This window comes from Elephas maximus, chromosome 4, assembly GCF_024166365.1.
Source record: "Elephas maximus indicus isolate mEleMax1 chromosome 4, mEleMax1 primary haplotype, whole genome shotgun sequence".
In the NCBI taxonomy this organism is placed as follows: domain Eukaryota; kingdom Metazoa; phylum Chordata; class Mammalia; order Proboscidea; family Elephantidae; genus Elephas; species Elephas maximus.
In genome coordinates, this window is record NC_064822.1 from 181,124,461 (window position 1) to 181,192,037 (window position 67,577).

Here is a 67,577-nt window from a genome sequence, read left to right on the forward strand (position 1 = left end):
TAATTAACAACCTGCATTATGCAGATGTCACTACCTTGCTTGCTGCAAGTGAAGAGGACTTGAAGCATTTACTGATGAAGATCAAAGACCACAGCCTTCAGTATGGATTACACCTCAACATAAAGAAAACAAAAATCCTCACAATTGGACCAATAAGCAAATCATGATAAATGGAGAAAAGATTGAAGTTGTCAAGGATTTCATTTTATTTGGATCCACAATCAACAGCCATGGAAGCAGCAGGCAAAAAATCAAAAGATGCATTGCATTGGGCAAATCTGCTGCAAAAGACGTTTTTAAAGTGTTAAAAAGCAAAGATGTCACTTTAAGGACTAAGGTGTGGCTGACCCAAGCCATGATATTTTCAAACACTTCATATGCATGTGAAAGCTGGACAATGAATAAGGAAAAGGAAGAATAATTGACGTCTTTGAATTGCAGTGTTGGCGAAGAATATCGAATATACCATGGACTGCCAAAAGAACAAACAAGTCTGTCTTGGAAGAAGTACAGCCAGAATGCTTCTTAGAAGCAAGGATGGCAAGACTTAGTCTCACATACTTTGGACATGTTATCAGGAGGGACCAGTCCCTGGAGAAGGACATGATGCTTGGTAAAGTGGAGGATCAGCAAAAAAGAGGAAGAGCCTCAACAAGATGGATTGATTCAGTGGCTGCAACAATGGGCTCAAGCATAACAAGGATTATGGGGATGGCGTAGGACGGTGTTTCATTCTGTTCTATATACGGTCGCTAAGAGAACTGACTCGACACCACCTAGTAACAACAACAACAATGACTAATGACATTGAGCATCATTTCATGTGCTTATGGGCATTCCTATATCTTCCTTGATGAAATGTCTATTCAAGTCTTTTGCCCATTTTTGTATTGGATATTTTGTCTTTTCGTTGTTGAATTGTTGGAGTTCTTTATATATTCTGGATATTAAACCCTTATCGGATATACTGTTCTCAAATATTTACTCTCATTCTATAGATTGTGTCTTCAGTTTGTTGATAAATGCACCCTCTATTCCGCCAGGTGCTCCTTTGAAACTCTATGGGGCAGTTCTACTCTGTCCTATAGGGTCGCTATGAGTTGGAATCGACTTGACGGCAGTGGTTTTATTCTGCCTGAGGAGCCCTGGTGGCGCAGTAGTTAAGTGCTCGACTGCTAACTGAAAGGCGGGTGGTTTAAATTCACCAGCTGCTCCGTGGGAGAAAGATGTGGCAAAAGGCTTCTGTAGAGATTACAGCCTTGGAATCTGTATGGGGCACTTCTACCCTGTCCTATAGGGTCACTATGAGTTGAAATTGACTCCACGGCAACACGTTTGGTTTTTGGTTTTATTCTGCCTGAGTTTTTTTTGTTGTTGTTTTTTCTTCTTTCTTTCCTCCCCTCCTCCTTCCCTCCGTCCCTCTCTTCCTCCCTTTCTTCTCTCTTCTATACTAAAAATCTGCTTCTCCCAGACGGTCTGCATAGGCTTCAGCTCCTACATATACAAAAGGCTGGGAATGTGAGAGTAGAAAATCAGGACCACAAAGAAAAAGAGAAGACAAATTTGCCAAATGCTGGGTTTTTGTAGCTGAGCGTCTGATTTGTCTGAGCTTCCTGGTAACTGGGGTAAAAAGGGAAACAAAGCAAGTTACTCAGACATCACTTCTGGAAAAGGGGAAATATGCCAGCTTCTTGCTGAGGTGGTTTTCCTATCACCACGCTAGAATAAAGTGCGCCCTTGGCGCTGGTGGATGGAGCAGTGGGTGACATTGTGCCTTCAGCAGCAAGCTTAGAAGAAGTTTCTGTGTCTCTGTAATAACTTCTTTGCCCCAGGCTGAACCCGAGTTCAGAAGCCCAGAGTGTTTCTTGGTGCCTGAGAGAGGAGGACACGTCTCCCTTCCTGGGGTCACAAGCATTGGAGAACAGTTTTAAAATAATGATTCTAGGCCCTTACACTGGAGAGACTGAAGTTGGTGGCCTGGGAGTTTGTAATTTAACAGGCCCCCCAGGCGATGGTGCTGCACAACCAGGTTTAGGAACCCTTGCCTGAAACAGTCCTTTCTACATCTCAGGAAAACAGACATAAAATCAAGGCCCTCCTGTCCACAGGGACCTGGAGCCCTTTAGAAACCAGATGAATGGTGGAAGGACCTGCAGGTAGAAGTGACTACCTCCACTGACGCCCCTTCAGGCCTGGACACTTTGCCCTCTAGCCCTCACAAGCCGGCAAAACATTTAGGAGTATCCCCATTTTACAGATGAGAAAGCTGAGTCTGGGGGAAGCTGCCACAGCTTACAGGCCAGGGGACCCATCAGAATCCTCTGAGCTGCCAGGTGACACCTGAGAGACAACAGTCCTCCTGGCTTCGGCACACCTCTGCCCTGTATAAACACAGCCTGAGCCTTTCAAGAAGCATGTATTGAGCGCCTACTGTGCACCAGGCCCTGTTCTAAAGTGCTGGGGATACAGCTGGGAACCAAACAGATGCAGCCCTGCCCTCAGCGCCCACAGAGATGGTTGTGACAAGTTGATTGTCCAAGCAGGAGATCCCAGGAAACCCCAGCGCTACCCCAGCGGTATGGTGACCCACAGGACTCGAACCCAGAACTTGCAGCTGGGTAGCCCTGGCCTTTTCCCCCATACCCCTGGGACACCAGCACTCTAGAGATGAGTCCAAAATGGCAGAAAAGAGGGGTGGAGGACCCAAGAGAGCCCAAGTAAGCATGGTTAAAGCTCTACAACACTTTTGAACAAAAAAAAAATGGACTGTATGGTAAATTGATGAAACATAGGTGATTTGGTGGTAGAATTCTTGCCTCCTGTGCAGGAGACCCAGGTTCGCTTGCCAGCCAGTGTACCCCCTGGGCAGCCACACCCCTCTGTCAGTGGAGGCTTGCCTGTTGCTGTGATGCTGAACAGGTTTCAATGGAGCCTCCAGACTAAGATGAAATAGGAAGAAAGGCTTGGCAATCTACACCTGAAAATCAGCCAATGAAACCCTATGGATCACAACAGAACATTGCCAGATCTGCCACCGATCATGGGGATTGGTGCAGGACCTGGCTGTGTTTCCTTCCATTACACATGGAGTCGCCATGAGTGGGGCCCCCTTGAAGGCAGCTAAAAACAACAAGATAAATTGATTCTGACACACGTTTAAATACTTAAGTATCAGAGTTCAGCCTTTAAAGAACTGATAAAAACTCTAAAGGAGTGGCTTCCGAACATAACTAGAACCTGGGTCCCAGGTGACTCACCTTGAACCACTATGAAGCCAAAGTCAGGACCAAGATCTGGGCTAAATCTTGGCCTTTAGGTGGTAACTTTCAGCAACCTTCAGACACTCCCTGAACCTCAGTTTCCTGGTCTGTAAAATGGGGTCTGTCATGAGTTGAATTGTATTCCCCAAAAATATGTGTGAACGTGGTTAGGCCATGATTCCCAGTATTGTGTGGTCACCCTCCACTTTGTGACTGATATAATTTTACTATGTGTTATAAATCTCTGCCTGTGGTTAATGAGGCAAGATTGGATTATGCTGAAGAGGATTAGGGTGGGATGTAATACCCTGGCTCAGGTTGCGTCATTGGTCCAATGTAAGGGGAGTTTCCCTGGGGTGTGGCCTGTACCACCTTTTATCTTACAATAGACAAAAGGAAAGGGAAGCAAGCAAAGAGTTGTTGTTATCGTTGTTAGGTGCCTACAAGTCGGTTCCGACTCACAGCGACCCTATGCGCAACAGAACAAAACACTGCCCAGTCCTGCACCATCCTTACAATCGTTGTTATGCTTGAGCTCATTGTTGCAGCCACTGTGTCAAGCAGAGAGTTGGAGACCTCAAACCACCAAGAAACCTGTGCCGGGAGCAGAGTGCATCCTTTGGACCTGGGGTTCCTGCATGGAGAAGCTCCTGGTCCAGGGGAAGATTGATGAGTAGTACCTTCCTCCAGAGCTGACAGAGAGAGAGAAAGCCTTCCCCTGGAGCTGAGACCCTGAGTTTGAACTTCTGCCCTACTAGACTGTGAGAGAGTAAACTTTTCTTTGCTAAAGCCATCTGCTTGTGGTATTTCTGTTACAGCAGCACTAGATGACTAAGACAGGGTCTCTTGAGTGTTGACTCAAGTTCAGTCACTCCCTTTTCCTCTCACCACCCCACCCTCACTGCCTCCCCTTCCTCTCCTCCTCCAGTCTGTTGTCCCAGTCTCACTGCTCCCACCCCCAGACCTCCCTGCAGATAACCTGTTTGAGCTCAGAGGATCCTGCGCCTCTGCCTGCTATCAGCCTTTGACATTGCTGACTACTCCATCCTTCCAGAAAGGTCCTTCTCTCGGAGCCTCCACCACGCCTGGTTTCCTCCTATCTCTCCAGCTACCCACCTCTGTCCCTGTGGACACCTCCTTGCAGGGCCCCACAGGCTGACACCTTGGTTCCCACTAGCAGCCCCCCACCCCCACCTCCTACCCTAACCAACCCTAAAAAAAAACCTAGATGCTGGAAACTGGAAACTCCAGGTGCCCAGTTTCTCAGGATCCCTTGCATCCAGGGGTGAGCATGGACCCACCCTGGCCACATGAGATTAGAGAGGCCTGGTGGGTGTGGTCAGGTCAGTCTGAGATGCTAGGGCAGCACCTGGTGACCTTGAGGGGAGGCATGGCACAGGGAAGTGCTGCTTCTGGCTTGTCAGGGCCCTCAGCCCCATTTCACCCCAGGACACAGCCACCTCGGCCCACGGCCCACGGGAGGCCTCCCACTTCCTCCAGACCCCACTCCAGTAAGCTTGGGTGGGGGAGGAGAGCCTGGGGCCACCTTCTGCTTGCACAGAGAGTGCCAGTGTGAATTCACGTCCCCAGCAGAAAAGGCCCCTTACCAAAACTGCTGCCACCAGGGGTGGAAAGAGGAAGTGGGAGCCCGGGAGAGGGGGAAAGAGATCCAGATAGAACTGGATCCAAGCCCAGATTCACCCCAGTCTTCCCCCCCCTTCCATCTGAAGCCCCCAGCCTTTGCTCGGCTCTCCCGCCCATTGGGAGCACCCTCCTCCTCCCCTTCTCCAAAGGGGGAGGTGCTGCCACTCAATTCTTCCCTTCTTGCCTTCCTTAGACAAATATCCACGACTCAGGAAAGGAGTCCCCTCAGCGAAGCCCTCAGCTCTAGGGTGAGGATATTTTTCCAGGCGGATCAGTACAGTCTAGACTTGTTTGTATAGTAAAAACAAAAGAAAGTAAAAAGACAAAACTTAACAAAGACGGCAAGAGTGGATGTCTGTTGTTTGTATTCGCCCACTTTTCCATCCTTTAAGTGGCTGCCCTGCTCCTTGTGGTTCTGGTGGGGTTGGCCACCCCTGTCACCTGCCTTCTGACCACAGGGCTGGGTGTGTGACCCAGGCCTGAACAATCAACGTCTTTCCCTGAGAATTTTTTGGGGGGTGAGATGGGGGCGGGGTAGAAGCTCTCTCTGAAATCAAAGGTGATTTGACCTCAGCCTGGAGCTTTCTGGGGCCAGGTTGGCTGCTCTGAGGAGAAAGCCTGTCTGAAACCAGAGAGAAACAGCCAAGAGACAGGCAAACCGACAGAGAGCACGAGGGAGACAACTAGAGGAGGGTGGGGGAAGAAAAGGGGAAATTGAGGAAAGAGAGACAGACAGACCTAACAAGAACTTTTGGGGTCTCTGGTATCTGTATCCCTAAGGCCAATGCCACCAGGGACTGAGACAGTAAACTCCAGTTTAGGCCGGTCTGAGTTAATGTTTATTTATAACCAAAAGATACTCGAATTCTACCTCATTATTCTTCTTCATGATTCACATTGGCCCGTCATCTGGACACAGCATCATTTATTAACTGGCCGCCCTCTCACAAGCATTTAAATGTCTCAGACTCTCCGGTTCTCAGTGGTGCTGGGAGGAGCCTCCATGTACTCCCAGCTCTCCACCTGTGCGATTACCTCTTTAGGGGAGATTCCTAGAGGTGAACTTGCACATGTGTGTGTTCCTCCACCTCTGCCTTCCCACCCTGCTGTGGTTCACTGGGTCGCTGGCCCTCCTCTGGGCCCAGCTTCCTCTGTCCCATTGACTGTGCCTTTTGGCCAAACCTGAAGAGGAGCAACAGATGGAGGGAGTCAGGCCCATCTGGGGAGCCCCTGTGTTTCTAAAGGCCACTCAGAGCTCAGGCCTCACAGGCCAGACCCTCCATGTCCCAAGACACAGGAACACTCAACTCTGCCACCCTCCCAAGTCCACTAGAAAAAATGAGACATCAGAAAAATTATGAGGGGGAGGCTCAGAGATGATTCATCCCCCTCCCCCCACACACACACCCTGCCTCCCGCCAGCCCAGCTGAATCAACCGTGAGCCTCACAAGGCGAGAACAGTGCCTGGTCCTTAGTAGGCCTTCAATAAACGTCTACTGGATGGATGGATGGATGGATGGACGGACGGACAGACGGACAGATGGGCGGGTGGGTGGATCATAACAAACTATGGATAATGTTGCGAAGAATGGGAATTCCAGAACACTTAATTGTGCTCATGAGGAACCTTTACATAGATCAAGAGGCAGTTGTTCAGGCAAAACAAGGGGATACTGATTGGTTTAAAGCCAGGAAAGATGTGTGTCAGGGTTGTATTCTTTCACCATACCTATTTAATCCGTATGCTGAACAAATAATACGAGATGCTGGACTATATGAAGAAGAACGGGGCATCAGAATTAGAAGAAGACTCATTAACAACCTGTGTTATGCAGCTGACACAACCTTGCTTGCTGAAAGTGAAGAGGACTTGAAGCACTTACTGATGAAGATCAAAGACCACAGCCTTCAGTATGGATTACGCCTCAACGTAAAGAAAACAAAAATCTTCACAATTGGACCAATGAGCAACATCATGATAAACGGAGAAAAGATTGAAGTTGTCAAGGATTTCATTTTACTTGGATCCACAATCAACAACCATGGGAGCAGCAGTCAAGAAATCAAAAGACGCATTGCTTTGGGCAAATCTGCTGCAAAGGACCTCTTCAAAGTGTTGAAGAGCAAAGATGTCACCCTGAAGACTAAGGTGCGCCTGACCCAAGCCGTGGTATTTTCAATCACATCATATGCATGTGAAAGCTGGACAATGAATAAGGAAGACCGAAGAAGAGTTGATGCCTTTGAATTGTGGTGTTGGCGAAGAATATTGACTATACCATGGACTACCAAAAGAATGAACAAATCTGTCTTGGAAGAAGTGCCGCCAGAATGCTCCTTAGAGGCAAGGATGGCGAGACTGTGTCTTACATACTTTGGACATGTTGTCAGGAAGGATCAGTCTCTGGAGAAGGACATCATGCTTGTCAGAGTACAGGGTCAGCGGAAAAGAGGAAGACCCTCAACAAGGTGGATTGACACAGTGGCTGCAACAATGAGCTCAAGTATAACAACGATTGTAAGGATGGCCCAGGACCGGGCAGTGTATCGTTCTGTTGTGCATGGGGTTGCTATGAGTCGGAACCGACTTGACGGCACCTAACAACAACAACAACAAGCTCTTTCCAGAGTCCCTGGATGGTGCAAACGGTTTGGTTGCTGGCAGAATGGGTGGAGGTTCAAGTCCACCCAAAGTCACCTTGAAAGAAAGGCTTGGCCATCTGCTTCTGAAAAATCAGCCATTGAAAACCCTATGGAACACAGTTGTACTCTGACACACATGGGGTCGTCACGAGTCAGAATTGACTTGACGGCAACTGGTTTACTGGTTAAGCTCCTTCCAGGTCTCTTAGTGCTGGAGCCAGCTGCATCCAGGTGAGGAATCCTAAGCTTTTCCGCAAACAGAAATTGTCACCCATGTGGTTTTGCTACGACTGGATTCAAGTGCTGAGCCCTTCCTATCTCTTCCCTGAGGGGTGGGCAGGGTGCGAGGAGGGCAGACCACCGAGTTTCTTTTGAAAAGTCTGGAGTGATGCTTGCAGAAGTTCAGAGCAGGTCTCTGAAGCCAAAAACACAGGGCTCACGCTGATCTTTGCCCTTTCCTGGTTCAGTGACCTTATGGGAAATGATTTCATCTCTCTGAACTCAATTTTTACACCTACAGACTGGGGGTTGTAATCACACACCTTGGCGAGTTGTGAAAAGGATTAAAAGAGATGATGTATTAGCACTTGGCACTGTGCCTGGCCCGTAGTGAGTACTCCATAAGTCGTAGTGGTGGTTGTTTGGGACCTCCCACACTCCCTGTTTGGAGACCACCATGCGTTGTCTTATCATCAACTGTTGGCCTTCTGCCTAGTACACATGTGGGAAGCAGAGCCCCATTTAGGGTAGAAGGTCTGACCTCAGGCCAGAAGGAGCTTTGGGGAAATTCTCATATGGCTGAGAACACCCTCTTTGCCTTTCCCATCTTCATCTTTCTTCCTACCTGGAATTCAGATACCATGGCTGGAGACCAGGCAGCCACTTTGGATCATGAAGATACCTTGAGGATAGAAGCAGAAAGTTGGAAGGAGCCTGGATCCCTGTGGCCATGGTGCTACCAGGGCAGCCCTGTATTGCCTACCTCAAGCTTCTTTCTCATAAGAGATAAATAAATCTCTAATCTACATAAACCATTGTCATTTAGGTTACCTGTTTCATCTAACCAAACCTAATCTTAACTGTCCGCATTTTGCAGATGACGAGAAAAACGAGGCTCAGAGGGTGAAGGTCACACAACTTAGCAAGGGCTAAGTCAGTATTCTAATCGAGGTCTCTGTAGTTCCTGTCCTGTTATTTTAACAAACCTTTTGCCAGCCACAACGAGAGGGTCCCTCCCTCCTGGGCTATCTGCATACAAGCTGTCCAACATGACCAGGGCTGAAGGGGCAGAGGAAGAGCGAGCACAATCACAGAAGGCTTCACAGGGGAGATTATGTCTGAGTTGAGTCTTAGAGAATAAGATAGTAATAATAACTGAACCACTCTACCAACCCTTCAGGCAAGACACAAGTCCAAGACGCCAAACTGTGGCCCTGGGTGAGACACATCCATTGGGTCCAGCCACAGCATTAGGGCAGATGTCAGAGGTCCCCAAGACCACCCTCAATTTGGGTGATTTCCTAGGAGGACACACAGATCTCAGCTTTTGATCATACTTAACAATGAGGACTTATTACAGTGAAAGGACACAAAGCAAAGTCAGCAAAGGGAAAAGGCACCTGGTACGAAGTCCAGAGGAAACCAGGAACAAGCTTCCAAGAGTCCTCTTACAGTGGGATCACACAGAGTGTACTGTGTGATTCCAACAAATCGCGCTGATACGTGTGAAATGTTATCTACCAGGGAAGCTCATTACAGACTCAGCACCCAAGGTTTTTATTGGGAACAAGCCTCGTAGCCACCCTTTCCCTAGCAAGTACCAAAATTCCAGACTCCCAGAAGGAAAACAAAGGTTCCGCATAAACTGTAGATTTGCACAAACACTTTAGGCACAGGGAATGATGGGAACCATCCCGAAATCCAAGTTCCCAGACCCAGCCAAGGGCCAACCTTGCAAGCCAGCTTTTCTCTGGATAGCAACCTCAGGCCTGCTACATTAACTCTTTCTGCGCAGAGCGTTACGCCTTTCTCCCCATTTCTCTTTTTGAAGTGCCCCAGGAAATAGTTTGTGGTGCCTCAGACCCAGATTTATTGAGAAAACTCTAGTTTACCATAGAGATAATTTCAACAAATTTCCTAGAAAATAACCTTGAGTTGTGTGAGCACCAGTGGGGGAGGAGGGAGTCCTACGAACACTAGACTGGGAGTCAGCTGGGCTAGCTTTTCATCCTGAATGGGCCACTAACTCAAGTTCCAACTTGGAGAAGCACATCCCTGAAATGAGCCTCAGTTTCCTCTTCAGTGAAATAAAGGGGTTGGATTCCATCTGCATCAGTGAGCTTTTGCTGCATAGTAAACCGCCCTGAAAATTGGTAGCTTAAAACAACAAGAAGTTATTATTTCTCACAGATCTGTGGGATAGCAATTTGGGCTGAGCTAAGTTGTTCTTCTAGTCTTGCCTAGGCTCACTCATGAGGTTGGGGCTGGCTAGCAGCCAGGCCAGCCAGACATTTCTCCTCATGGTCACCATCCTCCAGCAGGCGACCCGGGGCTTGTTCTCATAGCATCTGGGCAGCGGTCCAAGAGCAAGAGTGGGAGCTACCAGGCCTCTTAAGGCCTAGCCTTGAAAGTCACGTAATGTAACTTCTGCTAAATTCTATTGGCCAAAACAAGACACAGGCTGACCCAGATTCAAGAAATAGACTCCACCTCTTGGTGGGAGGAGCAGCAACGTCACTGTGCAAAGGGGTGTGGATACAGGGAGGGGTGGATGCTGTGGCCAGTTTTTTTGCATCTACCATTCTACCTCCCCTGTGTTTCATTCACTCATTCCACACTTCTACACCCTCTATGTCCCTGGGTGGCACAAATGGTTTGCACTTGACTAACAAGGAACCCTGGAGACATAGTGGCTAAAGTGCTCGACTGCTAACGGAAACGCCAGCAGTTAGAAACCCAGTGACTCGGAGGGAGAAAGATGTGGCAGTCTGCTTCTGTAGAGATTTACAGCCTCAGAAACCCTACTGGGTCACTATGAGTCAGAATCGACTCGACAGCCGTGGGTTTGCTAACCTAAAGGTCAATGGTTTGAACCCACCCAGAGGCACCGTGGAAAAAAGCCCTGGTGATCTGCTTCCATAAAGATTACAGCTAAGAAAACCCTATGAAACAGTTCTACCCTAAAACACTTGGGGTCACCATAAGTCGAAATCAACTTGACTGTAACTAGTTTGACGTTCTCAGCATTTTACCAGACACTGAGACACAAAAGCAAACTTGTCCTCATGGGGCCTCCACGCAAGTGAAAGAAAGTTGAGGAAACCAACATGTGCCATGAAGTTATGGCCAATGAGCATTTATTTTACAGATATTTCTTTACATCACACCCTTCTCCGTAAAGGACTTGAGTCAAACTGCCAGAAAAGGCACAAGCATAAAGCTAAGAATTTTAACTAAAGAAGAAAATTAAGACCAAAAGTGAAAAGAACGTAGTGTTTACTAAATACCTGCTATGTTGCAAACGTCTCACACACATTGTCTCGCTCTATCTTTTCCATATTTCTGATGTACATATTATAGTTCTCCCTTTTATAGGTGAGTAAACTGAGGCTTGCTGTGGATAATGACATGCTCAATTCACACAGGTCCTAAGTGGCAGAGCTGGGAGTCTAACGACTGAGTCTGGCCCCAAAGTCCACGTGCTATTGTCATATAACTGTTATGTATACCCAAAACCCATTGCTGTCAAGTCAATTACAACTCATAACGCCCCTACAGGACGGAATAGAACTGCCCCACAGGGTTTCCAAGGAGTAGCTGGTGAATTCGAGCCACCAACCTTTTGGTTAGCAGCTGAGCTCTTAACCACTGAGCCACCAGGGATCCTTTGAGTATACTATTGTGGTAAATGAGCTTCAGATTTGGCTGTGAGCTTCCCAGCAGCCTGGGGGAAAAAGGAAACTGAACCTAATACCCAACTGGTCACTAGACAGAAAACAGCCAGACATTTCTGTGAGGGGAAGCAAAGTCCTTCCTAGCCTTGAAGTTTGTTTGTTTGTTTTTCAAGTAAGCCTTGATAAAAGCGGGCCTGTGGGATGGACTATACAGGGCCTGGCTTGGACTGTCCAAGCTGGGTGAGGCTTTGTGGTTTCTATGCTGAATGAATGCCTATTGTCCCTGGAGAAGGCTGTGTCCTGTAGTGACTATCTGCCTCTGCGTGTGTGTGTGTGTGTGTGTGTGTGTGTGGTATGCTTCTCTGTGTCTCACTCTTTCTCTTTTTATCTGTCTCTTTCCCCTCTCTCCCTCCCTCGCTCACACACAAAATGCAGAGTCCCTGCTACTCGAAGCTCTGCTGGTTTTTAGGAAGTGCTGCTGTGTCTGGAGCCTGCGCAGCAGACCTGGGGGCCAGGACTTCCTCTCCACACAGGGCTGGGCTTGGGGGGAGGGAAAGGGCCTGCCGCAGCTGAGGTGACGCATCACTGCCAGGCAAACCCAAGCAGCAGCTGGGTCAGCAGGCAGCAGGAGCACAGGCCACCGTTCCCCTGGGGGTTTCAGAATGGACCTGTGCCACCCAGGTAAGCACCCAGAAGGGCAGGGGTCCAGGAGAGAGTGTGAGAGTGTGGGTATATGCAAGAGCTTCACCAAGCAGGACCAGGAATGGACAGGGGGCGTCGGGGGCCAGGTGGGAAAGAAGCTGTCCCCTGTTCCAGGAGGGAAGCTGGAGTGGGCGCACCCACAGAGACCTTCGCCTGACACCCATTGTATTGCGAATGTTGGTGCTGAAGGCTCTGCAGAAGGGGCTTGTACTAGTGGGCGTAGGCCCAGAGAGGGTCAGAAGCTTCCCAAAGGCACACAGGGCAGCAGAGAAGGAATTAGAACCCAGCACCCAGGGTTCCTGCTGCTGTCCTGCCACCTCTCCAGGCATCAATGGGTGAGCTCTCTGCCAGTGGGCAGGAGGGGAACAGGGTCCCCAAGAGCCCTGCTGGGTGCTCCCCCTTCAGCACGACTGCACCTGTGCAGGAGACGGTATAGCGGCACTGTGCTCCAGAGGACCGACCAGCTCTGACAGAGCAGGCCTGGCTCAGAGGGAGGCTTGTCCCCACCAGTGGGAGCACTGAGGGGGAGGGGGCACCTTGAGATCAGGAGGTGGGCTGTATTTCCCTCTCGGACCAGAGTCTGCTTCAGCTGCTCCCCAACTCCAGACACCTGGAGCCCCCCAAATCTGCTCCCCTAACTTGAAAGATGGGTCCCTTGATCAGCTTCCAGCCACCTCCCTAGTATCTGCTTTCTGAGCCCAGGTAGGGAGCTCTTAGCCTGTGGGGAGTGTCATGGGGGCTGGGGGGGGGGGCGGTGGGCACCTTGGCCACATCCTGCCAGCCAGGCCACAGCACACACCCAAGAGCGGCCATGCACGCCACTGGGGAGCCAGGAGCTCTGGACGGGACCCATCTGCTAGGTGGCAATCTTGGGTCTATCCCATCCTGTGAGGCCTGTCAGTTCTCCTAACTCATACCAGCTTCATGACCTCTATAAAGGGACTGGTGTCTCATTTAATGGAAAAGGAAACTAGGCTCAGTGGGTAAAGTGACCCGCTCACTACTATGTGGGAACAAGGCTCTGGATCCCCCAAGTCCCTGGAGGACTTTTCCAGACTTTGGACCATTCTGACCTGCTAACTTGAGACCCTGAGGGCACACTCCAGGCTCCCAGGCCTGGCTACAAATTCCCTCCTCCACTCTCTTGCTGTGTGGTGGATCCTGTGCAAGACAGCCAGTGTCTCTGGGCCTCAGTTTCCTCTTCTGTAGAATGGGATAACAGTGCCTGCCTCACAGGGTCCTAGGAGGATTAAATGTATAAATAGATATAAGACACTTGGGGTACCCAACGACATGCAACATATGTTTGTTCAGCTCCAGTTAGGTGTGAAGCTGTGTGGTAGGCAAGGGGGTTCGGCTGTGAACAGGCAGGCACCGTCTCTACCCTCATGGGCTGACACTCCAGTGGGAAGGCAGACAGCAAGTCTATTTCGTGTAATCTGTCACTTGGTGACAAGCAGGATGAAGACCAGTGAAGAGAAGGGAGAGGGTGGGCCTCAGGTGGAAACGCCATTTGAGCAGAGACCTGAAGGAGAGGATGGGGTGGATGCGTGGGTTTCTGGGGAAACACATTCCCAGCAGGGACCAGCCAGTTCAAAGCCCAGAGGTGGGACTGAGAATGGTAACTTGTGATGATGTTGGTGGCGACGATGTCTGTGTGGTGGTGCAAGGGCCCTGGGGCCCCAGTTTGGCTCTTGGTGTGTAGGGGGTGGCCTTTGGGGAGACTGATGGCAGAATCAGTGGGGAGGGGCATGCTGGGAATGAGAAGCAAAGGACCATGCCCACAACCAGGACGCCGAGTCTGGGGCAGAAGAGGAAAGGCTACTGTGAAGTTGGAAGAGGAGAGAATGGGTCAGGCTTGTGTCTCTGTGAGGCAGAAGGCAAGGTGGAAAGAGGGGCGAAGTCCCTGCACCCTGAGTCTCAGAATGTTCTAGCATTGCCTAGCATTCCAGGACATAAGGGCTGGGAGGAGCTATCCTGTTTCTCAGGCCCAGATGATGTCAACTTTGCTTAGCAACAGCACACTCTCTTTAAACAAAACCTAACAGAGCAGTTGTGACCCCACCCACTGGGCCCCCCACCACCCCCCACCAGAGGTGGAACCTGTGGGTTCCAGGGAACACAGTTAGAGAACCAGTGATCCACTCCATTCCATGGATCCCATTTACAGATGGGATGAAGGAAGCTGAGACAGGGAGGCAGTCTTGGCCAAGGCAGAGGTCAGACCACACCCCCATCTCCTGACCCTCTGTCCAGCGCTCTCTCCTCCACCCCTGCTTCTCCTGTGGCTCTTGGTGGCAGGTGGCTCACACACCGTCCAGGCTCAGTGGATACATCTTAGATGCAGCTTAGAAGGCAAGAGGAAACTCAGTGAAGGGCAGTGCCTTGCCCAAGGCTACCCAGCAAAGGAGTGGCAGAGCTGACATGACGGTGAGATGGGGCAGTGAGGCCATCCTGCCGAGAAATAACACCCCCACTGCCTCTCTGGCCACCATTAGTGCTCCGTTCTTTTGGGTCTTTGCATCCTGAGGTCCTTAGGGACAGCGTCGGATGTCTCCATGACACCGATGAGGAAACAGGCTCACAGAGGTGACCTGGAGAAGAGGCCTGACTGGTCAATGTCACAGCGCCAGTAAATGACAGGGCAGGGACAAGAACATGATGAGCTGGGAGAAGAAGGGCCCCCCAAGTTAGCTTGGGCTTAGAACGGGGGGCGGGGGGGAGGGAGAGAAGGAAGGAGCAGCCAGAAGGTGAGTCACTACCTTGCTTCAGGCTGGCCCTAGGAAGGCAATCTGTTGGGAGCTTTGGGGTCTCCACTAATGAAGTCAACTCAGGCAATCTGTTGGGAGCTTTGGGGTCTCCGCTAATGGGCTCATTCATCCTATGAGGATTCCCCGGTGTGCAGATCCTGTGCTGGGTGAGGCCGGGGCCAGCAGTGACCCAGTCACAGTCCTGCCCCTGGGGGACCTTCTGGTTGGGGCGTGGGGGAGGGAGAGACAGACCCTGCTGGACTCTGGTCCAGGGCAGAGGTACAGGCAGGGACCTGGAGTGTGGGAGGAGGCAAATCTTTCCAAGCAGGAGGTTGGAAGACTTCTTGGAGGAGGGGGAAAGGAGAAGGAAGGAGGGAGGGAGGAAGAGAAAGGGCACCCCTCTGTTGTCCAGACCGGGTCCTAATCCCAACTGCTCCTGGCCGGGCTCAGATTCAGCATCTATAAATCAGGCCCTTCATCCTGGCCCCACCTGGGACAGTGGGGAACAAACAGGAGTTTGGAGTTTGGAGCTGGCTCAGGCCCCAGCTCTGTGCCGACCTGCCAGTGGTCGTGATAGCTCTCTTCTTCCTGTGGTTTTCCCACCTGCATAATGGGCAGGATGATGGCAAAGGTCACCCCCAAGGGCTGCCTCCCCCACCTCCTGCGCTGCGTGTGTGACATACCGGAAGCAGGTCAGGCCCCCTCCCTCAAGGCTTGCCTGGAAGGTGAGGGGTCCAGGCAACAAAGCCCCGAAGTGACCAAAGACAAGCTTTGTGCTTATGCAGAGGCCAGGCCACAATTAAAAATAGAGACAGCTCGGTGAGGGGAGAGGAAGCTGTATCTGCACCCACAGGGCCTCCGGGGCTGGGGCTGCGAGTAGCTCCTCTGGACGCCCTCTTTCTGCCCCTGTGCCCCCCACAAGAGCCTTTGAGGGGCCTCTTCCTTTGGGCCCCGGGACATCACCCTCCTCCTACCCTGAAAGGGGAAGCGAGGCCAGTTGTCCTGGAAGCCAGGCTACAAGCAGAAAGGTTTCTAAAAATGCAACGGGAAAGAGGAAGGGCAAAGGGGAAGTGGAGAGACGCTAGGAGATGGTTCTGGCGGGTGTCAGGGCCAGGCATACGCAGCTGGGGTGCGAAGGGCAGCCACAGCCCATGGGCAGGAGTGGGGCCAGTAGTCTCAAGGCGGGCCTTTGCGAGATGTGACAAGCACGGAGCTAAGTGAGGACTAAACGGAGCTCTGGTTGTGGTGAAGGCAGCTGCCGTTATTATGTTTACTATTATGGGGTCCCTGGGTGGCACAGATGGTTAACACGCTCGGCTGCTAACCTAAAGGTTGGTGATTCAAGTCCACCCAGAGGCCCCTCAGAAGAAAACCCTAGCAATCTACTTTGGAAAAATCAGACACTGAAAACACTATGGAGCACAGTCCTACTCTGACACGCATGGGATCGTCGTGAGTTGGAATCGACTCAATGGCAATGCTGTGTCTATTACTATTATGTTGTTGTTGTTTTTATTAAATTACATCTCCTGTGAGCCTGTACCAGTGCCAGAAACTCCATCATTATCAGGCTTGCAGTCAGAAGTGGCTGCTCTCAGGCTGTGTCCTTGTTACCCTCCCTGAACCTCAGTGTTCTCATCTCTGAAATGGGGGGAAATCCTGGTTTTGAACAAATGGGAAGATAAAGGGTCAGAGGGCACGCTGTGGCTGTGACAGACACAGCAGTCCAGGGGCTGTGTTCCGTGGATTTAGCTGTGCTAGACCAGTAGACGCAGGACCTCAGGGAACTGTGGACTGAGAGGTTTCCTGAAAATAATTGTCAAACCAGAGGGACCCCTTGCTACAGAGCTGAATGACTAAAAGAGCAAGCCCCCTTGCTATTCTGTGGTCCACTCGCCTGCTGTGTCTGTTCCCATCCACACCTGCACCTCAGTTTCCCCATCTCTGCAATGTAGACTTTGTTTGATTCCTAACCAAGAAAGGGCCCAGGCCATAGGTGTTGTTCTGCTTCTTCCCTTTATTCTCAAACATGTAACCACGGCCAGACTTTCCGTGTCAGAAATGCAGGCTGGGCATCAGACGGGTTTCTGATGACTTCTGTGGAGGTAGCTGGCTACCGTAGATCTGCAAGAGGGTTGTGACCATGGAGCCCCAGGTGAGCCTGGGTGTGAATCCCAGCTCTACCACCCTCCAACCGTGTCAACTCACGCAGGTCATCTAGCTTCTCTGAGCCTCAGGTGCCTCGTCTATACAATGAGATTAGAAATACCTTCCTTCCAGAGCTGTTGTCAGGATCAAATGAGACAGCAGATGGGAAGGGCCTGGAGTACACAGGGTCTGGCGCATATAAGGTGCTCTTCCAGCGTGCCTTTCCTTAGCCAATGGCTTGGCATGTTTACTGAGCTGCACAGATCCCAGACATGCAACCAGGGATGGGAAGGGATGGGGCGAGGATGGTACCCAGAGGCACACAGAAGGCCACTGCAAGGAGAGCTGACGGATGAGCAGGAGCCACTGGGCAGAGAGAGAAGGAAGGGCCTTCCAGGCACAGGGAACAGCATGTGCAAAGGCCTGCGGAGGGAGACAGCACATGGGCACGGATGAAGGACAGCAGGGACACTGAGCCCAGGGCTCACGCACACATGTGGCTGGGGTGCAGTGAGAGATGAGGATAGGGGCCCATGAGCAGTGAGATGTGGGATCTTTATCCCCAGGACAATGGGACGCCATGGGAGACTGGACTGGAGGGGGCAGAGTGCAGACAGGAGACATCAGAGCCCTGTAGCCATCTGGGGGAGGTGGTAATGACCTGGATGTGGGTGGGGGCCGTGGAAATGGGAAGAAAAGGGACGGGATTTGGTGAGAGAAGAGACACGAGGGGAGAGAGGGAGGAAATTGTCAAGGTACCTCCCTCCTGGGGTTCCGGCTGGGGTAACTGGTAGAAGGGCTATGCTCAGAGCTCAGGAGCCCAGGAAGAGGGCCAGGTTTTTGGGGGACAGGGTTCTAGGAGCCCCATTTTGAGCACACTGCCTGTGGGACGCCCGAGTTTGCTGTCAGCGCACAGGGAGAGACCGGCCTGAAGGTCAGGGAGGAGGGTGGGGCTGGGGATGTGCACGTGACTCATCGAAGGTGAGAGCGGGGGCCGGTGAGACCCCGCAGGGACAGAGGTTGGCACAGGATGGAGCCATGGGCGTGCTTCACTCACCTCTTGGCCAGCCACACTGTGGAGCAGCCACAGAAATGGCAAAGCCCAACCTGGCCAGGCTCAGACTAGCAGCCGTCAGAACCCACTGGCTTCCCCTGCATGGGTGTTCCTGGCCAGGGACAGGCCAAGGGACCCACACCCAGCAACAGGAAAACAACCTACAACAAACAAACAAAACAAAACTCAAAATCTGGTTATTTACCCTAAAGTCAAATGGAGGTGACTAGTTTTTTTCCACGAATGGCACTCAGCCTCCGCCACCAGTCCTGACAGAGGCCCAGGTCCTGGCCTCCAGCGCTGTCTTCCTGACTACATCTCTGCTGACGTCTCCTCCTGGATGGCCCCTCGCACCGCCCACCCCTGCATCCTGAACAGCATATAGAATTCACTTCTCATGGGCAGAGGCTTGGGCATCCGCTAACAAGAGTTCTGATCCCAGCACCACCACTTCCTGGATGTGTGACCCAGGAGCCTCGGTCTCCTAAACTGAAAAGTACCAACTTCAAAGATTGTTGTGAGGATCAAATGACATAATTCATGTGGAGTTCCTGGCATGGAGTAGGAATTTAGTAACTATGATTTGTTTGATGAGACTCTGGCTTTGTCCTCTGGTGGAAGTGTCCCCCCTCATCCCACCCCCCTGGAAACGAGAACCTCTAGGTCTGCATAGCTCAGAGCTGCAGGTACAGAAAGGAAAACTTCAAGATGGTCACTATGAAGAATGGAGAGTGGAGCCGCTCCGATTCCCAGCCCTTGGTTCCTGGACCGTGTAGACTACCTACTGGGAACACGTTGTTAGTTGCTGTTGTGTCGATTCTGACTCATGGTGACCCCATGCGTGCAGAGTATAACTGCTCCATAAGGTTTTCAAGGCTCTGACCTTTCAGAAGCAGATGGCCAGGCCTGTCTGGTCATTGATTCAGGGTGTATGGTGCACCCTGTACCTGATAGGGTCGTTATAAATCGGAATCGACTTGATGGCAATGGGTGTGAGTATACCCTGGAGGATGGTAACGTGTCCAAGCAGGACAGAATCACCAAGCTGGGACATCAGCTGCACCTTCGAAAGGCTGTTGCATCGGACTGGAATCTTCTGGTGGTCAAATAGGTGAGAGGACCAGTGGATCCTATGGTCACGTGCTCACTCCCCCACCTGCTTTACTGTAAGGTGGGTCTCTTGTTTAATGTAATATTATGCGGGACTCTGTGTCAGCAGATCAAACACTCCATCAGCCCTTGGACAGTGGTGCTGGCCAAGGACCGAAACCTGTGCTAATTCCAGTCAAGATGAATCACTGGTCTTTGAAGAATAGTAGGAGTCTAATGTCATCAATTTGCCACCAAAGAGCTGCTTTGTCTTCTCAGAAACAATACTATACTGGGGGCTCAGCATTGGTCTTTGTGCTGGCAGGTTGGAAGTTCAGCAGTGGCAGTAGCTAGGGGAACCTTGGTAACGGGTCCGAGCATGGCTCCATCCAGGCCACATGGCTGCTCCATCCGTGTGCCCATTGTACCAGCGCTGGGGTGGCCAATCACAGAGGCTAGCTAATGACAATTGGCGGAGTCCTTCTGTCTGCTAGATGGTTCTCTGTCTCCTGTGGTGGATGCTCAGCATAATGTAGTTTACAAACATCTTCTCGCTTCACACCCACTCCCAGAGCTTCACCCACATGCATCTTCCCCAGACCTCCTCGTCCCTGGTCTTTCTGTCTTCCTTCTCTCACGCCTCTGACCAAGAAGTCAAGCTATTCACTACAGCCCATGAGTCTATGTATATTTGTGCCACTTTTCTTCCCGCACTAAGTGGATGACCAGATGCACTACCGAAAATTCTGCGCACTGGGAGGACTTCTCCTCACTACTGTCTTCCAAGGACACTTTTGAGTAGTGCTATAGGTCAGTATCAGACCATTTTTTACTTGCACCCACACACTAAATCAACACACCCTTGAACCCTTGTACTAGGCTTGGGCATTTTCTTCCTTTGTCAAAAAGTCATAGAGGACCCGTCCATGCAGACTTGGGATGATCTGAGGGAAAGTCACTGGTACAATAGCAGTGGATGACATGGGAGTGTGGGCTACCTGTCCATGAGGTTGTCTGTGCCCTAGCCCTGCTCACGCCTGTTCCTGGGTGCACCACTTACAAAGGATTCCTGTTGGGCTCACTTGACTCTATGACACGGTGGGTGAGACAGAACCCATTTTGACTTCTTAGTCATATGGTGTTCCATGGTCAGGCCCTCTGTCTCTACCAGGGCCTGCTAGCGTTCCAGGAACTGCTTATTAAATGGGATATAACTCTCTGCTAAGATGCATAGCCTTGCTATAGAACCCTCGGTGTCTGGACTGTGACTTTCCCATTGGGGCCCACCATAAATTGCACATAGATTCTTCCCCAGCACTGACACCTCTAATACCCCATAGGTCCTTGAGTGGCATGGCCTGAGCAGGTAATTTACCGCAGCCTGGACCTGCTGCAGAGCCCTTTCCTGCAGCATAAGTCTCACTCATGGGAGCAGACAGCCTCCCATGTCACTCAGTAAATGGGTCGGAACAGCATTCCCAGGGGTGAAATTACTGCCTCCAGAACCCAAGGAGTTCAACGAAGACAATAATCTGTCCTGTACCTTGGAGGAGATGCCTCAGGATGGACCAGGCAACCTAAAAACTTCACTAATGTGGCAAACCCCTGAATGTTGGTAGGGTTTATCTCCCCCTCTCCAGAGCACCTGTGTCTCACCAAGGCCTCCAATATACTTGCCACTTCTTGCTCATCTGGTTTCATTAACATGATGTCATCAATATGGTGTACCAAAGTGATGCTCAGATCCCTTCAGACTATATCGTGACAGAATTAATATGATCCTGGGGCACGACTAGAAATGTATACTATTGTCCATCCCGCATGGATACCAGCTATTGCTGATCCTCCTTCCCAGCAGAGATAATAAAGGATGCATTTGCCAGACCAATAGCCACACACCATGTGACTGAGGCTATGGTAATGTGCTCTAGCAAAAATACCACATCTGGCACAGCTGCATCTTATGCTCTCCTTGGTTATTTTGTGGTGATCCACTGCTGTCCTCCAGACTGAAATGCACCATCACCCGGGCATCTTTTGGGTCTTCAAGAGCGGCACTGGTATCTGCTATTCCCCTCAGGATATAATATTGCTTCTGATTTACCCTCTTAGCTGTGAGGGTGAGAAGACACTTTCATAGACTTCCTCACAGCCTTCTCCACTACTATGACTGTGACCCCTCAGACCGAGGTACCAGTGTGAGGCCACCTATATATTTGAGGATATCCATTCCAACTATATGTTTGAGGGCCATGGAAATGACAATGACCCAAGTGGAGTCACTGTAGGGTAGACTGCGGCCAGGACTCCATTTATTACCTGGCCTCTATATAACCAGTTACCATCAAGTCAATTCCAATTCATGGTGTCCCCATATAAGTCAGAGCAGAACTGTGCTCCATAGGGTTTTCAATGGTTGATTTTTTCAGAAATAGATCACTGGGCCTTTTTTTTGAGGTGCCTCTGGATGGACTTGAATCTTCAACCTTTCAGTTAGTGGTCAAGTGTGTTAACTCTTTGCATCACCCAGAGACTCCTAGTCTGTATATATAGTCCCACTAATGGAGGCCTTGGTAAGACTTCAGTCCCTGAGTATCAATGAGCTTGGATTCTGTGGCCAGAAATCCTCAAAATGTCTGGATATTCCCCTTTTCCCTGGTTAGTGGAGTAAATGGCCACAGGTGCCCTTACTGAAGGACCAGGGGATCATTACCATATATACTTGCCGAGGTGTTGTGAGATCCTTCCTTCCGGAAACCCAGCCTCTCCTTCAGTCAATAGGTTCTGGGTCTGAAAACTAGCTCTGGTGCAGAAACTAGGCAAGGGGTCTTGGCTTTTTATTGCAGAAACTGCCTTTTGGGAGGGGCATATCTTGAGTGAGGCAAGCCCCTTTTGTTGAGGCAAGTTCCTGTAGAGGGATTCAGGTGTGAACCATCAGCAGGGTACATGCCCAACAGCTGAGAGTACAAGTGCCTTGGTCCCAGAGAGAGCAGCTGGATGGTGAAACTCAGTGCCCGTTATACATGTGTTGGACCCTTACTGTGTGTAGGATACCTGCTGGGTGTTTGAAAAAATTCAGCTGTTTTAATCCTGGCAACCACTCTCTGAAGTAAGCATTATGGTTCAGCTTTCACAGATAAGTATGCTCTGTTGGTTAAATTGCAGATGTGGCTGCTGTAACAAAAAATCTCAGAAGAACGGTGACAGAAACATTCTTAAAGTTTTCTTCTCTCTCCTTGAAAAGTCCAAATGGGTAGGTGGTTGAGGATAATATGGTGACTCTAGTCCACATGGTTCCCTGGGACCCAGGCTCCTTCTAGCTTGGTGTCCTGCCATTTCCCACATGTGGCTCCCATATCAATATCAAAGATGGCTCCTCAGTCAACAGGAGGGGGGAGTAGGGGAAAGGGAGCACTTGATATTCTCTCTATTTTGATTTGGGCAAGGTAATATCTGTTCTGATAAAACCTTTAAGAAGTGTGACGGGCGTTTCCTAAAGCGAGGATTTGAGGGCCAGGGAGGATTGGATAGGCAGACAGGAGAAGGGACCCCAGAGGGGAGGAACCCCAAAGATGGGGAGAAAAGGCTCAGTGTTGAACATTTCAGGGCGGTGAGGAGCTGGCCAGGCTCGATTAGAAGGATCTTATCGAGAAAGGTGTGGAATGAAACTGGCTGGGGAGGCTGGGGGATTGTGGAGGCCCCTGGGCCTGGATGAGGACTTTTCCTTCTAAGAGAATCCCGTGGATATTTTGACCAGGAGAGTGTTGTGAATGGAACGGAAGCCACATTACAGGGTGGAGGTAGACAGCTGACCCAGGCATGGGAATCATCATAACACGTTACACGGAATGCTGGCACACACATAGATCATTAATTCATTCCCAGGTAAAGGGGAAAAAGCACAAGCTTTGAGAAGAGCCCTATCCAGGGTCCCATCCTGGCTCAGCCACCCCTTCCCTGTGGGACCTTGGCTAGGTCACCTCGGTACCCTAGCGTCAGTGCCTGGGGCAGAGACTACAAAATGTCTCCCAAAATCCAGCCTCCCCCATCTTACATAGCAAGGGAATTGTGCAGAGACTCTTGACCACCCTACTAAAGGCTCATTTACCAGCCTCCCATGCAGCTAGGTCTGGTCATGTGGCTACACTCTGAAAATGGGATATGAGGCACAATAGTGTGCCACTTTTGGGGCATGTAAATAAATAAGTCAATAAATAATAGATATGTGGGCCAGTAACGGAGTAAATTAAGGTTCTAGTGAGCGATGAATGCCCAAAATCATTACTCGGTGAGGATTTTGTTGAACACTTATTATGGGCCAGGCTCTTTCTGGCTGCCGGGGATGCAGCAGTGAGCATAATAGTTGAAGTGTCTGCTCTCATGGAGCCAAGACTAATGGGATAAACAGAAAAGATGCAAGTAAGTGAGAAACTGCAGGGAGTCTGCATCTAGGGAGTCAGAAGAAACACAAAGTAGGAGGGATGAAGTGGGGGCTAGAGACTGCTTCAGACATGGTGATGAGGGAAGACTTCTTGGAGAAGGTGATGCCTGAGCTCCGGGTCCTGAGTGAAGTGGGCAGGCAAGCCTTGGGTTTCTGGGGGAAGAGTGACCCAGAGAGCAAGGACAAACACCCTGAGGACAAAAGCATGACAGTGCGGCTGGAGCAAAGGATGGAGGGAAGGCTGCAAATGAAGCTGGTAAAAGCTGGTAACCTCCACCCCCTGGTTCTTCTTTCTCCAGACCCAGCAGAACTGAGCAGTAGGGAGACGGAGGAGCTACAACAGATCAAATGGCACCGGAAGCAGCTTCTGGAAGACATCCAGGTGTGGGCACAAGTGCATATTCCCACTCACTCACACACACACATCTACACACATGCTCACACATGTTCGTGCTGACTCGCTCTCAGGTCACACAGACTCAGAAGCACTCGTACATACCCACCCACCTCCGCACTCACTCCTGGCCCAGCCCAGAGCATCTGGCTCAGCCTGTCCCCCCAGGAATGGGGGGAACAACACAAATACTGAAACCCCAGGGGCCTCCACAATTCTGGGCTCAGCTGCAGGAACCCGGAGCCCCAGAGGGAGCCAGGCAAGCTGGGAGAGGGAAGGGGAGTGTCCCGATTACGGTATGGTATACCTGCCTGGTCTTTAGACAGTTCACCACACGGCAGGTTCTAGTCCCAGCGTGTGACCTCTACTGGGTCTCATCCCCACACGGGGCCTCAGTTTCCCCCTCCTGAAAATTTAGACAAATTGGTCAAGAGAACACTCAGGGCGTGCCCACACTTGCCACTCACCAGTCAGGTTCTCAGATGTGAGTCCATCTGCTTCACAGCAGCCCTCTGAGACAGGTCTTGGTCCGTCCCCGGAACAGGCCAGACTCAGTCCTGCCACTGGACCTTTGCACTTGCATCCCCTCAGCCTAGGGCTCTTTCCCAAGCTCTCCTCGTAGCTCCTCCTTCTCTCTATTTTGTTCTCAGCTCCAACCTCCTCATAGAGGCCGCCCCAACCACCCTGGCTACTTTTGCTGCAGTCCCCCCACTCACATACACACGCACATACACTATTATTCTCTATACCATCACCCTGACGATTTCTACTACCTCCTGACTACCAGTGCCATCCCAGCCCCACTAGGCTGTGAACTCCATGAGATCTTGCTCACCACTGTTATCCCCAGTCCAATAATCAGGGCATAGTAGGTGGTCAGATAATATTTGCATTTATTTATTTTATTTATGGGGAGCCACTCCATGACCCAACTGAGATCACATGAATGAGAGCTGACCAGGCTCAGATATAGCCTCCTGGGCTCCTCGCTGGCCCTGGGTCCCAAGACAAGCGCCCAGACCACCTCCATCACCAACATCCCACAGATCAGGGATGGGGTGCTGGGTGCTTCTGCCACTGCCCTACAGGGAGGTGTTGGACAAACTGCCACCTCTCCCAGTCTGCCCAGTGGTAGTATTAGCAGGATGGGGGGGGGCCAAGACGAACAGGCTTGGAGTGGAGTGGGGTCAGACCTTGGGCATGTCAGTTCACCTCTCTGAGCTTCAGTTTCCTCTTCTGTAAATTCCACCAGAAGAGAAGCTGTGTTGACTGGTGCCCTTGCGTGTCCATATCACCAGGCACTTAGTAAATGGTGAGCAAAAGAATAAATGGACACATGGAGCGAAGCCAAAGGGGAGCTGGGGCCTGATCACAGGACAAGAATTTGTGCCTCCTGACTATGGAGGCAGCAGGGAGCCATGGAAGGAGTTTGAGCAGGGGAAGGGTAGACTCCAAGCAGTGCTTTAGAAAGATGACAAGATGGTGGAGAAAGCTCTGTTGGGATGGGCTTGGCTGGAGGCAGGAGGCTTTACAGCTACAGAGGGAAGGAATGGGAAGGCTGGAAATGGAGGGGGGTGGGGAGAGACTTCTGAGGTAGAATCCCAGGACTTGGGGTGTGGGATGAGGGGGTTGAGGGTGAACCCACTTGGGGGCAGCACAGCCCCAGACAGGAGCCAGTGGAGGGATGGGTCTGCTGGGGTGTGAGAAGGGAAGTAGGGGGCGTGGGAGGGTCTGTCAGGGGAGGGTTCCTCAGGCTGGGGGCAGAGGTCCGGGAGAGAAACCGGGTTGGGGAGTCACGCCTGGAGGTGGGAGTGGATGAAATCCCTCTTTCCCAGCTTCTACCCCCTGACTGTCCCTCTCCATCGGGCCACCAACTATCCCACAGAAGCTGAAGGAGGAGATCGCAGATGTGTTTGCCCAAATTGACTGCTTCGAAAGTATGGAGGAGAGGTGAGGGGCCTGGTGGGCGGGGATCCTAGGGAAGCCCACTGTCACTAACCAAGGAAGTCACACCCCATAAATGAGGAGGGTCCTGAGCCCTGGTGAAATCGGGAATCTATTCTGAAAGAAGAGGCAGCAGTGGCAAGGCAAGGACAGGTGGCCCCTGGCTCGATTCCTGTGAGCTGGTCCTGTCCTTGTTCACAGACAGCCCCACTCTCCTACTCCCTCCACCCAAAGTCTCCGCTACCCGCCTTGGCCCAGACCCTGATCAACCACTTGAAGGCAAGCTCAGCCCCAGGACTGACAAGGAAACCCAGGGCCTAGCTGGGGCAGAAGGAGCCCCAGTGGCCAGCCGCTGCACCGGAGAAAGACCTGGCAATCTGCTCCTACATGAGCATTGTTGGTGTTAGGTGCTGTCGAGTCAGTTCTGACTCATAGCAACCCTGTGTACAATAGAAACGCTGCCCGGTCCTGCACCGTCCTCACAATCATTGCTATGTCGGAGCCCATTGTTGTAGCCACTGTGTCAATTCATTTGGTTGAGGGTCCTCCTCTTTTTTGCTGACCCTCTATTTTATCAAGCATGATGTCCATCTCCAGGGAATGGTCCCACCTAATAACATATCCAAAGTATGTGAGACAAAGCCTTGCCTTCCTCGCTTCTAAGGAGCCTTCTGGCTATACTTCCTCCCGGATAGATTTGCTGCTGCTTCTAGCAGTCCATGGTATATTCAATGTTCTTCTCCAACACCCTAATTCAAAGGCGTCCATTCTTCTTCGGTCTTCCTTATTCCTTGTCCAGCTTTCAATTGGAAATACCATGGCTTGGGTCAGGTGCGTCTTAGGCCTAGAAAACATTATGGGGTCAGGTCTACTCTGTTATATATATAGGGTCTCTATGAGTCAGGGGAGCCCTGTGGTACAGTAGTTAAAAGCTCAGCTGCTAACTAAAATATCAGCAGTTCAAATTCACCAGCAGCTCCTTGAAAACCTTAACGGGCAACTCTACTCTGTCCTATAGGGTTACTAGGAGTTGAAATCGACAGCAACAGGTTTGGGTTTTTTTTTTGTTGTTGTTTATGAGTCAGAACCAACTTGATGGCTCAATAACAACAATATCAAAATAGTCAGAACCAACTTGATGGCTCAACACAATAACAACAATAACATCAGCTGGTCCTTTCCCCTCTCTGGACCTCAGTTTCCCCATTTGTGCAATGAGAAGGTTGGTCCCTACACAGCCCCCAGGGCCCCAGGATGCTGACTCCCAGGAAATCTCTTCGCACCCACCCACCCCTGCCACCCCTCAGGTCTTTTATGCCTCTGATCACTGCCTTTCTGCCCCCCACACACACACGTATGCACACACGCATACTCATGTACATACACATACATGCTCACACAACACACATGCGCACACACGGGCACACATGCATACACACAAGCACACAGATATACGTATACACATGCTCACACAATACACACGCACGCACCCATGCCCTATGTCTCCAGATTCCCTGTTCTGACCACGACAATGATGACAACATAACACAGAGCACCTACCACCAGCTGTTTTCAGCACTTTAACCTCCCAGACAATGCTGGGAGGCACGGGCTGGTGTTGTTCCCATTTTACAGATGGAGAAACTGATGCCGAAAGTTGCTCAGCCAGTAAATGGTGGATCTGGGATTTGCATGCACGACTCTGGCTTCAAAGCCTGTGCTCTCAACAAGCCTCCCTTTATCTTGCCCCTACTCCAAGCTCAGGACCCCTCAAAATGTTCCCCGGGCTCCAAGGCAGTGGCTCCACACTGGTGCAAACCTGGTGCTGGGCCTGTTGGGAAAGGTCTGAGGTCGTAGCTCTGGGGAAAGTCCCAGATCTGGCATTTCTCAAGCTCTTCTGGATAATTCCAATGCAGGGCCTGGGCACCCCACTTAGAGGCCCTTAGGGAATCTTGGCTCCAGTCATGGAAAGGGCCCTTGGGGGCTGGGGGGCACCCTGGGGCCCTGGGGCAGCCCTGGCTGACTTCCTCATGTCCATAGCCGGATGGCCCAGAGGAAGAAGGAACTGTGCATCGGACGCAAGAAGTTCAACATGGACCCCAGCAAGGTAGGCAGGCTGTGGCCCAGGCCAAGGTGGGGACCGGAGCCAGGGCGGGGGTATGCTGCATGCTGGGCACCTTCACAGCCTCCTCTCATTGCCCTCAATTGACACAGCAGCCCACTTCACAGATGAGGAAACTGAGGCCCACCAGGCTGCATGGCCAGTCAGTGGCAAGGGGCTCTGTCTGCTCTGCAGCACAGCAGTCCCACGGATGAGGTGGGAGCAGGCGGTTGGGGTGTGTCCATAGGCATGGGCAAGTACCTGGACCCCTTGGGCCCTCTGTCTCCTCCTTTATGAACGGGGCTTTCACAGTGGGGCCCTTAGATTCTGAGGCTCAGTCTCCAGGATGGGTTTTCAGGCCACCTGGCTGGGTAGGAGGCAGTCCTGCAGTGTCATCTCTCTTGTTCCCTCTGCTGGTGGGAATACTGCAGGCTCAGGGCTCAGCTACTGCTGCGCGCCCTCTACCCCTACCCCATGGCCTCAGAAGAACCCGCCCCCACCCTCCACCTTGCCCCACCTACTCCCTACCCACTGCCCCCCACCGATCGAGGCAGCAGCCAGGCTCCATTTCCTGCGGTGGGAGACAGGAGGAAGACACACGTTGACACTTGGAGATGGGGTCAGGGCAGCCAGCCACGCTGGGGTCCCTGGAAATTTACTGCTCCGGTGAAAAAGTAGGGCTGCCCTGTGTCCAATCACAGACCCACAACGTCCCACCCATTCACCCTCCCATGGCCACAGACCCTCCAACGCCCCTCATCCACACGGGGCACCCCATCTACACGCTCACAGGTTCTCACCTGTGAGGGGCTGCTTAAGGTCCCAGCCCACCCTCAACCTGTCATTCAGGGCCCTCCAGGCCTGTCCCCCACCTTCCAGCAGCTTCTCTAAGGGGAAAGAGAATATGAGGTTATTATCACAGAAAACCAGAGACCAGCGCCCTGAGCTCCTAACATTAGAATAATGGGCTCCCAGCGCCTGGACGGTAAGGAGGGATGTTTGCGAAAATGTCAAATCGGAAGAGCAGGTTTCAAGGTGGCGGCGGGTCTGCTCCCATTTCCATATCAAAAGGAAGGGAAAGTCACCGCAATGGAAACTGTCTCTCTCTGAGTGGTGGGATTTGGGTAATTTCCTCCCTTTTTGATTCAGGTGGATTTTTTCTCTAATTTTTATACAATGGACGTAGACCACTTGTGTGAAAAAAATGAAATGTTGTTTTAAAATAACGTAAGTTTTAGGGAAGTAAAAGCAACAGGCGAATCATGGAATCTTAGGATAATAAATTCATAGAATCATTGAAGCATGTAATCAAAGAGTGTCAGGTGAAAGGGTGCCCTGGGAAGCACCTGGCATGAACCCAGTTTAGTGTAGAAATCCCATCTCTCCTTGCATGTCTCCAGCGACAGGAAACTCACCACCTCACAAAGGCAGCTTCTATTACAACGTTTCCATTGAGGAACACAACTCCCCAGAACAGGCCGTGCCAATGCCAGAAGTCTAGGCCCCAGGGCTCTGACCATGGGGGGGCTCCTCCCGTCCTCCTCCCAGGCTGGCTGTTGTGTGGGGGCTGCTCACGTACTCTGTGTCCCTCCTACAGGGCATCCAGTATCTCACTGAACACAACCTGCTGAAGCCCAACGTCCAGGACATCGCTGAGTTCCTCCATAAAGGGGAGGGCCTCAACAAGACAGCCATAGGCACCTACCTGGGAGAGAGGTAAGCGGGGAGGAGCCTTAAGGGGGAGGCAGGGCAAAGGTTCTATAGAAGAGTCCTGATCAAAAGGGAGAAAATGCAGAACAGAATTTCAAATTTTAATGGACTTTAGACTTTCTGGAGCAATAGAGGCTGTGGGAGCAACTACTACCCTGAGATAATCTTTAAATCCTACACCAAAAATACCCCCTCAAGTCTTCTTAAAAACCAAACCATAGTTTAGCTTAACTGGCAAAGAATGTCTGCCTTGGGCGTTACGCCTCTTTTAAGAACTATCTATATGAGATCAAATTGATAACAGCAACTCAAAAGATTAAACAGGTACCTTAAGGGGCAGTGAGTTTATGTTAACGGGGGAGGAACAACTCAGAAAAGGAGGGTGGGAATGGTTACACAACTCAAAGAACGTGATCAATGTCACTGAATTGTACATGTAGAAACTTGAATGAGTGTATGTGTTTACTGTGTATATTCTTAACAACAACGAAAAATAAATAACATAAATTATAAAGAAAAAAAAGAGGGAGTCAGGGAATGAGGGTGGACAGGTGTAGGTAGACGTGTGTGTGGTGTGCGTATTGTGTGTATGTTGTGTGTGTGGTGTGTGTGGTGTGTGTGTGGTGTGTGTGCGGTGTGCATATTGTGTGTGTTGTGTGTGTGTTGTGTGTGTGGTGTGCGTAGTGTGTGTGTGGTGTGTGTGTGTGTTGTGTGTGTGGTGTGCGTAGTGTGTGTGTGGTGTGTGTGTGTGGTGTGTGTGTGGTGTGTGTGGTGTGTGTGTGGTGTGCGTATTGTGTGTGTGTAGTGTGTGTGTGGTGTGTGGTGTGAGTATTGTATGTGTGTGGTGTGTGTGGTATGTGTTGTGTGTGTGTGTGTGGTGTGTGGTGAGTGAGTGAATGAACTATGTCAGGAAAGTAAGAACTCTTGGGGCTTGAGGAGCTAACTGGCCACCCCCTTCCAGATTCTGAACCAAAGCCTGCCTGCCTCTCTTCATTCACTTCTTCCATTCATTCATTCAACATTCATATTTTTTAGTATCTACTGTGTGCCAGGATTTACACCAACGAACAAGACAGACAAAACCCCTGCCCTTGGGGAGGTCCCTTCTGTTGGGGTGACAGATTCCATCATACATAAACTGTGTTACCTGTTAAAAAAAATCTGTTGCCATCGAATTGATTCTGACTCATAGCAACCCTATAAAAAAAAAAAAAATAGGACAGGGGAACACTGTCCCATACGGTTTCCAATGAGCAGCTGGTGGATTTGAACAGTCAACCTTTCAGTTAGCAGCTGAGCTCTTAACTGCTGCGCTGCCAGGTCTCCAAAATGTGTTAGAAAATTATAACTTCTACTGAATTAAAAAAAAAGAAGAAGAAGCAGGAAGGGAGCTGTGGTGTCACCAGTGGAGTGTGGAGGGTGCAGACCTCACCAGGTGACACTGTCAGAGGGTATGACACCAAAATGACTGTCTATGAAAATATCCCTTTAGTTAATTATAACAAGAAAAACATTTTTCATCAGCCCAGCTTACATGGATCAATACACCCACGAGGCTAAAACTCTATGCCAGTTCACTTTTTGAACTTTCTAATGCCCCCAGTCAGAGCTGTCACTGTTACCCAACTACAACGACACATCCAATCACATGGTTTCTTCCACCCACTCTACAAGCGTGTGCTGCTGTTTTTGTTGCTACTGGTGTTTGTGTAGTCCCTGATTCTGTCAAATTTTCTGATGTTTTAGCCCCAAGATTGTGGTAATTAGCATCAGTGAACGTTTATCAATAACTTCTTTGAGAATGAAGTAGTAATTAAAGGAAAAGAAGGAGTGATATACGAGAATTACAATTTATGGGAAACCTTAGTACAAAAAACATTACTAAGGATTCTGTACGGTCTGGTACAGGGGAAGGTCCATGCGGGGGGTGGGGGGGTGACACCATGAGTTACTGCACCGGGTGACACCAACCCTAGTGACGACACTAGAAGGGAGATTAGAAGTGCCGGGGTTGGGGACCAGGGGCTGCGATTTTAAATAGTATGGACCAGAAGGGTCTCACAGAGAAGGTGGCATTTGACCGAAATGTGCAGGAGGTGAGGGAGGGAACTATGGAGCCATCTGGAGCGCAAAGGCCGGGAGGCTGGCACGTGTTCAGTGAGGGAAGGAAAAAGGTGGAGGGACGAGGCGGGGATCCATGGATGGTTCCGGACAGAGGATTGATCTGGCTGCTGAAGGAAGGGTAGGGCTGTTAGAGACCAGGGTAGAGCAGGGAGACCAGAGAGGAGGGCATTACAGCTGCCCAGGTGAGCAATGACCAGGCTTGGGCCACAGTGGTGGCGGTGGAGGTGAAATGAGCAGCCAGTCAGAGCTCCACCTTGTTCCTGTTGAACAGGACCAGGGAGCATGGCCCGGCCTCCCTGGACCACTTTGTGCTTCTTACTCTTTCCTCCTGAACTGAGCTCACCTCCAGGGCCCAGGCAGGCAGTGGGCAGGTGTGTGTCGCTATGGCAGGGCTGGGCCAGAGAGCCAGAGACCCTTCTCCCAGGCTCCCAGAGGACTCATGCCTCCCACTGGGGTGAGCAGGGGATGCAGGTAGCTGGCTTAGCACTGGGGAGATGGAGGAAATGGGGGCAGGCATTGTCATCTCCATTTTACAGAAGAGGACATAGGGGCTTGGGGAGGTCAAGTGGCTTGAGCAGGGTCACCCGGGTAAGAAATAACAGAGGGAGGATTTGAACTCAGGGAAGGCTGACTCCAAAGCCAGTGCTCCTGTCCTGGGCCAGAGCAGTGCTGGTGGCTGTCCTGGGTAGGTGGGGTCTGCATATACAAGGGAAGATGTGAGTGTGTGCACGTAGGGGTGTGAGGTGGGGAGTGGACAGATGTGAACAGATGGTGGCTGGACCCTGGGGAGAAGACATCGCTCCTGTCCTCTCCCACCCCCTTGCCTCAGCCGCCTCCAGAAGGTGGGTGCCAGCAAGGTCCCAAGTGTGTCCCCCTCAAAGGGGCAGAGCACAGAGCAGCCCCTCCCTCCCTCTTCCCAGGGACCCCATCAATCTGCAGGTCCTCCAGGCCTTTGTGGACTGCCATGAGTTCGCCAACCTCAACCTCGTCCAGGCCCTCAGGTGAGCAACCCAGGGGACAGGGGTTGGGGGGGCCAGTGGCTTGACCCTTGAGGGTGACACAGCCTTGGGGCTGGGGGCATCACCATGCACACTGTAGGACTGGGTTGGGCACAAACAAGGGAGTGGGAACAAAGAGGAGGCAGCAAGGAGCAGCAATTGATTAATGAGAGCACCTGCCTCGTAGGTAAAGGTAGGGTGAGGTGAGATAAGACCTGCAGAATGCCCACACCAGGGCCTGGCTCATTATGCCACTGTTACAATTATTATATTGTTATAAACACATTTAATCATTATAGTCACAGAAAACCATTATTACCCTACTATTATCACTCCCGTGACTATTACTTTTTGGATTAGTGCTTGCTTTACTTATTTTATTACTACAACTTAATAGGAATTACACTTATATTCCTTAGTATTTTCAAATTACTACATTATTGTTGTTTTTATTTTTGTAACTATGGAAGCAGTGCAGTATATGGGTTAGAAGCACAAACTCCAGAGCCCGACTTCTCAGTTCATATCCGAGCTCTGCCACTGATGCCGTGTGACCTTGGGCAAACCAAAAAACCGAACCAAACCCATTGCTGTCGAATCGATTCTGACTCATAGTCACCCTAGAGGACAGAATAGAACTTCCCCATCTGGTTTCCAAGGAGCTTGTGGTGAATTTGAACTGCCAGCCTTCTGGTTAGCAACTGCAGCTCTTAACCACCATGCCACCAGGGTTTCCAACATTGGGCAGGTCACACGAAAAACCCCCTTTGTGCCTCAGTTTTCTCATGTGTAAAATAGGGATAATAATAGTGCCCACCTCCTAGGGTTGTGAGGACTAAGTGAGAAAGTACTTAGAACTGACCCATAGTAAGTGCTTAGTAAGTATTGATGACCGTGGTGGTGGTGGTGGTGGTGGTACCGAGAAGAAGGGCTCCCGAGAGGGGGCATTTGATTTGGGCTTTGAAGGGTGAGTAGAGATGTGCTAGACAAAGAAGGAAGACGCCATCACCACTCAGGCAGCGTGACCTTTCCTTCAACTCTCATGCTCTTTAAGGGATAGCAGAGGTGGCTTGGGGGTCTCCCATATTCATTCATTAATTCATTCACTCACTCATTCAACAAGGCATTATTGAGCGGCTCCTAGGTGCCCAGGCCTGTCTAGGCCTGCAGGGGATAAGAGAGGAGCAGAAACAGCCCTCGCCATCAGGGAACTTCGAGAAAGCTGTGGAAATCACTGACTTCCAGAGCAGAAGGGGAGCTTAAGCTCCAGGGCAGGAGGCCCAGGTGGGGGAAGGCACTTGCCAGTACCACAGTCAGAGCCCAGGGCTGAACGGCCAGACCAGGCGAGCCACTGAGCCTGGGGCAGACAGAGGCCTCCTCATCTGCTCAGGCGGGCTGGGCGGTGAGCAGTGCTGAGATTTGTGTGTGCAGAGAAGAGGACCCACTCAGCTCCGGGCCATTTCTTGGATATGCTGTATGTGTTTGGTGCCCTCAAGGACAAACCCTACTTAACCCTCCCATGAGCCTCACGACAGGTCCAGATTGTCCCATTTGTGGGATAGAGAGACTGAGCCCGGGACAGGCAGAGCCTGGTGGGGGTCCCACCGTGAACCCCCACCACCCCGGCTGCCCGCGGCCCTCTTCCTCCTGCAGGCAGTTTTTGTGGAGCTTCCGGCTGCCGGGAGAGGCCCAGAAGATCGATCGAATGATGGAGACCTTCGCCACCCGATACTGCCTCTGCAACCCGGGCGTCTTCCAGTCCACAGGTGCCAGGCATAGGGTGGGACTTGGGACTTGGAACCCCTTCAGCACTGCCAGGCTCTGATCTGCCTCCCAGGGCACTATGGCCAGCCCACACCATAAGGCTGCCCCACACACCAAGATCCTGGAAGCTCAGATTCCTTCCCGAGCCCTTGCTGAGCACCAGCTCCACACCGGGCCCTCTGTTGGGTGTTCGTTGTACAGAGCTGCCTTGGGTGTGGTCCTTGGAATAGAAGGCAGGATGTGATGGCCCCGGGTGCGAGTGCTAGGGTAGCAACAGCAGCCACACCAGTAAGGGGTGACCAGCCCTGCCTGAGGGTGGGGCTGGGCAGTCAGCAGGCCCAGGATGGCTTCCCGGAGGAGGCGGGGTCTGAACAGCGTTTTGAAGGATGAACAGGAGTTCTCCAGGAGGTCAAAGGGGAAAAAGGCTTTTTTGGCAGGTCCTCAGGTGAGCGACCCAGGGGACAGAGGTAGGGGGCAGGGGCCTGGCCCTTGACGGTGGCACAGCCTAGGCACTGGGGCCATCATCATGCACACTTTAGGACGGGGTAGGGCACAAACAAAGGGGTGTATCTCCTGGCACTGTCAGTGTGAGAGCCATCAGTACACACTGCTGGGTGTGAGAGCAGGGCCTGGAAGGAGAGCTGATGGCCCAGCACCGCATCTAGGTGGTCGGGGGCCTGGGGGACCAGGTTCTTGGGTTCTACGAGGGCAGGGTCTCGGCCAACTTGGTCATTCTCCATGCCTAGTGTCTAGAAGGGGTGTTCGGGGACATCAGGGGAGCTGATGTGGGAGTCCCAGACATTGCGCTTTAGAAGGTATTCAAGCTGGAGCGTGTCATGAGCTGAGTGAAGGGGAGGCAAGGGGTCTGGAAACCTGAACATGGATATGCGGAGGAGTGCGTGGGGCTCAGGCTCACGGTCTCTGTGTCTCCGAAAGATGCAGGTGGTAAAGCTCCAGGGAGGTGTATTAGATTCTATAGGCTGTTAGTGAGCAGAGAAAGATAAACCAGGAAGAAAGGTATGCACTGGCTTACGGTAAGCAAGGTACGCACAGGCTTAATTGTGTTCACTTACTAATCTATAGTGCATGATTTCCATGACTTTCAAAGATGTGGTGAAAAACAGGTGAAATCATGTGCTACAGATTGGTAAGTAAGCCCAAGTAAGCCCATGTACACCTTGCTTATTGGGTAATCCATCCCTGTTAGTGAAGTAATGAGGCAGTGAGCTCCCCATCAGTGGAGGGAACCAAGCCAAGGCCAGAGTGTGGGAATGCGAGGTGGGGATGTTGTGGAGGGCATTCAAGCACTGGGCAGGGGAAGATCCTTGTCCTGAGGACATGAGTCCGTGAGTAAAGTGGTCAATACTGCAGACTTTGGAGTCAGGCAGACCAGAGTTTAAATCCTGAGTCCACCACTTTTTGGCTGTGTGTCCTTGGACAAGTCACTTCAGTTCCCTGTGTCTGTGTTCGACTTTGTAAGAATGGATAAGAATAGTAGCGACCTCAAAGAGTTGACAGAAGGAGTAAATGGCTTTTTAGGTGACAAGCACTTAGCACCCAGTGGAGCACCCAATAAACGGAATTGGCTATTGCCGTTATTGTAACTTCAGAGCCAAAATGACCCCTCTCCCACCCTGTCCTCTGAGCGTCTCCGCATGGGCAGTTGGTCATCCTTGCGGGCAGGTACAGAGGAGACCTTGGAGACTGACCTTTGTTGATCTCCTTTTAGCCCTCCTTCTCCCTACACTGTGCTCAGGCTGTTTCATGCTTCTGAGACTTTGATGGCTCCTGCCAGACTAAGACAGACTAAAGGCCTGTTGATCTTCTTTGGAAAAATCAGGCAATGAAAACCCTGTGGATTACAATAGTCTGATCCCGTCGTGCAGGGGGTCGCCATGAGTCAGGGGCCAACTCTGGCAGCTAACGACGACAGTACCTGCCTCACAGGGTTGTCTTGGGGCTGCAAAGAGCTTAGCACAGGACAAGTGCCAACAATGCCAGGTGCCACTGCTGTCAGAGGTAGGCTCAGAGATGTTCTAAAACAGGAAGCTACTTCAGAGATAAACCTGAGTCAGGGAAGTCAGGTACTTCCTCAAGGTCAACCAGATAGAGTTGGGGACACAGTTGGGCTTCCCTGGCTCTGGATCCAGGCCTAAATGCACCACGAAAGACCCAGAGAGCAATCTCCCCCGCCCAAGCCATCAGCCCAGCCTGCCTCCCAAGCACGTGAAGCCTGAAGAATGGAGCCGGAGCTCGGCCCCACGACCCATAATGCCAGCAGGATTATAAAGCAGCGCGTGATTAAGCCCTGAAGAGTGTTGCCAACAATAAATGTTCTCTGAGTTCCAAGCAGGCAGAGAACAGAGTGGGCAGGGGGGCTGGAAGGGCTCTGCGGGAGGAGGGCTGGGCCAGAGCCGAAAGAGAGCACGGGTTTAGCGGGTTTAAATAGGCAGAAAAGGGAAGGGTGGGGCATGCCCGGCAGGGAACCCAGCGTAAACCAAGGCGCAGCAGCGTGGGAGGGCACCGGGGGGAACGGAACAGGACCACTGAAGCTTGTGGGGAGCTCAGTAAAGAGTGGGAGGCAAGGCTGGGCCTCAAGCACCAAGCCAGGAGGGTGGGGCAGACCTTCAGGTCCCTGAGGCAGGGCAGGGGCAGCAGGTTCTTGGCCCAGAGGAGGGGTCAGGGCAGACAAGGGGATGAGTGACCAGGGCCAGGACTGTGACCGCTGTCCCATTCCACAGACACCTGCTACGTCCTGTCCTTCTCCATCATTATGCTCAACACCAGCCTCCACAACCCCAACGTCCGGGACAGGCCGCCCTTCGAGCGCTTTGTCTCCATGAACCGTGGCATAAATGGCGGCAGCGACCTGCCTGAGGAGCAGCTGCGGGTAAGAGGGGTGTGGCCACCCAGCACAGTCCATGGGCCTCTGAGAGGGCCTGCCCTTAGATAGGCAGCCATAAAGGGCCTCTCTGAGGTAGACCACTTCAAGAGGGCCTTGTGCTGAGATAGACCACTCACAGAGTGTGCTTGTCCTGAGATAGACCACTCCAAGAGGGCCCTGTCTGAGATAGACCAGTCGGAGAGGGGGGGCCTGTGTTGAGAGAGGCTACTCTGAGATGGGCCACAAGGGGGCTCCTCCTGAGGTAAACCACTCCAAGAAGGGCCTGTCCTGAGATAGGCCACTTGAAGAAGGGACTGCTGAGATAGACCACTCCAAAAGGGGCCTGTCTGAGATAGACCACTCCAAGAGGACCCTGTCTGAGATAGACCACTCAGAGAAGGAGCCTGTGCTGAGATAGACTACTCCAAGAAAGGACCATCCTGAGATAGACTACCCAAGAGAGGGCCTGTGCTGAGGTAGTCATCGTGAAAGGAGACTGTACTGAGATGAGCTTTTACGAGAGGGGACTGTGCTGAGATAGACCATCCTAAGGGGACCTGTCTTTAGATGGGTACATGGAGTACTTCCCTTATATGGACAACCTAAGAGGGGTTTCTCTGAGATAGTCCACTCCAAGGACTGTCCTGAGACAGACCACCCTGAGACAAACTTGTCCTAATATGAATCACATAAGAGGGACTTCTCTGAGATAGACTACTCCAAGAGGGGCCTGTGCTGAGATGGACCACCCAGGTTGGTGACTGTCTTGAGATGGGCCATCACAGAAGAGGTTGGTCCAGTGATGGATCTTCCCAAGACCAGTGCCCATCTTGAGAAGGATGTTGGGAGATAGACCACGCAGGATAGTCCTCCCAGACTTAGACCCCTGGGGTACCCTGGGAAGCCTCCCTTCACACTATTTCGTAGAATCCTAGATTATTCATATCTCAGTGTGTCAGAGTCAAAAGTCCTCAAACTCTGTGCTCAGGTCCTTTTAGAGAGCAGAAGACTGAGGTCCTCCTCAAGGCACACGTTAGCCCATGGCAGAATCAAGCAGAACCCAGGCCTGGTGTCTCCCCACCAAATCCTCCCTCACCCCACCACAATGTACCAAGCTGGGCACCTGGTACGGGGAACCCGGGGATGAATCAACCACAGGCCCTACCCTGCCCACATTTGGGTCTGATGGGGAGATGATAAAGATGTGACTAACAAGTCCTTCATGAGTCATGCTGTGCTGATCACAGAACACAGCTATGGAGACACAGAGGACATTGCTAGAATTCTCCTCGGGGTAGGGGGAAGGGTGGGCTCCTGGAGGACTTCACAGAGGAGGTGATGTTTGAACTGGGCCTTGACGGTTGAATAGGAGTTTTCCCAGAGGAGAAGCAGGGAAAGGACATTCTAAAAAGAGGAAGCTGCCAGAACCCAGGACTGGCCTGGTTGGGAAATGGGAGAGTGTCTAGTGTGTGTGTCTGGGGTACGGGTGTGTGTGGATGGTGATGGGCAGTGGGTCAGGCCAAAGGGCCAGGGCTTCAAGTGGCAGCCTCAGGCTCTTCCTGCTTCCTACAGCAGAGAGCTAAGAACAGTTTGTAAAAAACCGGGAGTGAAAGATTCCGAGGCTGGGGGAGCAAACAGGAAGTGACAGTTCAAGGACTAGTCCCCTCCAAGGTTGGGCGCAGCAGGAAGGAGAGGAGGGTGCACTCTATCCACCCTCCTTAGCACCCTTCTTAGCACCCTATCCACCTCCTGCCTTAGAAGCCTGGACTGGAGCCTGGGTCTTAAATGATTCTGGTGGCCCCCATGTTTGAGAACTACGATACCCCTAGCCCACCACCTGACTTGATCCCTAGAAGAAAAAGTTCATCATTGGTTGGGGGATGGGGTGACTGTCCAAGCCAAATCCCATCTCCCCAAGGTCTGCTGGGTGACCTTGGCCGTTACTCACCCTCTCCAAGCCACCATTCCCTCAACCAGAAGAATGGGGATAATAACACCTGTGTCACAGAGCTACCGTGGGTAGTAATTAAAAAATAATGTAAAGGGCATCATCTCTGCCAGGTGTATAGCACAGGCTCTAAATGGTGGCTTGTGTCACCATTAGGGATAATTAATCAAATGCAGAGCACTTAGCCAAACACCTGAGACATAAGAAGCCTTGGAGAATCGGTAAGGCTCCTCATTTGTGCTGCTGGTGGCACAGAGCAGGGCACACCTGTCTGGCAGGTACTGAGTTCATTACATCTGCAGCACCAGCCCTGGTTGATGCTGAGGGGCCCCCATTATTGTGCTCAGCCATCAGTGAGCCTTCTTCAGCTTCCCCTTCCTTAGGTATTTTTCCCAATTCAAGCCTTTTGTTAATAACAGTGTGCTGCACTTGTCTAGAGCTTGTAAGTTTCTTCTCATACAGCTTTCGTCTCTGATATCTCAATTGAATTTAGATTCCACCTGGGAGGTCAGTTGGGAAGCTGGGAGAGGCAGGCACCTGGTAGGGAAAAGAAGAGAACGCGGGAGACATAGCCACATCCAAGTCCTGGCCACACCGCTTTAGGCCTCTGTGGCATTGGGTAAGTGGCTTGACCTCTCTCAGCCCCCGGCTCATTGGATTAATGAGAAATGTCAGGTATCTTAGCAAAGTGCCTGGTAGGTGGAGTGGCTCATTAAGCCAGAAACTTCCTGGGGCATGGTCAAAGAGAACCACACACAGGCTTGGACCTTGCCATTCAAAGCTTCCACGTGTTGATTTGGGGGTGGTCTTGCCCCCTCTCTGGGCCTCATTTTCCCCTTGTGTAAAGCCAGGACTCAGCTTTTAAGCACGTTCAGGTATTCAAAGTTCACCACTTCGCAGAAGGATTCTCCGTGGTGTGACTCCAGCGTGGGCCCTGCCGACAACAGAACGTTTTTAAATGGCTGGGTTTGTGAAAATTAAATTTCCACAGATACTTTACCTCAAGAGAGGTCAAGCCAAGGACATGCAGACCATGACAGGTGCATATCGGGAGTGGGGGTGCAGGCAGGTGGATGGGAGGTCAAACCCCAGCTCTGCCCTTAGCTGCGTGACCTTGGGCGTGAGCCTCGGTTTCCTCATCTGCGAAGGGGGTTAACGACACTGACCTCAGCTTGTCCTCTCTTGAGATAAAGCACATGGAGCACCTGGCACTTGGCAGGAACCTAGAAATGCTGAGAGAGGAACCACTCACCTTGAGAGAGCCAGAGGGAGACAAGGGTGGAGGAGGGAAAGGAGAGAAGACAAGAACACGGGAGGACTCTCCACCATTTTCTGTTACAGGTGGGGAAACTGAGGCCCAGGCAGGGGAACAGCCTGCCAGCCCAGGAGCCTTCTGCAGTTGGCAGCCAGGCTCCTGGGTCCTTGTCCAAGCCCCTGCCCCACTGGTTTCCAGACCAGGCTGCTTCACCCAGCATCTCAGGGAGAGCAGGCAGAGGGAGGGGTGTCATCAGGCTTCTACCACCCATCATCCTTCCCCTGCCCCAACACACACACACACACACACACACACACACACACACACACACACGTGCACACACACTGCCCCCGCCAGGAGAGTTCTGGATCCACCCCTCCCCAAGAGCAGCAGGGGATCAGACCACCTGGCCCAGCCTAAGCGGCGGCCTCAGTGGCCAGCCCCCAGGGGCCCACTCCTCCCACCGGAGGACCCTGCTGTCCTAGGTCTTCCCATCCGCTCAGACAGCAGCGGGTTCAGGACTCCCATCTGATCGCTTCCCAGGACTCACAACTTGTCACTGCCAGAAGGGGTATAAGGCATAACAGCTGCAGGCGAAGATTAACAGGGAGCCTCGGGAACCCTGGGCAACTCCCCCAGGGCTTGGAGACTCAAGGCTTTGCCATTTTAACTGGCTGTGCTGTGCTTCGTGTGCCTCTGGTCCCAGATGTCCTGATGGGAGGGAACCAAACCAGTTGCAGTCAAGTCAATTCCAACTCACGGTGACCCCATGTGTGCCACAGTAGTATTGTACCCCACAGGGTTTTCAATGACTGATTTTTTCAGAAGTGGATCACTAGGCCTTTCTTACAAGCGCCTCTGGGTGAACTAGAACCTCCAACCTTTGGGTTAGCAGCCGAGTGCTTCACCATTTGCACCATCCAGGGACTCCAGGCAGAGTGGTGTAAACAATCATAATACTGGCGAGGGCAGCCGGTTATCAGAACTGACCGTGTACAGGACACAGTTCTAACTAAGCACTTTGTCTCATTAAGTCCTTCCGACAACCTTAGGCAGCAGCTACCATCCTCCGTTTACAGCTAAGGGAGTTGAGCTCAAAGAGAGGTAGCTGGCCAGCGGTCTCCTAGTCTGTGAGGAGTCTAGATTCGAGCCCATGACTGTCTGACTCTGGAGCCCTTCCCTCTGCGGAGACCACAGGGCAAGATTTGGGGGTAGAGGATGTGGCTGTTTTTCCCACCTTCCAACTACTTCTTAACTAGGAGAATATCTGCTCCTGTAACTGAAAAAAATCAATGATCAGTTTCACTTCAGGCTCAGCTAGATCCTGGTGCTCAATGACATCAGGACTCAGTTCCTCTTTCCTCCATCTTGGCTTCCCCCTCAGCAGGCTCTCCTCAAGTAGTGGCAGAGAGGGCCAAGCAGCTCCAGGCTTCCATCTTATGTAGCAATCTTCTTTCTCAGCAGTTGGAACAAAAAGTCCCAGAATTAAGGCTTATGGGCTGGCTGGGGTCACATGACCCTCCCTGAGGTCAATAGGATGAAATGCTCTGATTGGCTAAGACATGAGTCACTCACCCACTCCTGGAGCTTGGGGGAGGGGGTGGCAGCCCTCCTGAGCAATCTGGACAGAAAGTCAGGGAGAGGAAAGTTGGAGGAAGAGGGGGACCAGAGGGACGCAGGGCCAGCAGAACCACTGGGAGGAGCCAACTGTGTTTCTGACCACGTCCACCCAGCGGGATGAGACAGCTGGGCCCAGTGGTTTGATGGGGATGTGTTCTTACAGAGGAAAGGTTGGTGTTTATAAGGTTCAGGAAATGTGGGTGAACTGAGCTCTTTTCTTTGTGGGGGCAGAATGTACGCGCTGATAAGAAGACCGCAGAAACTGCTGGGTCCCCCTGTGGGTTTTGTGGGTCTGAGGCCCCCTCTCTGCCCCTGCCTGCCTCCTTGGACTTCCAAATATTTCTTTGGTGACAGCTTTGCTGACAGGACTTCCTGCGGCAGGCCCTTGTTCAAACAGCCAGCAAACACTGCTTGGGAATTCTCAGGGCTGGGCTGGCCCTGGATAGGAGGGGGAAGGAGGGCTTCTAGACTGTTCTAAGGGGTGTAGAAAGAGAAATTGGCCCCTGCTCCTCCCCACCCTACATGCCCATGGCCAGGGTTGCACCCCCACCTCCATCAAGCCCAGGAAAACAGGCATCAGGCCAGCACCTCTGAGATCTCAGACCAAAATGGACCTTAAAAACCAACAAACACCATTTCTAAAATCTGAGGAATCAAACAATACTTGCGAAATTTTTCATTTAAAAATCTGGAAACCATTTGAACAGCAGCACACACAAAAGCAACCAAAGGAAATGATTTAATTATCTTATCAATGGAGACACAATACTGGGTCTGGTTTTAACAAGTAGAAAGAAACAGTTTTCAATCTGTTTTTTCGAAATACTTGGAAATCCCGGTAGGTTGTTCATGGAACCCCAGTCCTCTTGGTGGAGGAGGGGGGGTTCAGAAAACACAGGCGTGATCCAGCACTCACATCTACAACACACCCACTAGGAGGTCCTCAGCCCTGGCTTGCATACCTCCAGTGACAAGGAGCTCATTACGCTATGAGGTCACTCCGTCTGTATTTCAGCAACTCTAATTGCTAGAAAGTTCTCCATGGAGAACTGAAATCTGCTTCCTGGGAATTCCTCCCCCAGCCCCACATTTGGCCCCCAGGCAGGGGTCACTTCCCTCTGCCTAGCAGAAGGGCCTTTGAGAGCCCAGATCAGCACCCCACCCCTGAGTCTCTCCTTCTGCTGGTCCTCTCTACATGGGGCAGCCCATCCCCCTCCTCCCTGGCAGCTCCTCTGTACAAGCCCCACTTATCTATGTCACCCCTGCCTGGGGGTGTACCTGGGGACTCTGCTATTGCACCTGAACAGAGGAGGGGACCCTGCCCCATGGGCATTGTCCAAGTAGGCCCTGACTCTGGCTGCATGTGTGTGTGTGCATGTGTGCACCTGCACAGGTAAAAATGTGTACGGGGTGTATGGGTCCCAGCCACAGTGTCCTTGTCTCCAACACTCCCAGACAGAGGGGTGACAGTCCAGAACTCACTCATCTGCCCTGAAAGAGCAGCTCTGGGTAGTCAGGACAAAGGGAATAGGGAGAGGCAGTGGGTGTACTCCCTCCTCACCACCTTTCCCTTGACTTGGGGAGAGAGGAGGGGCTTCTGACTCCTGCGTGGTCCATTTTCTCCCCCAGAACACTAGGAGGTCAGCAGTGCTCTATCCGTTTTTCAGATGAGGGCACAGCAGCTCAGAGAGGTTGAGAGGCTTGCCCAAAGTCACACAGCCATTGAGTGACTGAGCTGGGGTTTTCACCCAGGCTGTCTGATTCCAAAGCCAGTGCTTTTGTCCCAACATGTTAAAGTACTGACAGACCGTGGGGGCTCACAGGCGGGGCAGCAGGGTGGCCTTTCTGAGACACTGACCTTCACTTCCTCTGCCCGACAGGAGCAAATGGTCTGGGGGAAGACGTGACACTGGAGGGTGGGCAAGGCCAGCCCCGGTGAGAGACAGGGCACAAAGTCAGCCTGGGGAACCAGGGGGGTTTTACCGAGAGGGACCCAGGAGCCAGCCATGAGCTAGCAAGAGAGGAAGAAGTTGGCCCAGAGGTGGGGTGACCTGCCCACAGCCACACAGGTCAGGCTGGCCCAAGCCCCACACTGGGGTGGATGGCCGTCACAGCAGATCCTTCCTCCCTTCTCTCTGCAGAACCTCTTTGACAGCATCAAGAGTGAGCCCTTCTCCATCCCAGAGGACGACGGCAATGACCTCACTCACACCTTCTTCAACCCGGACCGCGAGGGCTGGCTGCTGAAGCTGGGTGAGAGGCCAGTAGGCGCCCACCGACGCCCGCGTGTGTGCCACTGATGCACACACACGCCAGCACATGTGCTGGCATGCACACTCATGCACACGCCTGCACATGTGCTGACTTGCCTGTATACACACGCACACGCAGACCCACATGCTGAAACATGCACCTGCTGGCACAGACACGCATTCATGCACACATAGGCACACACGCTGACATGCCTGCACACTCATGCACGTGCCTGCACACTCATGCACACTCATGCACACGTGCTGACATGCCTGCACACTCATGCACACGCCTGCACACGCGCTGACATGCCTGCACACGCCTGCACACGTGCTGACATGCCTGCACACTCATGCACACGCCTGCACACACGCTGACATGCATATACACTCCATGCAGCCTCAGGGGTGGAATCAGGCCAGCCTCAGGTCCTGACCCCACAGCCCCACTCTGCCCCCATCCTGGGAATGAGGGGGAGGCGGCGGGGAGAGGCAGGCGAGCTGGAATTCAGGTACGAGAGACACACAGATCCACAGACAAACACATCAGCTGCTTTTCCTTTTCTCCCCCCAGAGGGCTGGGCTGAGGAGGTTCGGTGGGAACTGCCATTTATTCAGGACCTACTAAGCGCGCAGGCAAGGTGCTGGCCCTTGTTCAGCCCTGCCTTTGGGTTGGCATTCTGAGGAAGCCAAGGCTCAGAGAGGTTAGAGCACCTTCCCGAGGCCACACGGCCAGCAAGTGGCAGATGTTGGTGGGGGGAGAGCTGGGTGCCCCTGAAGGAGGGGAGGGTGTGTGGCAGGATGTGACTCAGGGGACCCTGCCCACAAGATGCCTGGGGGGCGGGAGGGCCTGCCCCCAGGAGCAGTGTCAGGGCCTCAGCCCTGCAAGAGGAGCTGTGGGTGGGCACTGCGGTGGCGGGTGCTGCAGCAACAGCGCTGCAGGCTCTGGCAGGGAAACCGCAGGCCCCAGCCATCGGCCCCTGCCTCCCACACACTCCCCGGAAGGCTCTGGGGCAGGGGCGGCCCAGCCAAGGGCAGTGGTCTTTGGAAGCAGGTGACGTTGGACTCCTCATGTTGGAGCAGGGTCCTCACGTGGATGGCCTCTTGAACCTCCTGTGTGCCTGACACTGTGTCAGTTCTGCCCAACACCCCTCAGATGCCCATCTGAGCCCCCCATCTCTCCACGCCTACTTCCCAGTCTGTCCCTCCCCTACAGACCGCTGGCCTCTCTCCTGCCCCAACCACTTGCTCTCAGCCCAATTCAGGCACGGGAGGGGCCTCTGGAGCCCACACACAGCGCTGGGTTCAAAGCCCAGCTCCTCCACCCATGTGCCTGTGCTCAGGTTCCTCAGCCTCAGTTTCTGCAGCTGTGAAATGGAATAATAATCACTGGGAAGGTTAAATTTGTAGCCAAATGGCCAAGAGCTTGGGCTCTAGAGTCAGGACGCTTTGCTGTGGGTCCTTAGACAGGTAATTTAGCCTCTTTGTGCCTCAGTTTCCTCATCTCAGGGAGAGTTGATAATGGCCCCCTCCTCAGAGGTGGTAATGGGATTAATAAGTAAATACTTGTTTAAAACCTCTAGAACAGTGCCAGGCAAATAAAAGATGAGATGCTTAGCACAGCGCCAGGCAGGGAGCAGGCCAAGGCATGAGCCCAGGGCTGACAGTGGCAGGAAAGTGCAGAGAATAGCAAGTTGCCGTCCTGGGGTCTGACCATAGGGGAGCTTTGAATGCCCAGTCAGGAAGCTCAGGAAAAGTCTGTTAAGGTTTTTGAATGAGGAAGGATGGATGAGGGGGGAGTGGTAGTGGCTGGGGGCTAGGACACTCAGGTCAGAGCCAGGAGAAAGTATCTGAGACCCAGCTCTTCCGGGGAAGGAGAGTGTCGGTGGCCCAGGGAAGGGCAGGACCTGGCTGACCGCCTATCCACCTCTCACAGGGGGCCGTGTGAAGACGTGGAAACGGCGCTGGTTCATCCTAACTGACAACTGCCTCTACTACTTTGAGTTTACCACCGTGAGCTTGGGTCCCCTGAGTCCCACCCTGACCCTGCCCCTCCCAACTATCCCCCTTCCCACCGGCGCAGTCAACTAACAGAGCTTGGGGACCATTTTAAAGATGGGAAACTGAGGTGCACAGATAAGGAGGGGCTGGGCCAAGGTTCGAGGCACAGCCAGGGCTTAAAGACAGCTCATTTAGCTCCCAGCCAAGGCTTTTCCCCGCCACTCTCTGGGGCTAGACAGAGATTGGGAAGATGGGTCCACTCCTCTTTGGGTTTGGGACCCCTAAGAGTTCACACCCTGCCCTTAGTCTCCAGGTTCCACGTGCTGACTTTGCTCTTCCCTCCCCTCCCCCTGCAGGACAAGGAGCCACGAGGGATCATACCACTTGAGAACCTCTCAGTCCAGAAGGTGGATGACCCCAAGAAACCAGTAGGTGTCGGGGTGGGAGCCTGAGGCCAGAGTTGCTGAGGGGTTTCCTAAGACAGGCCAGCTAGGGGAGGACTAGACATTCAAACAAGCTGACAAGTGCCCCCACCCCCCATCCCTTGCAGGACACACCCCACTCCCAAGAGACACTTTTTCTCTGAGATCCTGGCACACACTGAGCACTTAGTGTGTGCCAGGCTCATTCTATCCACCAATCTCCATAAAACCCCCGTTCCACAGATGGGGAGACTAAGGCTCAGAGAGGAGCAGTGACTTACTCAAGGCCACCCAGCCAATGTCAGAGTCAGGCTCTGCGTGACAACTGAGGCTGTGCCCTTTTGATGACATTGACCTGCCCCAGGGTCTGAGGTCCCAGGAGGGCGTGAGAGGGCACCTGTGAGCCAGGCAGAGGGTGTGGTGGCCACAGCCGCCCGCTCCTCACACCCCCGCCCTGTCCTCACCTGCCGCCTCCCCCAGTTCTGCCTGGAGCTCTACAACCCCAGCTGCCAGGGCCAGAAGATAAAGGCCTGCAAGACAGATGGCGATGGCAAGGTGGTGGAGGGCAAGCACGAATCCTACCGGATCTCAGCCGCCAGCGCCAAGGAGCGGGACCAGTGGATCGAGGCCATACGGTGAGGGGCGGCTGGGCGGTGGGGATGGGCCTGCTGCTACTTTCCAGAAGCCCCTGCTTCTCTCTGGGCGTGTTTCCTTACCTGGAAAGGGGCTAATCTGTCAACTCCCTCCTGATTCTGGTGTGCAAATCCCTTCCACCTATATCCCGTGAGCACCTCCTGTGTGCCCAGCACAGGCCCCCTACACAGAAGAGTAAGAGGCAACTTTGCGGGGTTGTTCACATGAGATGCTGCTTGTAAAGCTCTTTGCACTGCTTGCACTTGGTGTGTGCTCGGAGCATGGCACTCTGGTCACCATCAGCATCCGAAGTGGAATGCTGACAAGGACTGCACCTGGTGCAGGTAGAGAGAAGGGCCTTCCAGGTGAAGGACCAGTGTGGACAAAGACAAGCAGGCAGGTCAGTGTGGGGCCTGCCTGGAGAGCATCCCAGGGTTCTGGGGAGTGGGTGCTGCGATGTGTGAGGCCAGGAAGCATGGGTGCTGGGCAGGATGGGGGCTGGGCAATGCAGGCCTGGCTGTGGGAGGTCGGTGCAGACCAGGCAGTGTGGGGGCTGGACAATCCAGGGCCAGGTGATGTGGGATAAATGCAGGCCGGTCAGGGTGTGGCCAGGAAGTCCAGAGCTGGGCAGTGTGAGGGCTAGGCAGTGGGAGATGAGGCTGCAGCAGATGGCAAGGCCATGGTGGTGAGCTTGGGTTTCTTCTGGGGGCAATAGGGAGCCAGGTAAACAGGCCAGGGTGTGGTCAAGTAAGAAAAGCCACAGTTGAGGGGCTAGCTTTGAGGTGGGCAGTGGAAGGGCAGATGTTGTCATCCCAAACCAGGGAGAGACTTGGGGGTCTGAAATGAGGCAGGGATGAGTAGGCAGTAGCCACACTCCCTCACAGAGTGATTCTATCCTCTTGAGGCTGGATGTTACCATGAGAGGCAGTGGGCATTACTATCCCCATTTAGAAATCCAGAAACCGAGGCCCAGAGAGGGGAGGGACTTGCCCAGGGCCACAGCCCGTGAGCGGCAAGGCCAGGACAGCAAGCAAGTCTACTGGCCCCTACCCAGGGCTCTTTCCACCTCCTTCTAAAAGTCGTGATGGGAACCCAAAGGAGGGGTCCAGGAACCCTTCGGGGCAGAATTCCCAAGGCTCTCAGTTCCCAACCTGAGGCCTTACTGGCTCCAGCCCTGCCCCTGGGATGCTGAGTTAGGCTGCTTGACTGGACTCGCCCTGGATCCATCCTTGTTGAGGTCTTCTGGCCCTCTCCCTGCAGCGGGGCCGGCTGGTGCTCTCTGGGAGTCCGATGCCCGTCATTACAGGCCTGTGGAGACAAGACCCCATGACCGCCAGCCCAGCCCTGAAATCCTCTCTCCCACTCTTGTTCCAGAGCCAGCATCACCCGCGTCCCCTTCTATGACCTAGTCTCTGCTAGAAAGAAGAAGATTACCAGCAAGCAGTGAGCTTCCTGGGGAGATGGCTCTGGGGGCCGGCATCCTGGGAACCCCACAACTTGTGGTGCCTGGAGACCCACCTCTCACCCCTAGTGCACCCTTTCCTGGTCTTCAGATGTCAGCTGACAGTGGGGCAGGAACTGGAGCTCAGGAGATTGGGTGGCCCTCTGCCTGAGCAGGGCTCATCACATACACAGCTCAGTCCCATGGAGAGGACCCCTGGAGACGCCAGGAGCTTGAACCCCAGGGTTCCTGTCCCACCTTCGTCTCCAACTCACTGTGTGACCTCTGCTTCGTCATGCATCCTCTCTGGGTCTTGACCAAATGAGGTGTTTGGACTAGAGGTGTCTTGGCCCCTTTGAGCTCTGTGGCTGTTTCTCAAAGCCCACTTTGGATACTGGGTACTGGCACCACCCCCACCCCCAGGCATGGCAGGAGCAGCCCCAGTTTGGGGCGGGAGGGGAGGGGTGCAGCGGTCAGCTGGGCAGCCTTCTCCTCCCCAACTGCCTCCTCTCGGCGAAGGTCAAGATTACACTGGGCCTCCCCTGAGGAGCTTTCAGCTCAAGAGCCTGTATCTGTTTACTGAGCCGGGGCAGGCCGTGGGTGGAAGGTCACCAGGGAATCAAGAGCTTCCTTCAAGGAAGTCCGTTCAAAGGAAAGCGGCAGGTGGGACCCCTCAAGGAAACACCAGAGAGCATCCCAGACAGATGGAACTCAAGCAAGACTGGCAGTTTAACCAAGAGACCGAGAAGACTGTGCTTTGTACGTTGTTATCAGGAGGGCTGCCTGGAGGCGAGAGCAGAGCTGATGAGAGACACAGGGCTCATGCCTGGTGAGGCAGAGTCTCAGCCACAGCTTCCCTGCTGGACCACAGGCCAGGGGTACTGTGGTGTGACAGACGGCCCCAGTGAGCCCCAGAGTCCCAAGACCCGCTGCAGCAGTCCTACCAGAGTAGAGCTGACATCCCCGCCCAGGCAAGCGGCTCTGTCTCCAGGGAGCACCCAGCCTGGAGGAGGATTCCATGAACAGGCTGCTTCTTAGAAGCACTTCTCGCCCCTTCACACAGGCCCCAGAGAGTTCCTGGAGGGAAATTCCCTGGCAGGGGAACAGCAGATGGAGTTGCCTCTGCCCCACTGCCAAGCTGTGTGGGCGAGCAGGAGCCGGGTGGATTCCCCAGGAGGAGCAGCAGCTCCAAGGGCAGCCCCTCCCCCCCTACACACACACCCTTCCACAGGGCCTGGGCTGCTCAAGAATGGAGTAGCTGCCTTGTGAGGTGGTGAGATTCCTGTCCCTGGAGGTGTGCAAGCATCTGGTAATGATATTGCACCAGCAAGGGTCTGGGTTGGCATCTGCTGGAAGATAAAGCAGAGGCCTTGCTGGATATCTGAGGGCTTCTGCAGACCCCAGCCTGGGAGCTGAGCTCTACCTCTGTCGCCCCATTTGGCCCATAAAGTGGCAGTCAGGAATTGTGGAAGGAGAACTGGGCTGCGAGTCAGGAGGCTGGATGGAGGTCCTCTCTTGCCTCTGGCACACACTGGCTGAGTGACTTTGGCCCACTCCTTGCCCTCTCTGGTCCTCAACTTCCTCCTCCACCACTAAGTGGGTGGAAACAGTGACCTTCCGGGTACAAGCGGCTGTTCTGGAAATCACTCAGAGGCGAGAATAAAGCTCATGATCCAGCTCGTGACTGGGGCTCTGTCCTCTCCATGGCCACGTCTACCACCCAGGCCCCACTTTAGCCCTTCACTCTGTCCCTGCAAATGAGGATGGGTCAGACTGGGCAGGGTAGGCACTCAGAGGGGTCTGGAACTTCATTCTTGAAGGTACTGGGGCTGCTAAGCTAGACAGGAAAAGTCCCCAGTAGCTGGGCCCCAGGGACAGGGCTCCTGTGGGGCAAGGGCAGTCTGAGCGAGTTCTGCCAAGCCCAAGGAAAGGCCAAAGAGCTTTTTATCAGGCAGCGCTGACCCGAGACGGAAAAGGCTGCTGCTTCGGGAAATAGGTAAAAAGCTCCCTGTCACTAGAGGGATGAGAGCCCAGACTGGCTTAAATGATCACTTGGGGTGCTACTGAGTGCCTTGAATTTGGTAACCTTCATTTATTTGTGCTCTCACCAAACATTTACTGAGTGCTTGCTGTGTACCAGGCACTGTTCCAGGCACTGGTGGAAGAAGGCAGAATCCCTGCCTGTACGGGGCTTGCATTCTGGTGGTCCTGGGTTCTAGGACTCTAGACAGCCACCTTAGGACGTGCAGGGCACCGAGTTCACCCCGTACCCTAACCCAGCAGCCTGCCTGAAATTCCACCGTTGGAATAATCAACTTATCCACATGTTCATTCAGGCCATGCTTATTGAGCACCTACTGTGTACCAGACTCCATGCACAGAATCAAGAGTCCAAAGATATCAGGACAAAGCCCCTACCCTCAAATGGAGCTCAAGTCTAGTGGGGAAGACAGGTGTGAACAACCAGTTACAGCCCAGGTGACATGAGCTGGAATAGAGCAGGGCACAGGGGCCAGTGGAGGGCTGGGTTGGGCAGAGAGGCAATCTGGGGAGGCTTCTTAGAGGAAGCAGCCAGGCTGGGGTAGGGCTGCCACCTGGTATTGCAGTGAGCTTGCCCCTGTCTATCCTCCCACTGGATTGGGAGCTCCTCACCAGCCAGGCTGTGCACTTGCTCCGTGCCTGGCACACAGTAGGTGCACAATCATTGCTGGTTAGACTGAAGTCACTTGATGAAAGGCACTCTGGGCTCAGCACCAGCAGGGGCAAATGTCTGGAGGTACAGGGAACCGCAAGAACATCAGTGCTGTTAGGGGGGTGGGGGAGTGGTCTGAGAGGCAGGCAGAGCCTAGTCACCATCCCACCATCCCGCATCACCAACAGGAACTGGGTGTGTCTGGCTCTGACTCTTTGGCCCAGGCCCCTTGACTTCCCTCCCAGGGTGGCATCTGCCCACCTGCCCGCCATTCCGCCACTGCTCACTCTGGGCAGCAGGGGGCTCCCACCACCCATGAATGAAAGGCTCTGACACCTCAGCCAGACTGGGGCCCTGACCAGCTGCCCCTTGCAGGGATGAGCCTCTGTCCAGAGCAAAGTCCTGGCCTGGGCACCAGGGGCGGGGTGTGGGAGGGAGAGCAGCTGATCCACTAGGGTCTGCGGGCTCGAGCAGTCCAACAGACACCAGGGTCCCTCCCCTCTTCCCTGGACACAGTCTCCCCTACTCAGCCTGGGAGGCAGGCTACTCCAGCTCTTTTACCTTCAGGCTGTGGATGCTGAGCTAGTCGCTCACCCTCTCTGGGCATTATTTTCCTGAGGGGTTGAACCAGTGAGTTCCATGACACAGGGCTTTAACAGGGACTTCTGTGTCCCAGTGGGTCCCAGACATGGGTGCAACGCAGCCGCTGCTCTAGGAGGAAAGGAGACAGACCAGCAGATAGCGCAAAAGTCACTTACTGCAAGAGGCCACAGGGGGGCGGCAGTGAGAGCCATTACTCTGGGACCACAGGGCCTGGGTTGGAGGCCCAACTCTACCACTTACTCTTTCTTAAGCAAGTTTCCTAAACTCTGCACCTCAGCTTTCCTATCTATAAAATGGGGATAATTAAATACATGCAAGCTCTCAGAACAGTCTGGGGCACCTACTCAGGGTTATGTAAGTGCTTACCATTAAAAGGCAGACTGTGTGTGCACCCATGGAAGTACAACAGGCTGGGGTCATTGGGGAGGGAAAATTCACGGTAGAGAGTAAAGATCTTTGAAGGCTTCTTGGAGGAGGTGCCCATGAAAGATTAGCTAAGCGGAGGCCTGGACCTTCCAGCCAAAGGGGCCCATAGGAGCCAAGACAAGGATGCAGAATAGAACAAGGTCTTGCTGGGGCTTCCTCGGGCCCCAAACACAAGACCCAGGGCAGGGCAAGACTGTGGTGGGCCAAGAGGATGCAAGGTGGAGGGGGGCTGGCCTCTGACCAGGGCTGAACTTTGTGCAGGTTGCTGGCTGAACTCTTCATCCTCAAAGCTCTCACGGCGTGAAGTCCTGCCTGGGGATCCAGGAACACTCTGGAAGGCTGAACAGAGGACATCCCACCACAGGGGCAGACAGCCCAGCACAGGATGGATGCCCTGGATGGAGCAGGAGAGGGCAAGAGGGCCAAAAGGGCACGGGAGACCCCTGCCTGGTCTCCAGGAAGTGGGAAAACCTCTGTCCTGAGCCCTGGTGACCCAGTGCTGGTGCTGGGGCCCTGTGACTGGGGTGCTGAGGAGACAGGAGACCTTGCGGCAGCCAGGAGTCGAGTGGCAGGTGTGAGAGGCCTGAAGAAATTGATTTATTAGGAACAATGAAAGGAGTTAAATACGTTTGCATTTGCCGGGCTCAGCGATGACTCAGGCTTTCCCCGGGGGGTCCGCAGAGCAGGAGCGGCAAAGAATCAAAGGCAGGCCTCCTCCCACCAGAGTGCCGCCCGCCTTGGGCACCTCCTTCCAGCCAGGAAGGACCACCCCTGGAAGGTCCTGAAAGCCTGGCCTCTGAGGGCACCAGGGACCTAACCACCCAGCCTGTCTGCCCTTCTCCCACCCTGCCAGCCACCAGACGTCACCCAGAATGGCTGAAGAGCAAAGCCCAGGAGTGGGACACACCTCGAAATCCTGGCCCTGCCCCAAAGTGCTGTGTGACCTTGGACAAGTGGCTGGGCCTGTCTGGACCCACACCCCCACGTATAAACTCCCAGGGAGGTGACGGGAATTTGATGCGGTGGAGGATATAGTGTCTTGCCTGGTGCCGGGGCTCCCTGGGGCATGTTCAGCCAGCTGCCTCCCCTCCCAAACCCCTGCCCCTGCAGAGAGGGCTGGTCCCTACCACGCGGCCTCTCCACCCCCTTCCGGTCTGGCAGCTTCATTCCACCAGATTCATCTTCCTCGAGACAGCTGTGAGCACAGCCTTCTCTGCCTAAAATCCACGACTTCCCTCCAGGAGAAAAGCCAGACTCCGTGGGGCCTCGTTGGGGAAGAACATGCTGGCACTTAAGGCTGGGCTGGCGGTACCAGGGCTCCAGGAGAAACGGGGATGAATCAGAGGCAAATGCCAGCCAGAGGCAGGGGAGACAGAAGGAAGCAATGACCTCAAGCGAAAGGGGCAGTGATAGGGATGTGGATGGGAGTGTGGCGGGGGCGGGGGGGGGAGCTGGGGAGACACCTGCCAGGCAGCGGGGGGACTTCTGATATGAAATGCATAAAGCCCCCAAACAGCGAAGAGTTTGGCATGTTGGGGGGTTGTTGAACTCTTCACTGGGCCTGGAGGGGCCTGCCCCTGGAACAGCAGGGCTTGGGGTGGAACAGAAGCTGGGAGTGGACTAGAGGGCCACAGAGGTCAGGCTTCATCTGGCTGGCAATGGGGATCTGAGGAAGGGTCAAAGCAGAAGAGAGGCAGGTTGGGGCTGTTTGGGGGTGTCCCTTTATCTGCTTGTAGTGGATTAAGGAGGCCAGGTGGCCACCAGGAGCCCAGAGAAGGTGAATGAGGGATAAGGTGGTAGCTAGGCTAGGACCCAGGCAGCATGGATTTGAGGGCAGGGGGAGGAGGCTTGATGGCCCCTAGGGTTAAGACTTGTGGGAGGGTGAGGACACCCAACTGGCCCAGGAAAAGACAGGTAGGAGTAAGACTTGGGAAGAGGAGAGATTAACAGGGTCACACTGAGTCTGAGGAACATCTCTGGGAGTCCCAATTCCAATTAACTATTGCGCTTTACAAGTCTCCCCAAGCCCTGCCTCAAAGCAGTGTGGTGTGGACTGCTAATGGATGCAAGGAGCCTGGCCCCCACCAGTCTCTGGCAAACAGCTGCCATTCCCTGGGTGGTGCAGGCACCTAGGTGGCACAAACAACCAAAAAGTTGGTGGTTCAAAACCACACAGAGCTGCCTCGGAAGACAGGCCTGGCGATCTGCTTCTGAAAGACCACAGCCTTGAAAACCCCGTGGAGCAGTTTTACCCTGCACATGCGGGGTCACCATGGGTCGGAATTGACTTGATGGCAACTAACAACAAAAACGCAGGTGGAACAAACAGTTAACACGGTTGGCTGTTAACCAAAAGGTTGGAGGTTTGAGTCCACCCAGAGGTGCCTCAGAAAAAAGGCCTGACACCCGCTTCTGGAAAATCGGCCACTGAAAACCCTGTGGAGCACAGTTCCACACGGACGTACGTGGGCTGCCGTGAGTCGGGGCCGGCTGGATGGTAACTGGTAACGGTACTGTGTTTGTGACGGGGTGTCACTTGGGGGCCTGAGAGAAAGTTCTCTGAACAGAAGCCCCGCAGGTAACAGGTGTTGCCGGTCCTAGCCTTCCAGGCCCAGCTGAAGCCTTTCTCCAGCAGGAAGCCTGCAGCCCCCAGGGCTCCTTCAGGACCCTGGAGATTTCAGAAAAACAAGGAGTGCTGGTTACGGAACCTCCAAAGGAGACTCAACACCTGATTTTGTCCCAACCTGACGCGTGTTCAGAGTTTTGGCCTTTGGTGAGCTGGGCTCATGGTCTGGGGCTGCCGGGGTTCAAGGAGAGCAGAGTTCCAGGCTCTAGTGCTGGGCTCAGGTCCCCCTCTCTCCAAGGCCCATGGGTCTTCTCCTTTTCTCTCTCTGCTTCAGTTCTGGACTTCCAGCCTCATCCAGAAATGCGTAGCCTATAATATCATCTTTCCCTTCCTTCCAGAGAAACTGAGGCTTACACAGGTTAAGGGACATACCCCAGTCACCGAACACAGGGGTTCCATGAAGAAGATAGAGGCCAGGAACACCACATATACTGAGCATGCATCATCTCCTCCATCCTCCAGTAGCCCAGGAGGCAGGCAGGGTTATTCCCATTTAACAGATGAGAACATGGAGGCTCAGAGAGCCTGATGACTTGCCCAGAGGCACACAGCCAGGAAGTGGCATCTGATCAAAGCATTTCCGTGGAGTTGTGGAGGGTCAGTAGGACCCAGCAGCCGGCTGGAGACTGGAGCAGAAGAGGTGGATTAACTTCTCAACCTTTTCAGTCCCTTTGATCCTTTGAGGCTAAAGCTTAACTCTCTTCTCTTTCTCCCTCCCACAAGGGATTTTCATTTAATAAAAAAGAGCCCAGAGATGACCCAGCTTTAACCCAAAGAAATTATTTTTTTAATAAAATGTCCTCCACTTAAAAATAATAATAAAACATGCTCATTGCAGGAAATTGGGAAATGCAATAAAGAGGAAGAAAAAAATGAGACCAAGAATTCCTCCACTTGGCTTATTTCAGATTATTTCCAACAAACCTATATGCTTTAAAAACCCACTGCCGTCGAGTCGATTCCGACTCATAGCGATTCTATAGGACAGATTAGAACTGCCCCTTAGAGTTTCCAAGGAGCACCTGGCGGATTCAAACTGCCGACCTTTTGGTTAGCAGCCATAGCACTTAACCACTATGCTACCAGGGTTTCCCTAGATGCTTCATGTTTTACCGACACCTGTTGCCGTTGAGCTGATCCCAGTTTATGGCGATCGTATGTATGTCAGAGTAGAACTGAGCTCCTTCTTGTTGTGTGACTCATAGCGACCCTATAGGAAGGAATAGAACTACCCCATAGGGTTTCTTAGGCTATATTCTTTACGGGAGCAGATTGCCAGGTCTTTTCTCCTGAGGAGCGGCTGGTGGGTTCGAACCACTGATCTTTCAGTTAGCAGCCGAGTGCTTTAAACATTGCACCACCAGGGATCCTTCATCATTTCCTTAGCATCATGGAATCAGCATTTCCCCATGTATACCAGTCAGGACAGGTTAGGTTATGCTGGGATAACGAATAGCTTCCACATCTCAGTGGCTTCACACACAAGCGTTTGTATCTTGCTAGTAGTGCATGCCCAGTGGGGATGGGAAGCTAGGGTTGGGTGGGGGTTGTGCATCAGGGACACTCGGGGACCCAAGCTGAGGAGGCGCCATCTTGGTTGCCAGGGACACTGTAACAGAAGGCGGCAGCTCTTTCAACTTCTGTCTGGATGCAACACATCATTTCCACTCACATTTCATTGGCCAAACCAAATCACATGGCCACCTAACTTCATGGGGCTGGCAAGTAGCATCCTACCATCTTCCCAAATACTTGGTGTGTACTTAGGGTGAGGAGTCCCTGGGTGGTTCAAACAGTTAACACGATTGGCAGCTAACGAAAAAATTGGAGGTTTGAGCCCACCCAGAGGTGCCTGAGAAGAAAGGCCTGGATATTTACTTCTGAAAAATCAGTCATTGCAAACCCTCCAGAGCACAGTTCTACTGAAGCAGTGGATCACTGGGCCCACTCCCAGAGTCTCCGATTCACCAGGTCTGGGTTGAGGCCTGAGAATTTGCATGCCTAACAAGTCCTGATAAAGGTAATAGACTACAGCCTTCAGAATAGATTACACAGCAGCATAAAGAAAACAAAAATCCTCACAACTGGGCCAATAAGCAACATCATGATAAACAGAAAAAAGATTGAGGTTTCAAGGATTTCATCCTACTTGGATCCATGGAAGCAGCAGTCAAGAAATGAAATGGATTGCCTTGGGAAAATCTGCTACAAACGACCTCTTTAAAATGTTAAAAAGCAAAGATACCACTTTGAGGACTAAGGTGTGTCTGACCCAAGCCATGGTGTTTCTAATTGCCTCATATGCTGGACAACAAAAAAAGGAAAACCAAAGAATTGACGCATCTGAAATATGATGTTGGTGAAGGATATTGCATACGCCATGGACTGCCAGAAGAAAGCATAAATCTGTCTTGGAAGAAGTACAGCCAGAATGCTCCTTAGGAGCAAGGATGGCGAGACTTTGGACACATTATCAGGAGGGACTAATCCCTGGAGAAGGGCACCCTTCTTGGTAAAGTAGAAGGTCAGGGAAAAAGAGGGAGACTCTCAACGAGATGGACTGGCACAGTGGCTGCAACATACCTGCTCTTGTGGGGATGGCACAGGACCGGGCAGCATTTTATTCTGTTATACGTGGGGTCGCTATGAGTCACAGCCGACTCTGCAGCATGTCACAACGATGACAGCAAGTTCCAAGGCAATTAGGTATGCCCCCTGCTTTCTAAATCCACAGACAGATGGCTGTGCTCAGCTACGCACCCGCTGTGGAACCTTGGGTAAATTACATAATTATTCTGTAATTAACCTCTCTCAGCCTCAGTTTCCTCTTCTGTGAAATGGAGCCATCATGACGATTCTGGTAGCTAACATTTGTAGAGCTCTTTAAGGAGTGCCAGGCGTGTAACAAGAGCTCAATTAAATATAGTTATAGTTATTCAGTGATACATTAAGATAGCTTCATGTTTTAAAATATTTTTTAATTTGCTTGGAATTGCATGTATTAAAGTTTTCATTTCTTTTACGTCTGCAAGTAAGAATGAGTTTTTTCCACTCGGTAGTTAAACATTTGCATTTCCTTATCATGCGAATAGGCTGCTCTTGCCCTTTGCCAGCTTACCTGAGGGTTTTTCCCTTTCCTTGCCTGTCAGCCAGGGCTGTTACAGAGCAAAGATAACAGATCCCATGGCCCCTCTTGCTTGCTACAGAGATTTTTTTCCAAGGCCGCTGCTTGCCTTTCTATCAGGGCCATTTTTCTGGTTTACAGAGTGGCCAAACCCATCTGACTTCCCCATTTTTATTTCCTCTATCACTTTTAAGCTGAGATTGTCTCCTTTCTCCAGAATGTGATGGCTGGGAGGAGGGGCTGCACTCCTGGCTCACCTCAAGCGCACTGGTCATGATATAAGGCTTACTAGACCTGTTCTAAGGAGCCCTGATGGCACAATGGATAAGGGCTCGACTGCTAAACGAAAGGCTGGCAGTTCAAACCCACTCAGCAGCTCCAAGAGAGAAAAGACCTGGCTCTCTGCTCCTGTAAAGTCTAGAAAACTCTAGGGGGCAGTTCTGCTCTGTCACATGAGATTGCTATGAGTCTAAAATTGGAAAATTGACTTGAGGGCACCCAACAACAGACCTGTTCTGGAGTTCCTGGGTGATGCAAAGGGTTAATATGCTCAGCTGCTAATGGAAAGGTTGGTGGTTCGAGTCCACCCAGAGATGCCTGGAAAGAAGGGCCTGGAGATCTGCTTCCAAAAAATCGGCCACTGGAAAGTGTGGAGCACAGTTCTACTTTAACACACGCAGACTCATCATGAGTGGGATGGATTCCACTGCAACTGGTTTGGGTTAGACCAAGGTGGGAGAACTGACCGGATCTGTCTGGTCTGCTTTGCTCTGGACTGCTTTGCTGTGTGAGGGTCAGAACGTCGCTTTGCCTCTCTGTGCCTCAGTTTTCTCATCTATAAAATGGGAGTGATAACACCAACATCAATGGAAAGATTAACTAGGTTGATGGTCACAGCACACTTAGCAGCTTAGCACAGTGCAGGGAGCAAAGTACATGCTCAATAAATGACACTTGTCATTATGTCCAAGGCTGTTCCCGGTGGGGGCCTGACTCCCACACCCCTCACCCCCCCAAAAAAGCTTCTTCTATTTGGATGAGAATATCCAGCACCGGGGCTGGATTTCTCAGGTCTCAGCGGAAATGAACCCTGGAACCTCAGAATTTGGGAACCCAGGCTTCCGAGTGTGACCGCAGCCCAGCTGCAGTGGGCTCCGGGCCAGGAAGGGTCATGCTTGCCCCAGGAGCTCCAAGGAGGCTGCAGCACCCCCACCCGTTTGTCTCCCTCCCCAGCTCGCTGCACGGGTTAGAGGGTACCAGCCGCCTCCAGACTAGCCTTGCCACTTCCCGCTCCCGCGCCTCCCAGGCGCGCTGCAGGGCTCTGATTTCCATAATAATCAGCCATAGATCTCCGCGGAGCTACCGAGCCGCCCTCCGGGGAGCCCCCGCGGGCGGCCGCCCCCAGCCAGGCCTCCCTGCTGCCTCCAAGGAGTTTCATTTTTCAAAGCTTTCGTCTGCTAGACAGGCAGCTGAGAGACACCCAGGATGTCCTTCTCGGCATTAAGTAGGAAGTGGTGGAGGAGGGAGACAGGGAGAGGCCGATACGAAGGCATAGACCAGGGAAAGAGGGAAGCTGAGGCAGCCGAGGGTGGAAGCACGATTCCTGGCAGTACTCACCTAGGCCTCCAACCCTGCTAGTGGGTTCTCTGCTAAGTTCCATTTTACAGATGGGGAAACTGAGGCCTGGGAGGTTTCTTATAGGTCTTTTTAAGGCAGCCCAGCTGGTGAGTGATTGGGCAGTCGCACCTTCCTGGGCTGGGGGATTCAGAGCCTGTTGCCAACCCCACACTGCCTCCTAGCAAGAGGGGCGGCTTAGGGGGCTGGGTCCACTTGGGCATATAGAGCTGAAAAGAGAGCAGATCTTGAGGGACAGGGAAGCAAGCTGAGCTGAATGGTGGGCAGGGGGCCAAGGGTGAGCGGGGCACTTGGAGCTGATGTGATCTGGAAATCACCGGCCTGCAGAGTACAATTCCAAGCCCAGCTCAACCAGCATCTAACCAGCAGCCGGCAAAGGACTCCTGCCTGCCAGATTCTGCCACCAACTGGCTTTGTCCACCCAGGAACTAAACACAGCTTTTGCACTTTTGAATATTGGAAAAAATCAAAAGAAGAATAATTTTTCCTGACATGGCAAAATTGTATGAAATTTTAATTTCCTGCATAAAGTTTTATTGGAATGCAGCCACATCCATTAATTTTCGGTACTGTCTATGGCTACTTTTCCACTACAGTGGCAGAGTTGGGTAGTTTTGAGAGGGGTTTGACCCACAAAGCCGAAAATATTTACTATCTAGCTCTTTCCAGAAAAAGTTTACTGACCCCTGCACTAGCGGGACAAGTAACTCTGAGCCTTAGTTTCCTCATCTGAACACATAGGAATAATATTAAATGAGGATTAAATGAAAAGACCAGTAAAGCACCAAGCACAGTTAGCTCCTTTCTATTCCCCCATTGAAAATATTTTTTATTTTCTCTGAGCCCCTTCCCCTTGCTGCCCCACCCCACCCCCATTAACAACTGCCACATATTCCTAATTCACAGCCACCTGGATGGATGCACCTTGAAATCAAAGTGTCCATCACTGCTCCCCAACCCTGCTCGTCCTCATCCATGCCCACCAACCCAGTCCCCAACCCCCTACCCAGCCAGTAACCAAGCCTGGTTGATTCTACTCGGGGCACCCAGCATAGTCTCTGGTACACAATAGGTGCTCAGCAAATATTCTTCTAGATGGATGAATGGGTAGGTGGATACTTTTCGGTCTTGCCCTTCTCTCCATTCCCTCCACTCTGACCTCTATTGTTTTCTTCCTGTCCCCCTCCAGCTCCCTCCATTTCATCTACCACCCTGCAGCCAGGGTGACCAGCCAGGGTGGGCCTGCCTATGTCACACCTCCCCCTTGGCTCCTGAGGGCCGTCTCCATTACTTCCCAGCACAGAACAGGAGGCTCTGAAGCGCCACCCTCTCTCCAGCCCTTATGAATATGTATGAGTGTCTCCCTGTTAACCCCTTGAGGGCTGGGACTCTGACTGGTATTTCTGTATCCCCACTACCAGGAGAAGCATGGCCCAGAAAAGGCCGTTAATAAATATTTGATAAATGAATCAAGGAAAAAAGGAAAGGAAGGAGGGAGGGAGAGAGAAAGGAAAGAAGGTTCTTGCTCAAGAACTTTCCGAAGCTTCCCATTTTTCTTTCGTTAAGGCCAGCCGCCCAGCCTGCTCTTCCTGCTCTTTGAGTCTTCAAGCTGCATATGAAGTCGTTCCAGCCCACCTCCCAGCTTTGTCTCCCACTCCAGGGCAGTGGGTTTTTGTTTTTTTTGTTTTTTTGGCATTCCCCAGGCCTGTCTTCCCTAAACAGTCCAGGCCTCAAAACATTTGCTCACGCAGTTCCCTCCCTTGTTTATCCTCTCCGCCCCCTCCCCATATGTGTCTTTGGGGGTCCTGGCCATCCTTGGAGCCCTCACAGGGCTTCAGGGTCCAGGGGCACTCAAAGTAGAGGTCCAAATGCCCCCACGCTCCCCAAAACCCACAGCAATAGGCAGTGTGTGGGGACTTTGATCTGGGGGACTCAGTCCTGGGTGAATCCTGCCAGTGTCTACTATCGGACAATCACTCCACCTTTTGGAGGATAGTGGAGATTAATGCCTGCCTCCCAGGGCTGCTGGGAGGTTGGGGATGCTGTGATGTAAAGTTTCTGGCACGCAGTAGGTGCTCAGTAATGGCCAGCTATTTCCAGCCCTGGCCAGAGCCCTCCTGCCCAGAAAGGCGGCTCCGAGAGCAGCCTTGGAGCTCTCCCTAACCTGCAGTCCCAACCTCCCTCCCTCTCCTCCTCTCTCAACTCCGCCAGTGCCTTCAGCCAGCAACCATGGACAGAATGACAATGAGGCCAGGACTTAAACCAGCCAGTCTGGGAACCCACGGACGGAGGCGGGGGTTCAGGATAGAGATGAGGCTGGGAATAGGGACGCGGGCAGGAGGACATGGCTGGGGCAAGACTGAGAAGGAGTAGGAGAGGGGCAGTGACTGGGGTAGGAGCTCTGGATGAAGGTAGGACAGGGGTGGGACAGGAGTGGGAGGGACAGGACAGGGCGGGATGGGGTGGGGGGGTGAGGGTGGAGGGGAGAGGCAGGAGCCCCAAAAGAAGCACAGAATGGGGGCCGGTATGGGGCAGGGACAAAAACTGAGGCTGGGGAAGAGGCTGAGGTTGGGGTAGAGCCGGGGCTGGGGCAGAAATCAGGACACAATCACCCCTGGGGGCAGGAAAGGAGACTGAGGGAGAGTGAGGAGTCCTAGCAGACCAGAGTAGTTCTGGAAGGAGGTAATTTGAGGAGTTGGGGAAAAGGGAGGAATTCAAGACAGGACCATGAGCAGGGAGAGGGAAAGCAGGAGCCAGCAGTGCTTGGGTGGAGGGGTGAGGGGGGCAAAGGGATCTGGACCAAGGCCCCACCTGTACCAACCACTGCGGTCAGGTAAGGCCAGGGACTCACCCAGACCACAGTGAAGGAGAGGCAAATGGGAGCCCTGATGCCAAGCCAGGAGAGGAGGCAGGAAAGAGGAGAGTGGGAGGGGGTGAAATGTGGGAAAGGGAGGGAGTGAGATATGGGAGTCGGGGGGTGACATGTGGAAGGGGGGTGAGATGTAGGAGTGGAAGGGGTGAGGTACCAGAGTGGAAAGGGAGCGAAGTATGGGAGTGGGAAGGGGAGAGACCTGGGAGTGAGAGGGGGTGAGATGTGGGTGTGGGAGGGGATGAGACATGGGAGTGGGAGGGGGTGAGATGTGGGAGTGGGAGGGGGTGAGACTTGGGAGTGAGAGGGTGTGAGGCATGGGAGTGGGAAGGGATGAGACTTGGGAGTGGGAGGGGGTGAGACCTGGGAGTGGGAGGGGGTGAGATGTGGGAGGGGGTGATATATGGGAGTGGGAGGGGGTGGGATATCAGGGAGGGAGAGGGTGAGATGTGGGAGTGTGAAGGGGTGAGCTATGGAAGTAGGTTGTTGTTAGGTGCCCTCGAGTTGGTTCTGACTCATAATGACCCTATAAACAACAGAACAAAACACTGCCCAGTCCTGCACCATCCTCACAATTGTTGCTATATTTGAGCCCATTGCTGCTGCCACTGTGTCAGTCCATCTCTTTGAGGTCCTCCTCATTTTCACTGACCCTCTACCTTACTTTACCTTTATTTTACCTCTCTTGCAGCACATTTAGCCAATGCAATATGTTGTTTGATCTCTTGACTGCTGCTTCCATGGGCGTTGCTTGTGGATCCAAGTAAAATGAAATCCTTGACAACTTCAGTCTTTTCTCTGTTATCATGATGTTGCTTATCAGCCCAGTTGTGAGGATTTTTGTTTTATCTTGAGATATAGTCCCTACTGAAAGCTGTAGTCTGATCTTCATCAGTAAGTGCTTTAAGTCCTCTTCACTTCCAGCAAGCAAGGTTGTGTCAGCTGCATGAAGCAGGTTGTTAATGAGCCTTTCTCCAACCCTGATGCCCCGTTCTTCTTCATATAGTCCAGCTTCTCGGATTATTTGCTCAGCATACAGATTGAATAGGTGTGGTGAAAGGATACAACCATGACGCACACCTTTCCTGACTTTAAACTACTCAGTAACCCCTTGTTCTGTTTGAATAACCGCCTCTTGATCTATGTGCAGGTTCCTCATGAGCACAATTAAGGGTTCTGGAATTCCCATTCTCCGCAGTGTTATCCATAATTTGTTATGATCCACACAGTTGAATGCCTTGACATAGTCAATAAAACACAGGCAAACATCCTTCTGGTATTCTGTGCTTTCAGTCAGGATCCATCTGACATCAGCAATGATATCCCTGGTTCCATGTCCTCTTCTGAATCCGACTTGAATTCTGGCAGCTCCCTGTCGATTTACTGCTGCAGCCACTTTTGAACGATCATCAGCAAAATTTTGCTTGCATGTGATATTAATGATATTGTTTGATAATTTTGCATTCCATTGGATCACCTTTCTTGGGAATAGGCATAAATATGGATCTCTTCCAGTCAGTTGGCCAAGTAGCTGTCTTCCAAATTTCTTGGCATAGACGAGTGAGCACTTCCAGCGCTGCATCCATTTGTTGAAACATCTCAGTTGGTATTCTGTCAATTCCTGGAGCCTTGTTTTTCGCCAATGCCTTCAGTGCAGCCTGGACTTCTTCCTTCAGTACCATCGGTTCCTGATCATATGTTACCTTCTGAAATGGCTGAATGTCGACCAGTTTTTTTTTGGTATAGTGACTGAGTATTCCTTCCATCAGGGCCCATAGGATCCTTCAAAATTTCAACTCGAGGCTTGAATTTTTTCTTCAGTTCTTTCAGCTTGAGAAATGCCGAGTGTGTTCTTCCCTTTTGGTTTTCTAACTCCAAGTCTTTGCACATTTGGTTATAACACTTTACTTCATATTCTCGAGCCACCCTTTGAAATCTTCTGTTCAACTCTTCTACTTCCTCATTTCTTCCTTTCGCTTTAGCTACTCTACATTCAAGAGCAAGTTTCAGAATCCCTTCTGACCTCCATTTTGGTTTCTTCTTTCTTTCCTGTCTTATTCACGACCTTTTGCTTTCTTCCTATGTGATGTTCTTGATGTCATCCCACAACTCGTCTGGTCTTTGGTCATTAGCGTTCAGTGCATCAAATCTATTCTTGAGATGCTCTCCAAATTCAGGTGGGATGTACTCAAGGCTGTATTTTGGCTCTCATGGACTTGTTTTAATTTTCTTCAGCTTCAACTTGAACTTGCATATGAGCAATTGGTGGTCTGTATCGCAGTCGGTCCCCCTGGCCTTGTTCTGACTGATGATATTGAGCTTTTCCAACATCTCTTTCCACAGATGTAGTCCATTCGATTCTTGTGTTTTTCATCCAATGAGGTCCACATGTATAGTTGTCGTTTATGTTGTTGAAAAAGATATTAGCAGTGAAGAAGTCTTTGGTCCTGCAAAATTCTAGCATGCGATCTCTGGCATGGTTTCTATCACCAAGGCAGTATTTCCCAACTACGGGTTCTTCTTTGTATCTACAACCTTTGAATTCCAATCAACAGTAATTATCAATGAATCTTGATTGCATGTTTGATCAATTTCCAACTGCAGAAGTTGATAAAAATCTTCAATTTCCTCATCTTTGGCGTTAGTGGTTGGGGTATAAATTTGAATAATAGTCTTATCAACTGGTCTTTATTGTAGACATATGGATATGATCCTATCACTGGCAGCCTTGTACTTCAGGATAGATCATGAAATGTTCTTTTTGACTATGCGTGCAATGCCATTCCTCCTCAATTAGTTATTCCCATCATAGTAGACCATATGATTGGCTGATTTTAAATGGCCAATACCAGTCCATTTCAGCTCACTAATGCCTGGGATATAGATGTTTATGCATTCCATTTCTTTTTTTATGACTTCCAATTTTCCTAGATTCAGGCTTCGTACATTCCACGTTCCAAATATTAATGGATGTTTGCAGCTGTTTCTTCTCATTTTGAGTCGTGCCACATCAGCAAATGAAGGTCCCGAAAGCTTGACTCCATCCACGTCATTAAGGGCGACTCTTCCCCAGTCATCTTTTGAGTGCCTTCCAACCTGAAGGGCTCGTCTTCCAGCACTACATCAGACAATGCTCCACTGCTATTCGTAAGGTTTTCACAGGTCAATTTTTTTCAGAAGAAGACTGCCAGGCCTTTCTTCCTAGTCTGTCTGAGTCTGGAAGCTCTGATGAAATCTGACCACCATGGGTGACCCTGATGGTATTTGAAATATCGGTGGTATAGCTTCCAGCATCACAGCAACACACAAGCCACTGCAGTACCAAGTACAGTGGAGGGGGTGAGATATGGGAAGGGGTGAGATATGGGAAGGGGTGAGATATGGGAAGGGGTGAGACGTGGTAGTGGGAGGGGGTGAGGCATGGAGTGGGAGGGGTTAGATGTGAGAGTGGGGGGGTAAAGTATGGGAATGAGAAGGGGTGGGATATGGGAGTGGGAAGGGACCAAACATGGGAGTGGAAAGGGGGTGAGATGTGGTAGGGGGAGGGAGTGAGGCATGGAGTGGGAGGTGTTAGATGTGAGAGCAGGAGGGGGTGCAGTATGGGAGTGGGGGGTGAGGTATGGGAATGAGAAGGGGTGGGATATGGGAGTGGGAAGGGACCAGACATGGGAGTGGAATGGGGGTGAGATGTGCGAGTGGGGAGGAAGGATGATGTCGGGGTGCAGACGTGGGCAGTCAGCATCCACGGGTATGGCCAGTACAGACTGCTGGGGCTAGCACACCACCACACCACAAGCGTATTCAAGCCCACGTCACAGACAGAGGGACTGACTCTTGCCACAAGCCTAGCATCCTACTGCCGTGCCTTTGCCCAAGCCATCACCCCACCTGGTATGCCGTACCCCTCTACCACCACCAGCCACTTCATCTTCTGAGTCTGAGCTCATCTCCCATTAGAGTCTCCTGACTCCTTTGACCCTCAGATGCCCCAGCCCCACCTCCTTCCCCCTCGAGGCTTGATGCTACATTCTGGTGGTCCAAGAGAGTGCACTGTGCCTGTAAATGTGCTTAAAACCCAAAACCCCATCGCCGTTGAGTGGACTTCGATTCACAGTGACCCTACAGGACAGAGCAGAACTGCCTCATAAGGCTTCCAAGGCTGTAATCTTTATGAAAGCAGACTGCCCCATCTTTCTTCCACGGAGCGGCTGGTGGGCTCAAGGCTGCATCACCTAGTGGTTAAGTCCATGGGCTTGGGAGTTCTGCTGGGTCAGGAATCAGATTTTCCAGTGCTGGGATCCTGAGGAAATCAGTTTACCCCTTTGAGCCTCAGCTTCCTCTCTGTACAATGAGACTAATAAAAACAACCTTCTCAAAACGTGGTTATGGGGGAGGGCGGGGAAGTGGTATGTACCTGCAGACCCCTGGGCACTTCATAATTGCTGGTCTTTTTCTCCCATCCCATTGACAGCTCAGAACTCCCACA

General features: G+C 52.3%; 1 protein-coding gene across 3 annotated transcripts; it reads left to right on the forward strand.

The window, feature by feature from the left end:
* The first annotated feature begins 11,981 nt into the window (after nucleotides 1-11,981).
* CYTH4 (cytohesin 4) lies at nucleotides 11,982-50,800 on the forward strand. 3 transcript variants are annotated; one of them, XM_049884368.1, is made up of 13 exons: nucleotides 11,982-12,122; nucleotides 23,925-24,007; nucleotides 25,905-25,969; nucleotides 28,004-28,070; nucleotides 29,662-29,780; nucleotides 32,819-32,899; nucleotides 34,550-34,662; nucleotides 37,402-37,550; nucleotides 44,509-44,620; nucleotides 46,556-46,632; nucleotides 46,977-47,048; nucleotides 47,523-47,677; nucleotides 49,050-50,800. In XM_049884368.1, exons 1-13 carry the CDS (start codon nucleotides 12,104-12,106, stop codon nucleotides 49,120-49,122), a joined length of 1,185 nt encoding a protein of 394 aa, XP_049740325.1. In that variant the 5' UTR covers nucleotides 11,982-12,103; the 3' UTR covers nucleotides 49,123-50,800. The 3 variants fall into 3 exon arrangements, with proteins under 3 accessions (XP_049740325.1, XP_049740327.1, XP_049740328.1); XM_049884370.1 differs by lacking the exon at nucleotides 11,982-12,122 and having other exon boundaries at nucleotides 23,921-24,007; nucleotides 25,855-25,969; XM_049884371.1 differs by lacking the exons at nucleotides 11,982-12,122; nucleotides 25,905-25,969 and having other exon boundaries at nucleotides 23,921-24,007.
* The last annotated feature ends 16,777 nt before the right edge of the window (nucleotides 50,801-67,577 follow it).

Excerpts from the sequence above, each read along its gene's own strand:
- CYTH4 (XM_049884368.1), top strand. Across the intron at positions 46,633-46,976 it reads ACTACTTTGAGTTTACCACC|GACAAGGAGCCACGAGGGAT; the intron begins GTGAGCTTGGGT and ends CTCCCCCTGCAG. Across the intron at positions 47,049-47,522 it reads TGGATGACCCCAAGAAACCA|TTCTGCCTGGAGCTCTACAA; the intron begins GTAGGTGTCGGG and ends CGCCTCCCCCAG.